At 33.2% G+C, this 59,371-nt stretch overlaps 7 protein-coding genes across 7 annotated transcripts; 3 read left to right on the top strand and 4 right to left on the bottom strand.

Annotated features, from left to right (window-relative positions):
• Positions 1-7,769: 7,769 nt before the first annotated feature.
• Phum_PHUM134640 (class B basic helix-loop-helix protein, putative) lies at positions 7,770-11,829 on the top strand (the record flags this gene model as incomplete). Its single annotated transcript, XM_002424486.1, has 7 exons — positions 7,770-7,959; positions 8,355-8,624; positions 8,706-9,191; positions 9,290-10,296; positions 11,056-11,137; positions 11,306-11,474; positions 11,745-11,829. 7 exons carry the CDS (start codon positions 7,770-7,772, stop codon positions 11,827-11,829), a joined length of 2,289 nt encoding a protein of 762 aa, XP_002424531.1.
• Positions 11,830-12,890: 1,061 nt separating this feature from the next.
• Phum_PHUM134630 (glutamyl-tRNA amidotransferase) lies at positions 12,891-13,406 on the bottom strand (the record flags this gene model as incomplete). Its single annotated transcript, XM_002424485.1, has 3 exons — positions 12,891-13,040; positions 13,136-13,313; positions 13,390-13,406. 3 exons carry the CDS (start codon positions 13,404-13,406, stop codon positions 12,891-12,893), a joined length of 345 nt encoding a protein of 114 aa, XP_002424530.1.
• A 1,876-nt stretch (positions 13,407-15,282) lies between these two features.
• Positions 15,283-32,499, top strand: Phum_PHUM134620 (serine/threonine protein kinase, putative; the record flags this gene model as incomplete). The annotated part of the gene is made up of 9 exons (XM_002424484.1): positions 15,283-15,495; positions 25,293-25,414; positions 27,323-27,607; positions 28,140-28,392; positions 28,499-28,739; positions 29,355-29,544; positions 29,631-30,784; positions 30,876-31,034; positions 31,649-32,499. The coding sequence occupies 9 exons, from the start codon at positions 15,283-15,285 to the stop codon at positions 32,497-32,499; spliced, it is 3,468 nt and encodes a 1,155-aa protein (XP_002424529.1).
• Positions 32,500-33,874: 1,375 nt separating this feature from the next.
• On the bottom strand, positions 33,875-35,188 carry Phum_PHUM134610 (ribosome biogenesis protein brix, putative; the record flags this gene model as incomplete). Its single annotated transcript, XM_002424483.1, has 5 exons — positions 33,875-34,162; positions 34,255-34,349; positions 34,426-34,686; positions 34,767-35,046; positions 35,168-35,188. The coding sequence occupies 5 exons, from the start codon at positions 35,186-35,188 to the stop codon at positions 33,875-33,877; spliced, it is 945 nt and encodes a 314-aa protein (XP_002424528.1).
• A 263-nt stretch (positions 35,189-35,451) lies between these two features.
• On the top strand, positions 35,452-37,258 carry Phum_PHUM134600 (uncharacterized protein; the record flags this gene model as incomplete). The annotated part of the gene is made up of 6 exons (XM_002424482.1): positions 35,452-35,524; positions 35,994-36,232; positions 36,387-36,581; positions 36,651-36,769; positions 36,849-37,078; positions 37,155-37,258. 6 exons carry the CDS (start codon positions 35,452-35,454, stop codon positions 37,256-37,258), a joined length of 960 nt encoding a protein of 319 aa, XP_002424527.1.
• A 1,737-nt stretch (positions 37,259-38,995) lies between these two features.
• Phum_PHUM134590 (endonuclease/reverse transcriptase, putative) lies at positions 38,996-47,135 on the bottom strand (the record flags this gene model as incomplete). Its single annotated transcript, XM_002424481.1, has 5 exons — positions 38,996-39,724; positions 44,811-45,135; positions 45,195-46,397; positions 46,490-46,919; positions 47,078-47,135. 5 exons carry the CDS (start codon positions 47,133-47,135, stop codon positions 38,996-38,998), a joined length of 2,745 nt encoding a protein of 914 aa, XP_002424526.1.
• An 846-nt stretch (positions 47,136-47,981) lies between these two features.
• On the bottom strand, positions 47,982-54,195 carry Phum_PHUM134580 (Paired box protein Pax-7, putative; the record flags this gene model as incomplete). The annotated part of the gene is made up of 7 exons (XM_002424480.1): positions 47,982-48,466; positions 48,557-48,713; positions 48,780-48,979; positions 51,891-51,997; positions 52,725-52,855; positions 53,870-54,042; positions 54,129-54,195. 7 exons carry the CDS (start codon positions 54,193-54,195, stop codon positions 47,982-47,984), a joined length of 1,320 nt encoding a protein of 439 aa, XP_002424525.1.
• Between the last annotated feature and the right edge of the window lie 5,176 nt (positions 54,196-59,371).

The raw sequence follows: 59,371 nt of genomic DNA, 5'->3' as shown, positions 1-59,371 counted from the left end.
GCCCGCACGCCCGCACGTATTTTAAATAAGGGATAATAACGAACCATTTGATTGAAACAAACGTGAAAAATTTTATGACGTGTCAATAGATAGAAAAACTTTCCAATTTCCCGGAGGAGGCGGTGCGGGGGCGGCACGACGATGACGACACAGGGGAGGGAGGGAGAAAAATTTTCGAATTTTTTCCTTACCTTTTTCCTCTTACAATCGATTTTGAAGGTTATCGTAATTAATTAATTAATTAATAATAATAATAATGAAAAACTAGTCACCTGAGATCCGTACAGGTGTTTGCCTTCGTATAATTATTTAAATATGCAGAATGTCAACGACGAGAGTTCAAGAGTTTTTGTGTTAAATCCAGACGGTTATAAAATAATAATAATAATAATAATAACGGCCGCCATTAAATTTTTTTTTTTTCATTTAAAAGTTGAATTTATTGTTGTCGTGATTTCGAGAGAACTTTCTAGAATCTATATTAAAAAAGAAAAAAAAAATTGTAAATAAATATATTTAATTATTATTATTATTATGTAACGAATAAAAATTGGAAAGGTTTAGTTATTAATTTTTAAATGAAAAAAAAAAAAAAAAATTACGTAATTTTCGGATTTATTAATAAATGAATAATAGCACCGCCACCCCCCCCACCTCCCCCACCACCCCACAAACCCACCGTTCAATTATAATAATAATAATAATAATAAAAGTTAATCGATTTTCAAATGGAAAATTAAAATCAAATGTCGAATTTGATAATACTAATAATAATTAATTACGTGTCGGATATGATTGAAACACGAATTTTTTCTTTGTCTCTCTCTCTCTCTCTTTCTGTCTCACTCGCTCACTCACTCGCTCGTTTTAACGACGGCAAAATTATTTATAGCAAAAATGAAAAATTAAGAAATATTTAAATGTGTAATTTTTCAATTTATAACGTTGAGTAATATGTTTTCAATTTTTTTTTTGCGGGCGTTTGTCGTTGTTGTTGTTGTTGTGACACATTTATGAATAAACAAACGGGAGATTTAATGAAATTATTTCCGTCGAAAATGATTTTATTATTATTATTATTATTATTATTATTACCATCATCTTGAGTTGAATATCAATTAAAAGACCCCAAAAAAGGCGTTTAAAAGTTTTTTTTTTTTTTTTTTTTACTCTATGACGTTTGTCTTTCGGTACGTGTTACGGTATCTATGATTTTTTAGTCATTCTAAAACCACGTCGTTTCTGTTCAAAATAAAATAATAATTTCGAATAAATAAAAACGTCAAAAAAATAAAAAATAATAATTTTTTTTCTTTTTAAATTTATTTATTTATTTAAAAAATGTGCTAGAGAGAGAGAGGGGGGGGAGAGAGAGAGAGAAAGAGAGAGAGATGATGAAATAAAAACAACGTGATGATATTCTTATCAAAATAATGATAATGGGCTAGTCACCTGTCAACTCATCCTTGTGATTACTTAATGATTTTTTTTTTTTTTTCTAGAAGACGTTTCGAAGGTGTGGAATAATAATAATAATAATAATAATAATAAGAGATAAATTTAAAAATTATTCTCTACGTGAATTTCTCTCTCTCTCTCTTTTTTTTTTTTTTATATAAATATTTTTGTTAAAACGAGTTTCGTGTGAGAAAGTCTTGTAAGATGAAAATATTTAATTCCTGGAATTCTGGAATTTTCCAAAAATAAAAAATAAAAAATTTAATTTTTTTGTAAATTTTTGTATTCGAATATGGAAAATCCGTTTTTTGATAAAATGACGTAGGTAGATAAATAGATAGATAAATAGATAGACAAATAGATAAATAGATAGATATCAGTTAATCACTGTTGTTGTTGTTGTTTAAACCTTTTCTTATCAGTAGATAAGAAAGAAAATAGATAGATGGTAGATAAAGACACCCTACCGTCTCGCGTTTGAATCATCAAAAGAACAAAAAAAAAGAAAATGGCGGATTTTTTCGCGAACGAAAATGTGAGCTTTTTTCCAGTTTTGTTCCTTTCTCTCACTCTCTCTCTTTCTCTTTCTCTCTCCCCTTTCTTTTCTTTCTCATCTCTCTCTCTCTCTCTTTTCAAATTCATCATTCAACTTTCACTTTTCAACATTTTACTTTTACTTCTTCTTTTCTTTTTATTTTTTGTGCAAAATTTTCTCTCTCTCTCTCTTTTGCCAAAGCATAAATTCATTTCATTTTTTTTTTGCTTTATCACAACTTTCTCATGTCGTCGGGGCATAACTTTGAGAGTAGAAAATGAGCGAATGAGTCAAAGGCGGGGGGGGGAGGAAAATTAAGGAAAGTAAAAACCTCCGAAAACAAACAAATCAAAAAGCACATAAATTATTAATTTTTTTAGTTTAAGTCGACACGTTTAATAATAATAATAATAATAATTGTAACAAGGTATTGCGAATTAATGCGTGAATAATAATAATAATAATAATAACATATATTAAAAAACGTGATTAAATTTAAATGTAAGGACGGGAAAATTTTTGTTTTTTTTTTTTTTACGTTAAAATTTGGTATGAATTTAATTGAAAAACGGTTGAAACGTCCCGAGGGAGAAAAGAAAAAAAAAATTTCCTCGACCCATTTGTTTTCTTTTTTAAAAAAACTAAAACGCGGGGGCCTCCATAGTGCGTGAGTGCGTGAGTGTGCGACGACGCAAAAAAAAAAAAAATAGTTAAATGATTATTTGATTTTTTACATTGAACGGCGGAAATAAATAAAGTCACGTGGATTTCGGACATTGAAAAGTCACATTTTTTATCGTGTCATTAGCAATTATATACGAACGCGACAATTTTTATTCGTTTTTCTCTATTTCTGTATGACAGAGAGAGACGACTAATAAATTTCCTATCATCGCGTGCGTTCGAAGGTTTTGAAACAAAAACAAAAACTAAAGCGCGTGTCATTATTTGCTTAATCAGCAGCGTAAATAGTAAACGGTTGTTGTTTGTTTGTTTGTTTTCACACCTTGCCAAAGGGTTTCGTCCCTGGACAAAGGATATATTTATTTATTTTTTCTCTTTCCGCCGATTGTCGCGCGCGCGCGTTCCTGTACGCCCTTGTTACAAAAAAAAAACGCCCATAACGCACGCACGCACGCACGCACACACGCACTCGTCTGGTCTTTTCTTATTTTTGTTCAGACGGAAGAAGGAAAAGAAATGATTAATTGAGAAAGAGAGAGAGAGGAGGGGGGGGGGGAAATTTGATTGACGTATCGATTTTGCCACGCTTTGCAAATTTTCAAATATTTCGACATCATGTTTACCCCGATCGTCAAACAAAAAAAAAAAAATTTTCCGGACGTGAAAACTATGTAATTATCTCTTTCGTATCGACGGTCATCTACTTACACGATTATTATCTACTTACACGATCATTCATTGTAAACAAAAAAAAAAAAGTGAGCGACATTCGTCACAGATCACGTTACACGTTATGATAATAATAATATTATTGAAATTTTAATTGCGAATAAGGGAGGAGGAGGTGGGGGGAAGGTGCGTGTGCGTGCGTGCGTGAGATTGAAAAACGTGGCGGTTGTGACTGCGGTGACGGTTTTGTTTTCAAAAAGAAAAAAAAAAAGAAACAAGTTTTCTTATATGGTTTTTATATATCAAGGACCTAACACCTGGCTACGGTTCTGTTCGTGACAAAGTTTTAATCGTCAGGGTCGTCGCGGTTTTTTTCTCATAATTAAAATTTCGAATGTTTTTATCATCATTATTATTATTATCATTATGGAGTCTCGTACGTTTATCATTCAGGCTCATCTAATCTTGTCATTAATGACAAAAAAAAAAAAAAGAAAAAGGTGACAAATTTATAGATATTTAAAAAATATGCGAGACGATAAAATGATAATGATAATAATTGGCGTCATCGATCGTCGTATTATTATCATTATTAATGGATATCCGTTTGGGTGACGGGTAATAATAATAATAAATAGGGAGCGTCACGTTGATGGGATTAAAAAAAAGGGAAAAAAATTTTTTTTTTTTTTTTTTTTTTTGTTCTTCTGACCCGATGACGCCTTGACACGATTTTTTTTTCATTCTACCTGGAATTCCAGGTTTCCAGTACTCTCCAGAATTTTTTTTTTTGTTGGGAGGGTGTCCTTGTCGACATTTTAAAATTTTTTACGGTTTCAAGGGCGCTGTCGTCGTCGTCGTTTTTTTTTTTAAATGTTAACGCACGTATTTACGCACGTGATTTTTTTTTTCGATTAAGGAGGTGGGGGGGGGAGAAATAAGGTTTCCAGGTTTTCCCGATTTTTTTTTCCGGATATTATTTTCCAGGTATGAGGTATTTTAAGGGATGGGAAATCCTGTCGTATATATCAAAAATATTTTTTTTCCTTAATGACGTCATCAACCTCGTAAAAATTTTTTTTTTTTTTCAAATCGGTTTATGAGGGAATCGTTGTCAAGGAGCGGGGGAGAGGGTAGGATGAAGAGAGACAGGAAGAAACGTGGAAAAAACAAAAATTTTTTTTTTTTTTTTATTGCCACGTTTCGATCTCACGCGTACGACGACAACAGCATCGATTAAAATTTTTTATAGATTTACCAACGACCGTCAGTATATAAGCATGTTAAAAAACGTGTTTTATTATTATTATTATTATTATTTTATTTTTTCCGCGGAGAAAGATGGGGGGAGGGAGGAGGAGGGAAGAAACATCCGGTACTAGAATTACACGTTCGTTAGAAAAATTCTCACTCAGCAAATGGAATCGTTCGCGTTTTGATGTGACTTTTTTTTTTTTTTGTCTGTTTCCACTTGTGCGTGTGTTACGCGTGAAATTCTATTATTATTATTATTATTATTATTATTATTATTAATATTAATATTTTACGTTTTTAACGAATTTTGATTAAGGCATAAAACAAAGAAGGTTTTTTTTTTTTAATTTTTTGCCTCTGTCAAGTTTGTGTCGGTCGGTTGTTTTGTTTGTTAAGTTCGCGAAAATAAAAACAACAACAACAACAAACAACGTAATAATGATGATTAATTTACGTTAAATTTGTTTTCGAGTCAAAACGTTTTTCGCATAATATTTATTATTATCATTATTATTATTATTTACTTATATGGCTACTTGTAGTTATAAATTATAATTTTTTTTAAAAAAAATCGACGTTCTGGTTACACGTCGAAAAACAAAAATTTTGTAAAATCGTGTCCCTGTAATACGCACTCATAAATTTTTTTTTTTTTTTTAAATTTTTGTCGTGACTTTAGAATTTTTAGCCAATCGATATAAAATTTGCGAAATAATTATCAATCGAATTTATTTCGAGATTTTTCGTGAAACTGTCGTGGCAAGAACGTGGCTTTGATAAAAAATAATCGAAATTTTTTAAAAATACTCGCGAATTTAAGGTACGCGAAATATACGTAAGGTACGGAAAAATTTTAACGGACATCCCTTTTCCGTAATACCGCATTCTAAATAATTATCCCCCCGAAAAAAAAAAAAAAAAAACAAGTTTTAAGTGACCGCCTACGGATCTACATTAATCCAGTCTGGAGTTTAAACGTTTTTTTTTTTTTTTTTTTTTTGCAATTCCAATACACCGGCATACCTTGAAAATATTATTATTATTATTATTATTTTATTTATATTTAATAGTGGGGGATCTAGAAAAAAAAAGAAGGACACATAACAAACGTGAGGCTCACCGTGTATACTCCTTCTTATTAATGTGGTTGTAACAGGTTTTCGAAGTCAAGTTCAATGCGTGGCAAATGGTCAATGTTGCGAGACTTTTTTTTTTTTTCTATTTTTTTCTTTTTTTTTCAGTGGGTTTATTCTATTTCTCTCTCTCTCCCTCCCTCCCTCTCTCTCTCTCTCTCTCTCTCTCTCTATCCCTGTTTGTGTTTATGTTTGCGTTTGTGTCAAGGTATTCATCCCGTTGTACCTGAGCTTTTTTTTTTTTTTTTTTCATATATCGGTCATAGTTAGTAGTCGGGTAAAAATAAGAGCGTAATTTTATACAACGTTTGTTCGTTTGTTTGTTTGTTTGTTTGTTTATTTTTAAATGACGCCATTTTTATTAATGAATATATAAATATTTTAAAACAGACGCAATAACAACAACAATTATTATTATTATTATTATTATTATTATTATTATTACTATCACAACACGGTGCCAAAGGCATGTTTTTTATATCTTTTCAAATTTATACGGGTGTCATTTTAAGTACTTTCAAATAGTAATAATAATAATAATAATAATAATAATAATAATAATTATAACTCTAACAGTTTTTTTTTTTTTTTTTTTTAAAACAACGCCAGCAAAAAAATTTAATCGTTATTACTATTATTATTATTATTATTATTATTATTATCTGTATCCGGTTTTTGTTTTTTTTCGATTTGGATTTTTGAACTAGTTTAAAGCAATAATAATAATAATAATAATAATAATAATGATTGGTATGAAATACAAAAAAAATTGTTTTAAATTTGGCATCAATCGTTTTTTTTTATTTTTTTAACGAGTTTAAAGTTTTTGCCTCGTGACTTTAGAAAAATCGCAATGTAAAATCCTACTGCCACTACTGCCACTGTTAATAATAATAATAATAATAATAATATTTTCTCTATCCCGAATCGATGACGTTTACGAAGACGACGTCACGTTAATTTTTGGGTTTAAGTTGGCGACGGGAAAAAAAAAAATCCGATTACGAAGTGTTATCATTATCATTATTAAAATAAAAAAAAAAAAAAAACGTTTCACCTGTCTAGAGTCACGTTTATTTTTTAAAAAATTTTTAAATTATTTCCTATCGATATCGAAGAGTTTAAATTATTTTATCTTTGAGCTAAAAAAATTTTTGTTCTAATTATTAATTAATTAATTAAAAAAAAAAATGCACAGGCACACGCTCACGTACACACGCATAATTCCTCCAGGGGGATTTTTCCAGGTTAAAAGAAAAGAAAAAAAAGTGGGTCAGGACCTTGTCAATGCCGACACGATAATATCCGACCTTGAATCTTCTCATCCAGTTAGGCACCTGGATTTCAATGACTTTTCCGATCTAATGATATCATACAAATCATCATTAAATCTGTTTTAATTATAAATAATAATAATAATAATAATAATAAAATAACTCCGCCTTTATCTCTCTCTCTCTCTCTTTCTCTCTTTCTTACCTTTAAGGACCTTCCAGTTAGGAAAACCTCAATAGTCTCGACATCCCCACTTACGATCAGTTTGTCTTGAGCAATCGGCCGGAAAAGTCGTTTGTCGCGAGGAAATTACGAGACGACTACAAAAAAAAAAAAATTTATTTATTTATCATTATTATTATCGTTGTTTTTTTTTTTTTAATATGATTTTAGTGATGTGTATGTATATTAAATTTTTTAAATTAATGTGAAATGAAAAACAATTATTATTATTAATAAATAAATTTAATAAAATTAATTAAATGTGTTCGTGTCGAGTAATGAAAATATAATAATAATAATAATAATAATAATGTTGGAAAAACATTTAGTTTTTAACGGAGATTCACCTCCGAGAAATTTTACAACAAATAGAGTTAAAAAAAGGACGATAAAGTCCGAGGTGAGAAAAATTTGTTTTTTTTTTTCTAGAACGTTTTCGAAAAAAAAAGAAGGAAATGGAAAAATGAAAACGGTTTTACATTTTGGAATTTTTCCGCGGTAAATAATTTTTTTTTTAAATTTCTCGTTATTAGGATCCCATGTCTCATAGAATAATTGAAAAAAGGCGACGTGATAGAATGAATAATTGCCTTGCCGATTTATCCCGTCTCATTCCACCGGAATACCTGAAAAAGGGTAGAGGACGCATAGAGAAGACTGAAATCATTGAAATGGCAATTAAACATATAGGACACCTTCAAAACATGATAGCAACTACGAGATTTAACGGTGAGTTTTGACGGGGAAAAAATTTCCCTTAAAGAAGGGATGGAGGGAAAAAAGGGAGGGAAATTTTCGATTCATACGAAGGATCCCGAAGAAAGAGAAAACGGAATTTTTTTTTTTTTTTTGTTTACGATATCGAAACGTTCCAAGTTTTTTTTTTTTTTTTTTTTTTTTTTCTAGAAAGTTCCTTATAAATAATTTTTTTTTTTTTTGCTTTCCTACACCTCCAGGCCACTTCCCTTTCACTTCTCCACACACGTTTCCGCCCATAAAACGTCACGAACGAGACATTAATTGTCACCGTTGAAAATTTATTCGGCTCGTTATTAAAATTTAAAAGAAAAAATAATAATAATGATGATAATAAATAATAATAATTAATTTTGGTTTTCGTAAAGAAAATTCAAATGGCTCGGTTCCATCGCCTCCGGGACCGACAGCGATGATTACGAGGGAACCCCCGCCGCCGCCGCCGCCACCGCCATTAGCCGTCAATCAACCCGCCGCCGTCGTTGTTGTCACGGCCAAACATTATAAAATGGGATATTTGGAATGCATGTCGGAGGCTATGCATTTTTTAGTAGAAGTTCAGGGTTATTTTGCCGGAGATTCTCTCTGCGTTGAAATGATAAATCACTTACGAAAACATTGTGATAAAATTTTAAAAGGTAAAAACCTTTCGATATCCGTTTCCGGTTTGTTCGTTCTTTCGTTCGTTCGTTTTAAATTATTTTTTTGTTGTTGTTTAGAAAACAATTCGAACGGTTTTAAAAAATACGGAGAAGATGGTTTAAGCAGCGATTCGTCGATAGTGAGTCCCATAAATGGAAATTACAGCAGCACCGAAAGTTCTCCTCCACCCCCGCCGTGTAGACTGTCTAATTCCACGGGCTCACCGATTTCCGACGAAAATCAATCGAATCAATTAATGGAAATGAGAACGGGAATGATGGACGAGGATTATTATTCTCCGAAAAGATGTCAGGAAATTAATAATTGCGTTATGAAAAGAAATACGGAATCGTTTTATAATAAATACGTCGAATATGATGGAATGGACCACGAAAATCGTTACGATTCCGATTCTCGAACGTATTCGATCATGATGAAATGTCAGAGTAGAAAAGATGCAGAGAAATATTATTATAATTCGACTGGAACGACGCCTAGCGTCGTTTTTCAAAAAAATTCTAAATATGAAAGTTACGAAAATTTACCGCTCAAAAACGAAAATGGTAATTTTCATCATTATTATTATTAATGAAACTTTTTTTTTTTTAAACCGGAAATGACGAAAAACATTTTTTAACTTTTTGTTTTTTAAATTCTTCAGGTCCGTCGCAATTGAGAGAAATGTTGACGTCACCGAGTCCTTTGGGAAACAATAATAACAACAACGTCGTTGTCGGTCGTTACGGGAATGCGAGATGCGTACCGGATGTGAAAGGAAACTTTTCGGAAAATCCTACGGGAATGAATGAAAATTTAAATAATAATAATAATAAATCGAATATAAATAATAATAGTGGTAGTAGATCGTCGTCGATGGTTGATTGTCAGGAAAATGGTGAAAATCACGGTGGTTTAATGTATAAATTTAAAAATAACATAAAACAAAGGTTTTCAAAAGAAAATGAAGAAATTATGGGAGAGAGAAGAGATGAACAAATGGTTTCACCAAAGAAACAAAAAATTGAAAAATGTTCACTCGTTGTAAGAGAACGTTTAAGTTTGGGAGGGGAGGAGGAAAGGGAAAAGGAAGACCGGAAAAACCGAGAAGAAAAGGAAGTTGATGACGACCAGGAGGAGAAAATATTTAAATACAAAACGGATTTAAACGGAAATAAAAGACTTATCGATTCCGAATCGATAATATACGATAAAGAATCGATAAATAAAATAAATATTAATCGGAGGGAGAGTGAAAATAAATATAGAAATTATCACAATTATCACAACGGTCAAAAATTATGGGGTTTGTCACCGCCGCCGCCGCCGCCATTACCACCACCTCATCATCATCATCCACTTCCGCCACTTTTACCACCATCTCAAAATGTTTCAATGTGTTCGCCTACGTCATATGGACCACCCCATCATCATTCACCGATGTTATGTAAATCCATAGCGATTGGGTCATCGAGACAAGAATTTTCATCCGGAAATACAAATAATAATAATAATTATTCGACGAGATGTTTAGAAACCGGATATGGAATTCCAATATTTGCATTACATTCGAAAGGGTCTTTTTACGTGCCATTGACGTTAGATCACGCGACTTTAGCACCATTTTTAAACGTTTTAGGGGTTACGAAAAAAGACAATAACGATGATGATGTACATGAGAAAACCGTTTTGCATCCAGTCACAATATCCGTTAATTTTCAATCTCATTTAATGAGGTAAAATTAAAAAAAAAAAAAACAAAATGATAAACTGTACTTACAAACGATTTTTTCCTTTTTTATTATTTCATAAATATCACCTATTCCTATAAAAAAAAAAAAAAAAAAAAAATGCCAAATATTTATTACTTCTTTTCTTTCTTTTTTTAAGCCATTTGTAATTAGTTTTTAGTTAAATTAAATTTTTATTTTTCCTAAATTAATAATTATGTACATATATATATATATTTAGTCAAATCGTTTAAACTAAATAAATAAAATTTCAATTATAATTATGCAACGTATATTATATCATCGTCTTACCTAATTTCCATCTTTTTTTTTTCAATTTATTCGATCGGGTTTAGTATAAATAAATAATATTAATGAAAAAAATATGTCCGATTATTATTTTAACGTATTTATGAGGAAATTTAATTAATATTTCGTTTGAAAATAAGTTTTTTTTTTTTAACGACAAATATACATTTTGTTAACAATGTCTCGTAAACCGCCATTTTTTCCTTTGAATCAATGGATCGTTTTTTTTTTTTTTTTTGTTAAATTGTTTTGGTAGCATTGTTTTTCTTCTGCTTAAAAATTTTATTTATCTTAACTGTAGTAGTACATTTAAAAAATAATTATTTTATATTGAAATTTTTATTTAAAAAAAAAAATGGGTACATTATATTCTTCGATATGGTTTAAAGAGTTACCTGAATATATACCGGAATCGTATTCAAAGCCAACATTTGATCCCAATTTTGGATTTGAAGCTCCTAGAAAGAAAAGAGGTTGTTCAATTTTTATGTAATTTTGTACTTTTATTATTTCATATTAGGTGCATAATTATTTTAATATATATATATAGATTATCTAAATGTAGAATACTACTACCACTCGATGGCATGAATTATTTTAAAACATAAAATAATTTTTTTTTCTTCGAATAAATCTTTTAGAAATGCACATAACAGAAGAAGAAATGGATGCTCTTAAAATACCCCCAGAAGAACGAGACTATTGCACTCATTTTCTTCGTGATTATTATGATTGTATTTACAATAAAAGGCCTTTGAATTTTTTATGTAATAGAGAAAAACATGCTTATAAGCATTGTAGACAAGAAGAGTAAGTAAAATTTCTATTTTTTTTAAGTACTTCAATAACTGATCGACTTGTATCGAAACATGTTTCAATGTTAATTTTATATTTTTTTAAAAAAAAAAAATTATTATTTTGAAATTATGCATTTAATTATCAAGGAATTAGTTTTATTATTATTTACAATGCATCAACACATTTAATTTTTAATATTCAGTTACATTTTTTTCATTATTTATATTATTATTTGAATTCAAACGAAAATTTTTTTCGATTTACGAATGATTTTATTTTCAGTTTTTATTTGCAAATGAAAGAATTTGAAAGAGAAAAACGATTAAGAATAAGACAAATGAAATTGGAAGGAAAATATGTAGAGTGAATTTATATAAAAGACACTTTGTAGATTGTTATTATTGTTATTGATTTACAAATAGATTTCTTTTTTTTTTTTTTTCTTATCGAATTATGGAATGGGTAAATAACTTACAATTTTGGCTGGCTGGTATTGAAAAACTTATAATTATTATTATATCATGAAGTACTCATCTGGATGATTCTACAATTAATCAATTATACAGTATAATTTTCTAATTTTTTTTATTTTGTAAAGTAAGTAATTGTACAGGAATATTTACTTTTATTAATATTATTATTAAAATTGTAGTTATGTTATTTTTACCTTATGATATTTTATGGTAATAATTAGGAATCAATCAATATCGAATATATAATTTTTAAAAAGGAATATTTCTCTTCTTTTTTTTTTTTTTATTTTAAATTTATTAAAATTTGAAAAAAAATGTGTAAAGTCATTAAATAAATTTTAAGCATATTTAATTAAGTTTTTGTATGTTATGTACTCAGTATGAAAATGTTTGGCAAAATTTTTTTTTAGTTTTCGTCAAGTTATATGAATTTACGATTAAGAATTTAAGTATTTTAAAGAAATTATTGCCTTCGAATTGAATTTTTAACAATTTTCAGACTCAATTGAATATAATTAATGTATATATACATAAATTATCCAAGAAATAAATTATAAATAAAAAAATTAAGTATAAATTTAGCGATTTTGCCATAAGTTTGAAAGATTCAATATTTAATTATTATCTAATTTTTTTCCATAATAAAAAATATAAAAACATTTTATATAATACAAAAATTTTTTAAACTCTTAATCAGTTTTAAAATTTATTTTAATTGCTATTATTATTGAAAAACAATTTGGCTTTTAAAATTTAAATATTGATAAAGGGTTGTGTATACTGACCAATTTTTTTTGCTCATAGTAAAAAAATAAATAAATTTTCATTTAAATATTTATATTAGATACAGATTTGCTAAAAAAAAAGATAAAAAAACAAATCACAGTTTTACATGAACTATAATAATTAATTATCTTACTAAAAAAAAAAATAAATTGAAAACATTAATTGAAAACTAATTTTTTTTCTTTAAGAGATTAAGATATTTATTACTATCGAAATTATCATCGAAACTCTCTTCAACTATGACTTTTTTCTTTGGTTTTCTTTTTTGAAGATAATAATTTCTTTCTTCTTCAGATAATTTACTTAAATCAAGTGGTAACTTAAAAAAAAAAAAATAGAAAGAAACAAGGTAGGATTATTAATAAAATATGTCGTTGAAATTTATAACGAATAAAAAAAAAAAAAATATAATACCTTAATAATTTTTCTCGGTTCATGATATCTAACTGTATAAGTTGAACCGTCAGGTTCAACAACAAGAGTAGGATAATGTTTTAAAAAATGTTTTCTATGAATTTTAGTAACAACAGCTGATGTATTACTTAACCACCGAATTGACTCGTAGTTTTTATTTAAGTACTTTGAACCTAACCTAAATTGGTTAAAAAAAAATAATTGTTTTTTTATTAACAAGGTTTAGTCGCGTTGTAATTTTTTTTTTAAATTACCTTAATAATAAAGTCATAATTTAATTTTTTTCTTTCTATCTCTCTCTAACAATTCAAAGGTTATCAAAAAAAGTTAAATGTAACAAAAAAAAAAAAAAAGAGAGTATTTTATAACAGTAAAATTTTTTTTTAAATTTCCATTACCGTATTAACCTTTGACTAGAATTTTTTTTCCTTTGAATATATATATATATTTATATGTACAGAATAATAACATCTTAAGTTACCAATAATATTTTGTAAAAATCATTCAAAAAAAAAAAAAAAAAAAAAGAAAAAAGAAAAAAAAATTTATTTTTAAATGTGATAACGAACTTTTTTTTTTTTTTTAAAAAAAAAAAAAAAACATTTATTTCTCGTAAAAAAATTTTCAGTTGAATATTTTATTTAACGTATAAATATATAAATTAAACATTTAAAGAAAATTTTTTATAAATAAATTTTTTTTTTTTTTTTTTCAAAATCGTCGGTTACAGTGTTTTGGTTCTGAATATTAGCAATCGTTTAAAAGAGTTTACGAGTAAAATATAAAATGGCGCCGTGTTGATTTCATTTTTTCGCGTATTGTAAAAAGGTGAAAGTTTTTCATTTAGTTTTACGAACTGATTCGAGTTTGTTATAGTGTTATTTATGTTTAAATTTATCATTATAATTATGTAGTCAATAAATTTTTTATATTTAAATAAGTTTAAAAAAGTAATAGGGATTATTTAATTAATTAATCTTTTACTTACTATATATATATATATATTAGTTTTTGATATTTTTTCATTTTCGTTTGGAGATTTTTTTTTTTTTTATTATTAATTTTATAAGCAGGTGCTATTTAATTATTTTATTAATTTTGGTTTTTTTTTTTTAAATTTTGACTTTGTACTTTTATTTAAAATTAAATTCAATATTTTAATTTATTATATATATTCGAATGTAAAATCGTTAAATAGCATATGTCAATTTAGTCATAATTGTTTGGGTAAATTTTTAGTTAAACGAAAATTTACTTATTTTTGTTTAAATTTAATGATTCTTAGTTAATTTATAAATCAATTAATAACTTTTTATTAAACTTTTTGCTTTTTATTTTAAAAAAATTTCAATTTAAAATCACTTTAGTTGTGGTTATTTTTAGCTCGAGACTGTAACATTTTTCATTTATTATTGTTGTTAAAAATTATTTTCTATTTAATTAATTATTTAATTAATTATATTAGGACTCATACAATAAGTTTTATTTTATTTTAGGCCCAAATATATATAAATATAAATTAATGTTATCGATAAGTTTTAATAAATAATTGTAAATAAATATTTTGACATGTCAATCGAAAACTTTTCTAAATATTGTATTTAAGCTTTTTAATTTGTTTTTAATTAATTATATTAATAATAATAGTTGTAAACTACTATATAATAATGTTTAAATGCATGTAATAAAACTTTTTTTTTATTTGAAACATTTCAGGGGACAAAAAAAAAAAACAAAAAAAAACAAAAAAGAAATTTCATTAGAAAAAAAAAAAAAAAAAATTTAAGCAATATATAAAATGAAACAATTTAATATTGGAAAAAAATATTTGAGAACATTAAAATGATCATTTCGAATGTAAATTAATTATTTTTGTAATTACTATGCTGGACAGTTTAGATAATGGGAGAGATGAGGCAGATAATTCTGTAAAAAATACAACCCAGCAATTGCAAAAAAATTGGCCGGAAAATAAAAAGAATAATAATAATAATAATAGTAATAAAAAATTAAAAAGTGATTGTGTTAAAAAGGAAGAGAAGGAAATAATTGAAAAAGGAAAAACATGTTTAAAGGAAATAATAAATCAAAAAAATGGAGAAAATTCACATTTTGTAAATTTAAAACTAGGAAAAAATTCTTTGAAAATGACACCTAATGATGATAATGATAAATCTCAATGTGATAATAATGAAAGAAGTATGTTTAGAGAAGAAGAATGTTGTTCGAAATCGACTCAAACTCACAGAATGACAGGTTCATCTTGTAGAGCATTAAAAGGTGCCGTATCAACTCTTCATAGGTTAGATGATTTTAATATGGAAAAAATTGGGTCAGGATTTTTTTCAGAAGTTTTTAAGGTAATTTTTCTTTTTATTTGTTTCATTTTTTTCCATTGTTTTTCATTTGTACATACTCGAATGTATTTTTTTTTTTTTTTTACACATGCCATTATTTCAGTTGTTTGATATAAAGTCATTTAATTTTAAATTGATGAATATCGAATATCAAACTTGTCTAATTCTATAATGAATTTACCCAAAAAAAAATTTGCCTGTCGTTATTATTTTATTGTTGTTTTCTGTTTGAAAATTAAAAATGGTTGGCTTTCCAAATAATTTTCCATGAGAATTTAAAAGGATTTTGTCTATTTGCTGATAATGAACCACATTAGTTTCGTTTTAAATAAATAAAACAAAAAAATTTACAAATATTTTAGATGAGACTTATTCAAACTCAGTTATTGTATTAAATTTTATCGTTATGATCATCATCATTATCAGATTAGTTGATGTGCTAAATACTTATTATGAATGGTCAGGAAGTAAATTTTGCGTTTGATTTTTTATTAAAATGGCCCCCTTTCCGTTGGGTTTTTTTATTTATTATTATTATTATTATTCAATAATATAACAAGTTGGGAATAATAAATAAAAGAAAAAAAAAAAAAAAACAATTTCTGATAAGAGTACAAAAGCGATAATGAAAAGGGAACATTGATTGATAAGATTTAAATTATAAAACGATTGAACGAATTTGCTTCTGGGGGGGAGGAGGAGGGAGGGAATTTTTTTTTTTTTCTGTTTTGAATGGCCATCCAAAAATAACAAGGAAAAATGTAAAAAATGCAAAATAATAATAATAATAATTTATGTAGATATGAAATAAAAATTTCGGCTGTTGATGTTTTGTTTTTATTGTTATTGTTGTTGTAGTTGTTGTTGTTGTTGTCGTTGTCGTTGTCCTAGTTGTTGTGCGGGGTTAGGAAACTTTGACTTAGTGCTACTACTGTCTATAAATAAAAATATTTTGTTTAAAAAAAAGGAGGCGCCCCGCGGATGATGGGAAGAGTATTGAAAAAAAAAAAAAAAAAAAAAAAACGCACACGATGGGTCCCATTTTTTTATTCTCGTCCTCCTTTTTTTACTTTGTATGACGTCAAAAAATTTGTTTTCGATATTAAAAAATTTTATGTTTTTCTGCGAATCGATTGTGCACGCACACGCACACACACACACACACACACACACACAATGGTCATCTTATATCCATTCCATCGTTTTTTTTTTTATTCGTCAGGTTTTCAAATTTTTGAATCCCCTCACAAAAATGTCTTTCGAGTTGTCCTTGGTTCCGGTGATCTCCCCAAATGATAAACGAAATTTATTTTTGATTTTTTGCCCCCCCTCCCCCTACGCCACCATAAATTTTGGCTCGTTTTTATTAATTTTTTTGTTTCTAGACTTTTCTTTCGGGTTTCTTATTCCATCGTCATCGTTGTTCTTGTTGTTGTTGTTGCTGATAGTATCGGTGTTTGTATCGGTTGTTTATCGTTTGACATTTAACAAAAAATTCAATTTTCTTTAGAAAAAATTTTTAAGCTTCAACAAATTGTTAATTAATTTTTTCGTTAACGAGTTTTCAACGCGAATATTTGGCCTAACACGATCGTAATCCGTCTTATCACTCCTTATCACAGAACCTCGGAAAATGTTGTTTATTAAATTTTAAATAAGAAAAAAAAAAAATTCCTTTTTGTAAAATCGCTTTTTTTCGTCTATCCGAAAATTCGAGAAGGAAAATTTCTTTTTCGTGAATTCCCACGGGAATACGTAAGAAAGGGTATTTCGAAAAGGGAAAAGAACCCGTTAAAAATGTTTTCCAGAACGGGAGGGGAAAGGGAAAAAATGAAGGAAAACCTAGTTTTTTGCCCCCCCCCCAAAAAAACAAAAAAATTTATTTTTATTTTACACGCGTGAGAAGTTTTTTTTTGGAGAGGGGGAGGGGGGGACGGGAAATGTTATTTCCTAATCACGAACGTTTTTCCATAACATTCCATTATTGTTATTATTATTATTATTATTATTATTATTATTATTATTATTATTATTATTATTATTATTATTATAAATATTAATTTTTTTTAATAAGAGTGACGAAATGCGAGGTTAAGAACTTTTATTTAGAACTTTGAAAAAAAAAAAAAAAAAATTTTTTTTGAAAGAAATTGGGGAGGGGGGAGAAAGGGGAGAGGGGAGTAGGAATTTGTTGTTTTGCGTAAGTGAAAGGTTTAGGTAGGAGGTAAAAAGCGTGGATAATTACTTAATTTATCAAAAATGTTTAGTTAGTTAATTAACTAATTAATCAATCGATCGATCGATCGATCGATCGGCTTTCTTCGTGTTGCGGGTAACAAAGTAACGAACGTTCCCATGAAAATTTCCCTACCTACCTCCCTCCCTACCTCCCTCCCTACCTCCCTCCCTACCTCCCTCCCTACCTCCATACCTCCATACCTGCCTCTCATATATTTTAAAGAATTTTAATTATTTTTTCAATTATTGCGGTTTAAAAAATTTTTTTTATTCGGATTTAAATTCTTCTCCTTATAAATAATCATTATTATTATTATTATTATTATTATTACTATTATTGGTGTTGACGAGTTTTATTTATTTATTTATTTATTTATTAAAAACCGTTGGAAATCGGTTAATTCCGTTCATGTAAATCGAATCGAGCGAATTTTAAGAATTTTTATGTCTTCTGCTTACTCTTCTCGTTCTTTCGATTGCCAACTGTTTTTCTTATCGTGGTTATTAAAGGTTTGGACAAAAAAAAAAAGTGTCAAATCACTCTTATGTGAAAAAAACGGTGATGGTGATGGTGGTGGTGGTGGCGGTGGCGGGGGGGGGGCGTCGGACAGAAAAAAATGAAAGCGGTAGAATTTGTGAAAATCATTCGTGATTACTTTCGTTGAGAAATTTTTTCTTCTTTTTTGTTATTTCGAAGAAACCGGAAGAAGAAGAGGAAGAAAGGTACTATCAAGAATCTGTACCATTTCTTTAGGATTGCAATCCTGCTTCGGTTCTTGTACGATAGTTTTGGGGAGGGGGAAGGGGAAATTGTTGTTGTTGTTGTTTGTTTACGAATTTAAGTTGTCCGTTTGTCGGAGTTTGAATTCGTTTCGTTTTCGATTTTGTTTGTCTAAATTTATCTCGAATCGGCTGATATTTTTGTTGTTTGTTTGTTTGTTTGTTACCGTCTGTTGGCATGAATGACCGTCGAGGCATAAACACATTTTTTTTTCTTTTCTTTTCTTTTCGAAAACGATGTGTCTTATCGTGCGTATTCAAGTGCGTCGCACTACTACTCGCATATCGAACAATAATAATTTTTATGCAAAACTTTTTTCTTTTTTTTTTTTTGTTGTTTTCCCCGCAAACAAAGCAAATCATGTTGTTGTTGTTGTTGTTGTTGTTGTTGTTGTTGTTGTACAGTTCAAATCGTTTTGCCATAATGAGAGAAAAAAATGATTTGCTATGCAATTTTTGTTTGTTTGTTTGTTTTCTCGTTCAAATCGTTCGTTTATGCGTTTATTCGTTATTTTTATGTTTTTATTAAAGTTTAATAAAAAAAAAAAAAAAAAATTTCATGTTTAAATGTGTGTTTATAAATATGCGGGGGGAGGGGGACGGGGACGGGGACGGGGAAGGTTTTCGAAGGCGATTAAGTCACGAATCGTCCAAAAATGTCCGTTAAATTTTTTTTTTTTTTTTCCCCCTTCGGGTCGGTTTTAAATTTCCTTTTTTTTTTAACTTTACCGGTTTAAAATTCACCTTGAATCGTGTAAGATATTTGCTAAAAATTGACTTCGAAATATTTATTTATAAACTCGAAATGGGTGGGGGGCGGGCGGGTATTTCGTATGGGTCGGATTTAGACGTCGCGATCGAATTTGAAGAAAAAAATTTTTTTTTTTTTTTTTTTTTTTTTTTTTTTTTTTGGCGAAGATCGAAATTGATGATGATTTGGAAACGTGGGAGGAGATCAAGATATCACGTTACGACGGGGAAAAATTTTTTTTTTTTTTTTTCAAGTGTTGTCGCTCTGGGTTCGTTACAAACGGATTTATTACAAAAATTATTATAAGATGGACGAGGTTCTTCCTTTCTTCCTTTAGTTGGAGTATATAAATGATTACGTCACTGAGAGAGTATCCATCGACTTCCGGTGGATGGAAATCCTGTGAAAGTTTTCTACTGTGTCCTCGTGCTTGGTTTTTTTCTGATGCGCTTTTTTTTGTTTGTTTGTCCTTTTTCATCGTCTCTCTCTCTCTCTCTCTCTCTCTCTCTCTCTCTCTATCTCTCTCTCTCTCTCTCTCTCTCTTTCTCTCTCTTTTTCACTGCTGGAATCTGCAATTGATTATTCGTTTGTGTGTGTTTGTTCATTTCGTTTAGCCCCGATAGGAAACCTCTTATTAAATCTTTAAAGAATTGAAAGGTGGGAAGAAGGTGAGTGATAAGAACGGAAATCAATGACGTAGGCATTCGCAAAGAAACGAACGCCGTTAGAATATCGTTTTTTTTTTTTTTTTTGGGGGGGGGGAAGGGGGTTTAAACTTTATGAATCGTCATCATTCATCATTTCATCGTTATCACTAAGATAAAATTTGTTATCAATGTAAGGGACAAAATTCAAATTTTTGTAAAGTTTTGTTTTGAGGGGAAAAAAAAAGTTATTTTTCGTTTGTTTCTATTAATGAAATAATGATGATGATGATGATAATTTGTGTTATAAATATACATATGTATATATTGTTTGTATTGTTTTCAGAGAGAGAGAGAGAGAGAGAAAGAAAGAGAGAGAAAAGGAAATCGTTAAAATAATAATAATAATAATAATGATATGGGTATCAATAGTGAATCAATGAAATTATTACGGATGTTTATGATTGATCGGTTATTGACAAAAAAATATTATTATTATTATCATTATCATTATTATTATTATTGTTATTATTATCATTATTATTATTATTATTATTATTATTATTATTATTATTATTATTATTATTATTAGGGTATATTGCAATTCATTTGTTATTGTTAACGATTAAAATAACGGTTGAAACAATAACAAATGATTTGGTTGTCGTTAGGTTAGTTTTTTTTTCCTCCGAGAAGTTGTTACCCTCGCGATGGGTTGTTATTATTATTATTATTATTTTTTGTTTTTTTTTTTTTCCGGGTCACGACGTTCGTTGAACTTTATTTCAAACCTTTTTTTTCCTTTTTTTACTTTCTCATCCCCCCCTCCCGTTCCGTTCCCGCTTTTCGTTCCATTTTTCTATATAGTTCCTTTTTTTTTTTTTGTTGTAATAATTAAAAGGTTAGCGGTTGACCTCATGATATTTTAAAGTATAATTTTTTATTTATTGGAAAAGGTTTTCGACTCTCTAAACACGAAGCATGCAAACCTTTTCCGCATTTTTTGTTTTTTGTCGAGTTAAGGTCGAAGATCTTTGGTTTCGTTTTACGTCTTTTAAACCTTTTCTCTCTCTCTCTCTCTCTCGGTCGTTGGCAATCATTTTTTTTTTTTTTTTTTTTTCTCTTTTTGTTTTTCAAAATCGATTAAGAAAATCCGATAATGAGGTATGCGTTAATTATTTATTTATTTAATTTTTGTTGTTTGTTTCCGTCGTTGTTAAATTTATATCGTATGAAACGAATTTTTTTTCGTTTGTTTGTTTGTTTGTTTATTTATTCGAGTCGATTGCGAATAATCGTTGAACCTTGTAATTAATTAATTAATTAATTAATTATCGACGTGCAAAAAAAAGAAGAAAAAAAAATTTAGGCTTTTGCGAAATACCAAGTTTCCTTTTTTTTTTTTTTTTTTTTTTTTTTTATATCTTTGTTGATTGTACATGCGATTGTTGTTTGTACGCTGATTGTTAATTTCGAGTTGTCGACAAATATTTTTCAATTAAGTTTTTTTTTTCTTTCGTCTGGTTATTAATTTTTAGGCAGAAATCGTCGTTGTCGTCGTTGTTTTTATTGTTGTTGTGGTTGTTGTTGTTGTTGTTGTTATCATTGTTATCATTAAAATACAATTAAACGTTTCCTTATCAGTCGTCGTTGTGTCTTTATTTCTGGATATTTGTGTGTTTTTTTAAATATCTCTTTCATTATTATTATTATTACTATCATTATCATCGTTTATGATTTTCAAAAGTATTACGTATAAGAATTTACTAGAACAGATAATTTTAATTTAAGGTGAGATAATAATAATAATAATCGCATCGTCTTTATCGATAATAAACACTCTCGATAGTTTATTTACAATCGTTTTGTCTTCTGCTTGTCTTGCACGAAAAACACGACGTGACGTAATAAGAAAATTTGCAAATATATATATGCACATAGGGATTTTGTGAGGTTTCGATCTGATTCCTTCGTTTGAAAGGTCATCGGTTAAAGAAAAATGTGAAATAAGGGGAGGGGGGGGGCGAAAGAAAATGTCGTCTCGGGTTATGTAATTTTTACTTTGCAGTTTTTGCAGAAAAAAAAAAAACAAAACAAAACGTTTTGTCCGGTTGAATTTTTTTTTTTAAAATCGTCCTTGAAGGACGAAAAGAAAGCGAGTAGGAGTAGTAGGAGGTCTGTCTAGCATGGATGGTATGTGCGTGAGTGCGTACGTGTGCAAGTATGGCATGCACCTGATATTTACGTGCCTAAAACCGTAAGATGATTAGAGAGAGAGAGAGAGAGAGAGAGAGAGAGAATGGGCCACTTTCATTTCACTATATCTATTATTCTTTTCTATCTTTCTCTCTCTCTCTCTCTCCTTGTACTCCTCTTCTTCTTCTTTTTTCGATTTCTTTCTCTTTGGTTTTTCTTTTCTTTTCTTTCGGTATAAATTACACGGATTACTAAACGGTTCCACTTTCATTTCGTTCATTTTTTAATTTTTCGTTGTTTTGATTTTAAAAAAAAAAACCGGGCAAGGCGTTTTCGTAAATAATTCAATACACCGTCACGGCCCCCTATTTATTTATTTATTTGTTTATTTTCGAAGATACTTTCTTTTTTTTTTTTTTTTTTTTGTAATTTTATAAACGGTTCGGAGGACCCCCGGCGAACAGCAAAAGAAATTTGAAAATTTACGTTATAACTTTTTCCCGAAACTCTTTCCGGCAAATTTGTTTAGCTTTTTCCGGAAGACTCTACCCGATGGAAATTTAAATTTGGGTTTTTTTTTTTTTTGTTTTTGTTTGTTTCGTTATGTTGGCAACACGAGGAAATGAAAAAAAAAAAAAAAATTGTTGTTGTTCAATGTGAAATTTTCAAGGCAGAAAAAATTTTTTTTTTTTTCGTTTGAAATGTTTTTATTATTATTATTATTATCTGATGGAATTTAATTAATGTAACAAGATGGCGGTGGCGGTGGCGGTGGTAGTGGTGGTTAATTACCAGGACGTAACTAACTTCACTTTCATAACTTTTTCTATTTTTTTTTTATGGTGAGTTACTCATTTGAAAAATATTCACGAGGAAGTAAATACGATGATGATGATGATGATGATGATGGGTAATCAATTAATGGGTGGATTAAGGTGGAAAAAAAAAATTATTACGATCGAAATCGAATGAAATTTTACGTAAAAAAAAAAAAAAAAGGAAGAAAAAATTAAATTAAAATTAAATTAAAAATAATAATGATGATGATGATAAAAAAAAAACAACAATAATAATAATAATAAAAGTTTTTTCTTTGGAAGCTGCTGTATGTGCGACCGAATAAAAAATTAATAAAAATTTTCAAAACAATCGTCATTATGAATAATTATTATTAGGATAAATTGGATTATGTTAAAACCGTTTGTTTGTCTGTCTGTTTGTCTGTTTGTCTGTTTGTTTGTTTGTCGTTGTCCTTTTTGTTTAAATTTAAAAAAAAAAAGGATTTTAGAAGTCGGTTTATTCTCTATCCATTCCAATTTGAAGAATTGTCATTAATTGATTGAGTAACGATTTGGAATCGACAGTAAAGTATTCCCCCCCCCCTCTCTCTCTCTCTCTCCTCTACTTTCTCTCTGTATTTCTCTGTAGCGATATTCTTCCTTCCCGTTCACCTTAAGAAAATATTTTAATAAAATTTCGATCGACCTCGATCTCGTTTTCGAGGGAAACGACCCCGGGGGCCTCGCCCGGGGTCTTGCTCCTCACACGCACAAACACACACATTTTTCGTTTCGTTTCGCTTTGCCTGGAACCCACCCGAATAATTCATAACATTTTTAAATTTGTAATTATCTAGGACATTTTTTTCGTTTGTTTCGTGGGCGGATTTTTCTTCTCCCAGGTCAATTTTCGCAAAGGGAAAATAAATAAATAAATAAATAATGAAAAATTATTATTGTAATTTTTTTCCGCCTTATTTATTTATTTTGCTGACGATGTGCTCTTCCCTTTCCTCCCCTCCCCCTCCCCGAACGGTTTCTCTCGATTCGATTCGATTTCATTTTTATTATTATTATTATTTTTAAGCAGAAGAAAAAAAAAAGAAGTTTTCAACTCCCATCCATTGTTTTTTTGCAAATTGAATTCAAATTGAATTTTCTAATTTTTTTCTTTTAAATCGGTAATTAAATTAAAGCGTTCGCCTTGTCGTTATTATCTTCATCATCATCATCATTATTATTAATATTATTATTATTATTATTATTATTATTATTATTATTGAAATTTTACGTTGCGTTTGTAATAAATAACAATAATAATAATAATAAAAATAATAATGTTAATGGAATTATATTAGGCCAGATGACTAAATGTTTAATTTTTTAAATAAAAATGTTATTATTATTATTATTATTTTATCGTTTCGTCATTTATTATTATTATTATTATTATTATTAGTATTGTGACAGTTTTAGGTTATTTAAACAAAAAAAAAAGTTTATTTTTTTCACAAGCACTTAAATACGAAAACGACGAATGAATCGGATGGAGTGAAAGGGTTTGTTCGGGTATCTCCCTTCCCCCCTTCCCCGCCAGGTATATGTTCGGATGGTATAGCATATGGCAAACGATGCAAGTTGAAAAGAATTCGGGGCATCATCGTTGTTGTAGTAGTATTTGGCGTAGTCGTCCTCATCGTCGTCCTACCGCAAAACGTTTTCGTTTCAAGGTAACTTTTCAAAAAAAAACCAGGTGTTGCCAACGACGATGAAGGTCAAATGAATTTGCCGAAATTCATTGTTCAGGTTCGTTTGTTTTTCATTTTTCCATCCCCGTTCTCTCTCTCTCTCTCTCTGCCCCGTTCGTTGTCTCTCTTCTCTTTTCCAATTTCCTTTTCGTTCCCGCATGTTGCCGTCGTCGTCGTTGTTGTTGTTGTTCTGGTTGTCATTGTCGTTGTCGTTTTCCTCGAATGTTCTACCACCTACGAAATAACAACAACTGCGTCGTTAATAATTTAAATTTAAATTTTTTATCGTTTCATTTTCCCTTTTTTTTTTTTTTTACTTTTTAACCGTTATGCTTTTATTATTATTATTATTATTTTCGTAAGCGGTAAAAGTCGTGCGCTATCTTATCTGTCGTCGTTGTTGTTGTTGTTGTTGTTGTGTACGTTGATTGATTACCTTCAAGGTTGTACCTTCCGACAAAAGATAGATAAATCATGTGATTGAGTTGTTATCCCCTTTTTTTCTTCTTAATGAAATAATTGTATTGACGTTTTAAATCACGTAAAAATCTCGGGTGAACGAAGAAAAAGAGAGAGAGAGTGACGTAAATGCATTTCTTCTCTCTCTCTCTCTCTCTGGAATCGAACGATATTTTATTTATTTATTTATTTATTTATGTTCCAGGTAACGCATAAAGTGACCGGAAACGTTATGGTGTTAAAAATGAATTTGTTACGTTCCAACAGGCCGAACATGCTCAAAGAAGTTCAGCTCATGAATCAGTTAAAGCACAGAAACATTCTCAAGTGAGTATTTCGAGATGGTTTATTATTATTATTATTATTATTTATTAACTAATAATGATGATGATGATGATGATGATAATAGTGGTAAGAATCCGGAAGAATTTTTGTAGATTTGAGAATTCCACCGGTCCATGGAAATTTTTTCTTTTTTTTTCCCCCTCTATTCATTGTTGTTATTCTTTTTCTTCTGCTTCCACTTGTTTTATTTTTTCTATTTACCCGTTTTTTTTTTTCTTTCCGAATGAATTCCTTCACCTGGCGAAACAATTAAGAAAAAAAAAAAAAAAAAAAAAAAAAAAAACTTCTCACGTTTCGGAGGCTTCCTACATGCAGTTTTAAGGAAATTGGGAGGTGGGCGAGGAGGGGGAGGGGAAGGGGGTAAGGAGGGCAATAAAAATTTTCCTTTTTTTTTTTTTCCGCCGTTACGCCACCACGAATTACGCCACGTCGGTGCACCACGAAATGCAATGCGTTATTCAAATCCGGGCTCCCCCTCTTTCCCTTCCCTCTCCCTCTCCTCCCATCGAGAGGAGAATTACGAAAGCGAGGGGGGGCGGCGGCGGCTCTTATTCGGAAAAAAAATTTTTCCTTATTTCCTCATTTTGAAAAATTTCAAATTTTTTAATTTCGGTTACGTATTTTTCTCTCGCAAGGTCGTTGGTTCTTTCGTTTGTTTGTTTGTTTGTTTGTTTGTGGGCATTGTAATTTTAATCGCAGACAACAAAATAATTTCGATTTGTGATAACTCGTATCGATTTAACGTATATCGTTTTTTTTTTTTTTTTTTTTTTTTTTAATAAAACATCCTGCACGTTCATGTTTATCCCGATTTTCGAACGGGTTTGATTACATTTCGAAATTGTCGTCGTTTTTTCGAAATTCGAAACGAAATCGTAAATTTCGATAAAAATGACCGGAAGATGGGAGTGGAGGAGACAGGAGAAGAGGGGAGGGTAGGCGAAATGCACTTTTGGCGTTAAAAAAAAAAAAAAAAAAAAAAAAAAAGAATAGGATGGATTGATAGTAATGGTAGTAGTAGGCTTCCGGTCGAACGAATGGTTGGGGGTGGTGGTGGTGGTGGTAGTAGACGGTGTGCGTTTGTTACGGACAATTGAACAGTCATGTTAATTATAGTTTTGCTTCTGGCCTTTTCACTTTCCGCCATTTTTTTTTTTTTTTTTTTTGCTTTTGTTTTTCGTTTCCTCGAGTTATTTTCGTAGCTAATATTTAAAAAAACTAAGCGCGGATTAGGGTAGGCACGGATTAAGAGCGGATTAAGCACGGAAAAGAGAGAGAGAGAGAGAGAGAGAAAAAAAAATGACAAGTCAAAACTTTGGTTTTTTTAAAAAATGCCTCGAACCGTGAAATTTTTAATCGCCATGATGATGATGATGATGATGATGATGTTTTGTTAATTGTTGTTGTTGTTGTTGTTGTTTGTTTTCTCTCGTTTGTTTGTTTGTATGTTTCCCTTCTCTTCCTTCTCCCTTCTCCCTCCTCTTCCTCCCTTGTGAATATTCAATTAATAAAAGACTTTTAAAAATTATAAGAAAAATTAATAATTTTCGAATAATAATAATAATAATAATAATAATAATAATAATAATAATAATAATAATATTAATAATTTTGTTTGTTTGTTTGTTTGTTTGTTTGTTCTGTCTGTTTTTTTTCAGTGTCGTGAAAAAAATCTCATCACCGCGATGAAATCTTCCGCATAATTTAAATATATATTCTCACTAACATTTTTTTTTTTTTCATTCTTTGTTGCTTTTGTAACGATTTCACTTTTCTTTTTTTTTTAATAAAAAATTAAAAATGTATAAAATAACGTTCACGTCGATGAATTATTTATGTAATAATAATAATAATAATAATAATAATAATTGTTTTTTTTTTTGTTGGTAGTTTCCAAGGGGTTTGCGTTCACGAGGGTCAACTTCACGCATTAACCGAATACATAAACGGAGGAAGTTTGGAACAACTCATACAATCGCGAAACATCGAATTACCCTACCTGACGAGGCAAGAACTCGCTCTGGACATAGCATGCGGTATGGAATACCTTCACGGTAAAGGAGTCTTCCACAGGGATTTAACGTCTAAAAACGTTCTTATAAAAAAGTCTGATGACGGGAGCATGATGGCGGTCGTCGGTGATTTCGGTTTGGCTGCTAAAATACCCGATCCAAAGTGAGTCAAAATTGTTGTTGTTTGTTGTCGTCTCCCTTTCGCGACCTCCTTTTCCTTACTTCTTCCCAAAAAAAAAAAAAAAGAGAAAAAAAGGAAAAACAATCGGATGATGGATGGTTGTTTGGTTTGATTGTTGCGTGCAAAAAAAAAGAGAAATCGTCGGTTGTCGTCTTTTTTTTTTTTTTTTTTCTCTCCATGAAAATTTATTATTAGGTTAAGGATTTTGTTTGGGTGCCCAAATTTTTTTTTTTTTATAAAAGGTCAAACGAGGGTCGTCGAAATCATATTTAAAAAAAAAAAAATAATAATAATAATAATAAAATATTGTCATATTTTGGTTTGTTTTTGTAACGTCAAAAAGCCGAGGTCGTTCACGGGAAAAATATTGTTGTTATTATTATTATTATTATTACGTATTTATGTATATTTATTTATATAAATGATGACATTCATCGCGTAAACGCGCGAATAATAATAATAATAATAATAATAATAGTAATAATTTAAAGTTGTTTGTTGTTTTGTTTTTCAGATGTAAATATAGATTGCCAACGGTTGGTTCTGCCTACTGGATGTCACCGGAATGTCTCAAAGGTCAATGGTACAATGAAAAATCCGACATATTTTCCTACGGGATTGTTTTGTGCGAAATGATAGCGAGGATAGAAGCGGATCCGGACGTTTTACCCCGAACGGATAATTTCGGATTGGATTATTTGGCATTTTCCGAACTTTGCGGTCCTTGTCCACCACATTTTCTCAAATTGGCATTTTCCTGTTCGACCGTGAGTTTGGGAAAAATTTTTTTCTTTTTTTTTGAAAAGTCGAGGAAAATGTCGGAGGAAAATTCATTTCTTGAATTTTTTTTTTTTTTTTTTTTTTTTTTTGCAGTTCGAACCGAAAAGTCGGCCTTCTTTTTCCGAAATTGTTAAAACGTTACAAAAGCTCATTCCCGAGTACGAGGAATTGTTGAAGAGAGAAACGGATAGTAACGATGGTGTCAAAATAGTCAACGCGGGTTCCCTGAACGATTTGATCGATGCCACGACGGATAAATCGACGATGACGGCGAGAAGCGAAGAGGTCATAACAAGCAATTCAAATACTAAAGATATGATTCAACATAGGAAACGTAAGATGAAAATCGAAAAGGGAGAACATGAAAAAAAAAAAAAAAAATTTTTTTTCTTTTTCCGGGTTTTTCCAGGGCCGGGAATCAAAAAAATTTGACGAAGATAAAAATTCCTCAGCGGTCGGTATGACGATCGTGTTTCCCAAATGCTGCGACAATTACTTGCTCCTACCCGGGAAAATAATTTATCCCTGTCCCCTTTGATCGTATTTACCAGTATTTATTATTATTATTATTATTGTTGTTGTTATTATTATTATTATCATCACCGATGCTGTCGTTCCTGCTGCGGCTTTTTTCTCTCTCTCTCTCACCTTCTCGAATTCGGTAAATTTTTTTTTTCTCTCTCTCTCTCTCAAGTTTAAACGATATAAATTTCGCGCTGGAAAATTCCGGTTATAGTTTTTCTATACTACACGCTCAATTAATAATAATAATGATAACAACAACAACAATAATAATAATAATGATGAAAATATATGAAAGAAAAAAGTGAGTCCGGTAAATTTTTTTCTTTTTCTTTTTCTCTTTCCATCGCTTCATGATGAACCGCCATCTTTTTTTTTTTTTTTTTTTTTTGTTCTCGTTAATAATCGTTTTTTGTTTTGATTTCAGTTCATCACAGACGTAGTTTGTCTGAGGATGTCGCCAATATTATATTTCCAAGGCACACAGCTCCTAGCGATAAAGCTAGGTGCCATTATTTATCAACGCCAAAGCAGATCACGACGGGTTCGCAAGTATTAGCCAATCCTAAGTTTATTGGTGAAAGCATGTGCCACGTGGATCCTCACTACAAACCGAGGTAAGTACTGCTGCTGCTGTTGTTGCTGCTGCTGCTGCTGATATTGTGAAAACATTGAACGTGACGTTAAACGAAATTGTTTTCAGGGTTTCCGGCGAAAAAGGAAGTCGTTCGAATCCGTTTCTTTCTTTGGCTCAATTTCGCGGAGCCAAAAAAATAGTATCCTCTCAAATTTTAAATTCTTCGAAGGACTCTCAAAAATCTGTTGCTGACAGTCCGACATTTTATTTACATAACGATTTGTTTTCCTCTTGTTTCGAACTTCCGTCTCCGTTTTACGGTATAACTCCTCCGTCCAGTCCCGTGGCAGGAAGTAGTAGTAGTAGTTTCGACGGTAAAGTGAAAAAAGAATCGTCGAATCGATGCGGGATTTTTTTCAGAGAAGGCTGTGATGATGATTATAAGTGTGGAGGAGGAGGAGGAGAAGGAGGAGCGGAAAGTCACAAAGTTGCTAGAAGACTGGTTTTAACGGATTCCGCGGATCCTCTTGTTGCTAAAGTTCAAAATCAGTATTCGGAATCATTTAATAGTAGGGATGGTTCCATATGTCGCCGACAGAAGGCGTCTCCGAAAAGGCCAGCATCTTGCGATTGGCGAGGTCACAGTCATTCTCATTCTCATCATCATCATCATCATCATCATCATGTGTTTCCTACGAAATCGCTGTCGATATCCTTGCCGAATTCTCCACCCTTCCAAAGAAAACATAACTCATTTTCGACTCAAGAGGAAAAGCAATATATAACTAATGATAATAAGCCAATAACTGATAAGCCAAAGAATACACTAATCAAATCTCGAACGGTTCCTCTCATAATCGATGGTAAGAAACTCGCAGAAATCGATAAATCTCGAACCGAGTCGATGGAACCTTCGAAAAGGGAAGGTGATGACGACGGCGGCGGCGACGGCGGCGGCGGAGAGGAGAGAACGAATCGTCGCGATAATAATAATTCCTACGACTCTTCCAAAAACCTTTCCTTGAAATTCATCTTCCAGGATAGTTATCCGAGTACGAGGACGGAGAAAAAATCGGGAGGAAGGAAAGAGGAACAGGGGGAAACCGGGGACGGGGATTTGAGTTCGCTCGTGACGAATAGGATATCGACGAGTTCGAGCAGTTTGCTGGAAGCCACAGCAGACGAAACTTTTTTAATGGCGTCGCACGTTCAACTGAGAAGACGGGGCTCTTGCGAAAGTGGATTTTTCAGTTGCGTGGGAGAAGATTACGGGACCGCGGGTGAGTTTGACGAGACGTTTTTCTTTTTTTCTTTTTTTTTAAACGGTTTTTGTATTAACTGGTATTGATTTCCGGTTTTCTTTTAATTTAGGAAGCGAAGCTGTTTCGTCTTGCGAATACATTCTTCCATCGGCCCGGGGAAAACATTTAGATAATTCTTCTGCCACGCTCAGCAGTTCCTCCGCAGCGAGTTCGTTGTTCCTCCTCGACGATTCTTTGTCCACGACGACCGTTTCAAGTTTGAGATCAGGTAAGGAAAATTTTTCTCTCTTGGAAATTTTTTATTTTTTTTGTTTTTTTCGTTCGGTTCGCCATCATTTTTTTCTTTTTATTTTACTTCTTTCGGATATTTTTTTTTCTAATGGCACGTTGCGGTTTAAATTTCACAGCGCACAGTGCGTAATTTCGTTATGTTGAAAAACAACAACAACAAAAAAAAAGAAAAGAAAAAAATATTTATTTTTTTGTTCCAGGGGAAATTCTATAGACACGTTTTTTTTTTTTTTTTTTTCCTTAAAAAAAAAAAAAAAGAATTATTTTTTGATTGTTTTGAGAGAAGAGATTTTGGTTGTTTTTCATAAAAAACAATATGTGTGTGTTTTGTGCCCCTGTTTTATTTATTTCCGGTTTGTATCACAATTATTTGTGAAAAACGCTGTCGCAACTTTTTTTTTTTTTTTTTTTTATTTAACTGTTGTTTAGCACTTGCTTAATCTTGTCGCAAAAAAAAAAAAATTTCATTTTTTCTTTTAACTCGATTAATGTCGTAAAAAATAACGTTTGAAGTTTGTTGTGATTTTATTATTATTATTATTATCATTATTATTACTATGGTAAGGTTATTATGATTTATCATTGTCTCAGGTTCTGGAGATTTCAACGACATGGACGATTTGCAATCGAAATTCGCTCATCAAGCAATTTTATTTTCGAAAAGACCCTCATCTTCTATTTACACGTCATCATCGGAAGACGTATCGAGTTTGGGAGACGTGGACGAAAGGAATCAAAATCGTTATCAGTCGCAACAGATAAGCAAAATAGTCGAATATTTCGAAAGGAAACAAATGAGCGGAATGTTGAGTCCGGCGGGGACGAGGGGAGAAAATTTCCTATCGGGAAGAACTTGCAGAACGAGAAATTTTCCAAACGTCGAATTTCGTAAAAACATCGAAAGGTTCGATCCGGGTAAAGTGTCGGAAGATGGGAGCAGCAGCAGCAGCAGCAACAACAACAACGGCGGTAAAATAAAATGGGAAGGACTTGAGGGTAAATTTAAAAAATCCGGAATGGGTTTGACGCAAAAAAAAACGGACGAAACGTCGTCGTCGTCGTCGAAATTTTACAGTCAGGGTGAAAGTTCAAAGTTGAAAAAATTCGGACCGCAAAATGCTGCGGAAAATTCTTATCATCACCACGATCTGTGCAAGAAATTCGACGGGGGTTGTTCGATAAGCGACGCCATAAGGAAGTCGAAAATTGAATTGTTGAGAAAGAGTTTGGAAAAGGGAACGTTGCAAGTGCCCGGAATAAAACCGAATATGGGTACCAGCGGAAGCGGAAGTGGCGGCGGCGCCACCGTCGGCGGTACCATCGGCGGTACGACGACGTCAGCAAATCCAAACGATAAAAATTCTACGAGACCGTTGGCGACGAGGTTGATGATATGCGAAGGAGCCGTCAAATCCAAATTACAAATTTTTGATAAGAAATAATATGTTTTTCTCTCTCTCTCTCTCTCTTTCTCTTTCTCTCTTTTCACTGACTCGCCGCCATCTTTGACCAACGTGTATTAATAATATTTATTTATTTATTTATTATTATTATTATTACTAATCGTCATAGTCATCGTCATCTCTCGTACGTTCATTATCATTATTACGTCATCATCATCGTTATTATTATTATTAATATTTTATTATGCTCATAACAAAAAATTGTCGAAACAATAATAATAATAATAATAATAATAATGATAATAAAGTCGATTAACACACGCGCTTAATTTTTTACCGTTGTTAATTATTATTTATGCATTTTTATTGTTAATATTATATTTTGAAAAAAAAAAAAAAAAAAAAAAAGAATTTTTAACGTTTTTTTTTTTCTATCTCTATCTCTATCTATCTATCTATCTATCTTTCTCTCTTAAACTTCCCGAGGGAATGAAAGGTTCGTGTGATACGATTATCCGCGAGGAAAAATCATAACACATTAGGATTTAAACATTGAAATAAATGAGTCGGCCATTTTGTTTTTTTTTTTTTTAAATTTTGCTCAAAAAAAAAAAAATTAAAGATGAACGTTGACGTACATGCATAGATTATGGGAAAAACGGTTTTTTTAAATTTGTTTTCCTCATTCCGATTGTTGTTTCCTGTTGGTCCAATTGTTGTTGTCGTTATTGTTGTTGTTGTTGTTGTTGATGATGTTTTTGTTTTTGTTGTTGATTCCTGATGTATGTACGAATAATAAAAAATTGTTTGATTGATTGATTGATTGATAATATTAATAATAATAATAATTTGTAATTTTTTTTATTAGTACGATTTAGAAAATAATAATACGAGAAAGTCAAATAAGTAATAATAATATTAATAATAATAATAATTTTTTTCAATACGAAAAGAACTGAACAAGTAATAATAATAATAATAACGATGCTGATGATGATGATGATGGTAGTGAATAAATTGTAAATAAATTTCCCGGAATGAATTTTTGGGGATTACAAAATTCGTTCGTTTTAAATATTATTCCTTCGTTATTATCATTATTATTATTATTATTGTAAATTTGATTAACACAAAAAAAGAAAAGAAAAAAAAAACTTTTTATAGTATTTTATATATGTAATTAGTATCGTAATAAATATTTTTCTTTTAAAAAAAAAAAAGAAATTTCATTTCCCTTTATTCATCCATTTCCGTTTTCTTATTTTCTTCTTCCCCTCCCCCTCCCCTCCCCCACGGGGGGAATAATAATTTTTATTAAAGATAAAAATGGATTCGAAATTCGAAAGGTAATAATTAAAATAATTAAAAGAAATTATTTATTTATTTATTAATGAACAATGGAGAGAAAATTCATTCAATTTGAGATTTTATGTTTTTTTGTTTTTTTTTGTTTTAAATTTTGTTTCGTTTTGTTTTTTTTTTCTTTTAATTTCATTTTTGTTTTTTTCTTTAAAGTTTTAACCGTTTTCGACGATTCGTTTTTAATTATTTCTTGTGCTTGCTCTAATGGAGTCCCATGAAACATGTTTAATGTTGAATTTAAATTGTAAGTTTTTTCAGGTCTTGTTTCTTCATAATGTTCTTTTTGTGTTTTCCTATCCAAATAACGATTTCCTTTAGCTTTGTTGTTCATTCTACGAAACTGTAAAGAAAAAAAAAATGTTTGGAATCGTTAATAAAATTACAAAAAAAGAAGAAAATTTTTTTTTTGTTTGAGATACTCATAATGATTACCATTGTTGTTGATATGTAATGAGGATTATCCCATAAAACTTCACCCCCATAACTTCCAGAAAATATTTTTATAGGATTTAAAACAAATCTTGGTCCTGTTTAAAAGAAAAAAACAAAAAAATTATTGACCCATTTCGATAAATAATGATATTGTTTTGTAATAAAAGTTACCTATTTCAGCAAGTGCACCATCTTCAGATAAAATTTGATAATTTCTAAACCATATTTTATTATCTAGTATTGAAAATGTAAAAACATGATCTATGAATGGTTGACTTTTCGGATGATGATTCGGTGTAGAAAATATTTGTACGAATAATTCTTTAAGAAGTTGATAATGTGGTTCTTTAGAAAAATTTTCATCAAATGATAAAAGTGGTCTTGATGCTTTTAAACAATTTCCAGTTAATTTCAATTCTAACATTGTATATACTGAAATATTAAACAAAAAAAAAAAAAAATGAAAATTATCGTTAATGATTGGTGGGAGTGACAACGATAATAAAACTAACTGCTTTCAATTTCAAATTTTGCAGATGGTCCACTACTGCAATTAGACATCCAAACATATAAATCTTTTTTCCTTCTCGTTTCGAATAAAATTGATTTATTGCAATTTTTACTTTCAGCAATTTCGTTAATTATACTTAAATTATTATTTTTCTTTTCAATTTTATTATCTCTTTTAGCATGTGGAAGTAAATTTCTTATATCTTCCATTAAATGCCTGTGTAATTTAGTACCACCTCTTAGAGCTACCACAAGAACTCTTTGCTTATTTATCCATTTAACCTATTTTTATAATTAAAAAAAAAAAAAAAAGTTTTATTAAATATAAATTTTAAAAAAATTACAAAAACTCTCCTTTTGGGAATTTTTTTAACCTTTTTTTTTACGGGTTCGTCCGACTGACGGGTACTTGGCGGTAATTCATTAACGGATTCCTTTTCTTCTTCCACTCGAGCTTTTCTTTTAATACCTTTTTTATTTTTCATTATTAATTTGTATTAATTAATTATTGTTGGTTATAAAATCACTTATAACACCTCGCGTTATAAATTAGATGTTATAATCACGTGGTAAGTTATTTCTCAAAGGAAAGGTTATAACCACTTTTGTCCGTTGACTTTTCCTTTGACATTCATTTAATGTTTATTATTTTTAATAATTTTTTAGGGTACGTTTTTACTTAGAGATATGGATTCCGGTAAAAGAAAATTATCGACTTTGTTTGAATTGGCTAAAAAATTCAATTGCTTTTATTTATCTGGTGAGACGACATAAATGATTTAATACTATTGTTATCATTATTATTTTTTTTTTTTTAAAATTTCGTAAAATTAACTGGAGAAAGAAAGAGAGAGAGAAAGAGTGAGAGAGAGAAAGTATTGATCAGGTCTGACGCCTAATACCGATAAATTTTTAAAATTTTTATTTTATTTTATATTTTTTTCCATCGTTAAGTTTATATTTCACGACCTCATTTGTAATCATTAATTATTTTTTTATTTAATAAGTTTAAAAAATAATAACGTCAAATTATTTTTTATTATATTATTTACAATCGTAAATAAGTTAATTATGTTCTTTATCGTTAAAAAAAAATTTTTTTTTTTTTTTTTTTTTTTTTGTATCGACAACTCATTTAAATCGTTTTAAATAATTTATACGGATATTTATAAAAAATTTTTTATGAGATTTATAAAAGTAATTATTAAAAAAAAATTTTTTTATTATAGGATTAAACAAAAATGGTTATAGACCATTTATTGTGGAAGGACATCAAGTTGGTCTTATCAGGCCAGATATATCAAAAATATTGCTCAGTTATCCAGAAGTGTTTCTTAATCAACCAGACTGTGTAGAATTAAATCCAGCATTTAGAGATTACAATGAAAGATCATTGAATGTTGAAAAAGTTTTAAGAGAATGCCAAGAAAAAAATATTTTTTCAACATTAAAAGGTTGGAGAGATGAGGTAAACAAAAAAAAAATGTGTCAAATGTTTTTTTTTCGAAACGGAAAATTCTTAATAATAAACTTATTGTGAAATTCTATAAATATATGAGTGGGTGATGTTGAAAAAAATTTATAAATTAAATATTATGCAATCTTTTTTTTTTTTTTTTTAGTGCTATGATGTTCGTGAAACATTTTCAGACACTCCACTTTTAAAAATGGATAGATCAGCCATGTGCCTATTTGGAATTCGTAAATATGGAGTCGATATAAACGGTTATGTGAAACATCCAGATAAAGGTCTTTGTATTTGGTTACAAAGAAGAGCTTTAACAAAACAAACATGGCCTGGAAAATGGGATAACATGGTAAAATCATTTAAATCATTTTTTAAAAAAATTTTCCCTCGTGGTTAAATTAATATTAATGTAATTTAGGTCAGTGGTGGTTTATCAATCGGATTTGGAATAACCGAAACAGCAATCAAGGAAGCTTATGAAGAAGCTTCAGTACCTGGAAATTTATTAAAAAATTTAAAAGCAGCCGGATCGGTATCGTGAGTAGTTTTTTTATAATGAAGGATTCTAATAAACATTTTACGAAAAGTCATCATAATCAATTTATTAAATTATCAGGTTTTATTTCGAATCGGAAAGAGGTTTATTTCCGAATACGGAATTTGTTTTCGATTTAGAATTACCTCCTGATTTTTCACCGACAAACAACGATGGAGAAGTTGACGAATTTGAATTATTACCCGCCGAATATGCAATTAATAGAATCAAAAGTCCAGATTTTAAAATAACCGGAGCTCCGGTTGTTATAGATTTTTTAATACGACACGGTTGGATAACCGCCGAAACGGGTACGGGTACAAATTTTGTTTGTTTGTTTTTATCAAACGCGGGAATTTATAATTTTTTTTTTTTTTTTTTACACAGAACCTTATTTTCCGCAAATAATAGAACTTCTTCACGTTCCTCTTCAGTCACTTTACCAAAGGCACCATCATCATTCGACGGAAAATGGAAATTCTTCTTCCTAATAAACGACGTCATACATTCATTTATTTAATTTAAATTTAATGTGATAAATAATTATTTATTTATAATATTAATTTATTTTTTTTTTAATTTTAATTCTTAAATTATCAAAACTTAAATTTAAGAAGAAAGAGAGAAAGAAAAAGAAAATTTTAAAATTTTCTTTTCTTTCTCTTTCTCTTTCTCTCTCTCTTTTTTCTTTCTTTCTTTCTTGGGGTAATGATAAACTTTATCGCAAAAGTTTATTATTATTCATCTGGCTGTGTCTTAGTCATTTGTTTGTTTTCACATTCGAAGCTTTAGCAACAATCCAAAAAAAAAAAGGAGAGATTAATAATAATAATAATAATGATTATTATTATGATTAATTATTTCGAATGTTTAAAAAAAAAAATTAAGAAAATAGTCATCGAATTAAAAATTATTTGATACCAGTATCAAGGTTTCATTATTATTATTATTATTATTTATACGTTTTTTATATATTTAAAAAGATTAGCTTTATTATTATTAATATTAATAATATTAAAATTATAATAAAAAAAGATAATAATAATAATAATTTTTGTACGGATTTTTTAAATATATGTAATTATAAATATATTTATTATATGTACTAATGGGATAAATTTAAATTTTTTTATTTTTTCGATTATTCTCTAGTCATTCGGTAAAAATAAAAAGAAATTTTTTTAATAAATTTTCCCTTTTTTTTTACAAATGAATGTAATTAAAAAAAAAAACGAAGGAAAAGTTACATGTGATTTTACTATTATTATTATTATTATTATTATTTTCGTTTGTACGTTAATTAAGATAATTTTTTTTGTTTCTGTTTCGATACGATGAAAAAAAAATGTTTATTTTAAAATAATTTATTTAAAAAAAAAAAAAACTAATTTTTTAGTTTGCTTTATTAATTATTAGTTTTATTGTACTACTACTACTACTCAAATTTATAATATTATTTTTTTTGTGACTATATTATTATTATTAGTTTTATAAAAAAAAAAAAAATTTTTTTTACATAAATAAAAATGTTTCAATCGATATATTTATTGTTATTTTTTTTATCAAAAAAAAAACATAATTAAATCATCATCCTTGTTCCTTGAGGAATTATCATTAATACTCAGTTATTATCGGAGTGTCATGAAGAAACTTATTCATCAATGATGAATGTTAAATGTATTAGGCAAACATAAGATCAAAGGAGGTAAAGAGTAAAAAAAAATTCAAAAAATGAATTCCCGCCAAAAATCAAAATTTTATCATCGGGAACCCATACCCACTAAAACTCCTGGGCATGTCGCAATAGCGTGGCTTATGTGAAGAGGGGGGGAGACGCTCGTAGGAGTAGAACCTACATTTCAGTCTCCCCTCTCCGGTAAGCCAGAACGTTACCGTTCCACAGGATTCTCTTTGAGGGAGATGCGCCCTAATCTCCGTTCCGCCGTCACCTCGAAGATAAGAACGCATCTCCCAGAACGTTCGACAATCCCTTTCAGAAGCGTTCTCCGGTCCTTCGCTGAGGGGGAATGGGTACGGAAAGCTTGCCTGCTTCCAGAGAATGCGGACGGGAGGGAGGATTCAGACTAAAACTTCGTCACCTGAATAAGGGTAAGTTAAAGAAGAAAGTGAAAACGTTTGGTGACCGCATTCTCTCCTAACGGGTTATAAGGAGTAAAAGGGGGAGGGGGTAAGACAAATAGAGGAGATCGACCGGGACCGCCGATCTCCTAGAGGTTGGAAAGAAGACTCACCGACGACGAAGCTTTCGTTCGTCGTCGCACCTCGCTAATCGAAGACATCGTCGTCGTCATCTGCATCCTCGTCTTCGTCTTCCTTCTCCTTCCGACGACGACGTTTCCTCTCCCTGGGCTGATGACGATGGTTCGGAACAGTTCCTTCATCCTCCTCCTCTTCCTCTTCTTCCTCATCAGCGGGATTTTTCCTTCTCTTAGCCTAACCCTACTCGCCCGGAACATACGACGACAAATTCCGGACTTTTCGCCCTCGCATTTGTGATCCTCTTTTGCCCGCAGGATCACCCTTGAAAATCGCGAAATCGCGGACCATTTCCGGGGTCCGCGAAGCAACGCGTCCACGAGGCCGTGGATCGACCGGTCGGGTCCGATGACGCCGACAAGCCGCTGCCTGTGTTCGTTCCACGAGGGACATTCCGCGACCGTGTGCTCGACGTCGTCCTCGGGCGCGCAGCAGAAACAACACTCCGTCGTCTCCTCTCTGCCGAACACGCCGTGATCCGTGAGAATCTGAGCGAGACGATAGGTCAAGTTTCCGTGACCCTGCCCCACCCAGTCCCCCACTCGGGGGCCCAGGGCGACAACGATTTCGCCGCCGTAACGTTTTCTTCCGTCGTCGAATAGAGGACGAATCTCTCCATCGCGAAGAGATCGAGCGGGGGAGTGCCCGACAGAAGGCAAGCCACCTCCGCCGCGACGTCCCTGTACGCCGTCGCCACCTTGTTCAGAGACGCACTTTGCAGTTAGTTGGCCCTCTCACGAAGCGGTCGCGATGCCGCCACCGATTCGGCTCACACCGGTGCTCCGTACAGGGCCACGGAGTGGACGATCGTCGCGTAAAATCACCTGACCCAGATTTTGCATCACTCACCCTAACGATGCGCTCGCGACTCGGATCTTCGGTCCGAGGAGCGCGAAGTGTTGCCCGAAAATGAGACCCGAGTTGAAAGTGACCTCCAGGTACCTGAGCGTTCTCTTCACCCCGATTCTCAAACCTTCAGACAACAGTGCCAGTCCGTTAGGAAGCCGATTCCTCGAACAGTGGAATCCGCAAGCTTCCTTTTTTTTGCAGAGACACCCGCAGTCCGATGCCACAGATGACCTCCATCGTCGCGCAAAGTTCCGTTTCGGCGCGATCGCGAAACTCCGCCCACCCGCGATCGGTCGTGAGGAGCAGGGCGTCGTCCGCGTAGCAAATACACGAGCAACCTTCGGGAGGACGGTCCGAATGAGGACGCAATCGTAAGCGATATTCCGGAGGAGCGGGCCGAGAACCGACCCCTGGGGCACGCCGCAGAAAACGTCCGTCGTTTCCGTCGTTTCGTCCGACTTCTCGTACGAAGTCTTCCTCTCCGAGAGGAAGGACCCTATCAACGACACGAGATAGTCGGAACGGACTTCGAAACCAGTCTGTCCCTTATCGCGAAGCACGGAACGGAATTAAGGGCGTTTTTCACGTCGATAGAAACCGTGATCGCGACTCCGCCCCGGCGCAGACTTTCCTTGATCTCGTCTCGGACTCAAACGAGCACGTCGATCGTGGAGCGACCCACCCGGAAGCCGTACTGATTCGGAGAGAGGTCATTCCTCCCTCTGTCCTCCCCCATGTGACCGATTATCCGCGACGCCACGACGCGCTCGAACAATTTACCCTCCACGTCGAGAAGGCAAATCGGCCGATAAGCGCCGGGCGTCGACGGGTTCCTACCCGGTTTTTCGAGCAGCACGAGGTTCGCTCGCCTCCACTGCTTCGGAAACGACGCCTTCTCGAAACACGCAGTGTAGAACGACGAAAGACGTGAACACATCACCGCGACAGACCTGCCGAGAATCCGACAATGCACTCCGTACGGGCTCGGAGCCGAGCGCTTCTTGGAGGCCGCGTCGAGGAGGATGCGAATCTCCTCCTGGGTGACTCGGTAGCGTTCACGATCGAAGGCGAAGTCCGCCGGAGAAAACGCGTAGGGCGCGACGCGAGGAAAGAGCTCCGCGACGACTTCGGCGAGAAACTCCTCCGTCATGCCGGCCGTCAGCGGCCCCGACAAACTCCGCAGCTTCTTGGTCACGATGCGGAACGGAAAACCCCACGGGTCCGCGTCGACCTCGCTCAGGAGCTCCTTCCAACTCTCCTCCTTCGAACTCCATATCGCTCGACGAACCCAAACCCGCGACGCCCGCCACTCCGCTTTAAGCCTCAGCAAAACTGCGTCGGTCACGATTTCTTCGTAATCTCCTTCGCGGCGGAGGAGTTCCCATTTCCACCTCGAACCGACTACGGGCGAGACAGGACTCCTTCCACAGCTCTCCTATCTCGCCGTCCACCAGTATTTCGACCGCGAACCGACCCTTCTCATGCACGAATTCGAGATGCGATGCAAATCGTCCCGGATCCTCCGCGCCATCCCGGCGGTGTTCTCCACCCCCGAATCAAAACTGGCTCTTCGCCACGACACCGCGGCGAGACTCTCGACGAGCCACTCTTTGTCCATTGACCGCAGGCTCCACCGGGGCGGAACCACGACGTGAGGCTTGCCGGACTGAGAGGCAGCCCCCCCGAACTCTGAGGAGCCTCGAACGAAAACGCGAGGTAGGCGTGATTGCTTAGGGGCTCGAAATCGGAAAGGACCTTTCAGCCGGAAACCCACGCTGCGGCCACGACGGAAGAAATCCTGAGATCGATCTCGGACTCGCCGATGGCCAGCATGCAGGTTTTCGCCCCCTTTACGTTACGCACGGCGAAATGACGCGAATTGAACCTTTCCTTGAGGAGTCGGCCACGCGCGTTGTTCGCGTATCCCGACCACGAAGCGTGTTTCGCGTTAAAGTCGCCGTAGACGAGAGTGGGACGAGACCCCCCCTCGAACCGACCTATCTCCCTCGCGAGCGCGTGCAAGAAATTCTCAAACTGGCTGACGGGACAATTTGGCGACGCGTAAGCGAACCAGAACCACGTTTCCCCATCCGACCAGAACGAAAACCTCAGCCTCTCAGCTCAGCTCTCGAGGCCTCGGCGTCCGAACCGAATTTGAAAAAAGTATCGCGGCCGAACTTGAACTTGAATGGCTTGATGAAACTTCCCCATATTTACTTTAAACTCTGGGCAGAGCCGTTCGTTCTCGGCTCGCACGGAGAAGCTCCCCGCGTCACACCCCCTCTTCTCGAGTACCCCAACGGATGACTTTGCCCCTCACCGAAGGCGCCGAGCACGAAGGACCGCCCAACCGGTGTTTAGCCGGACGGCCGGCCTCCGCGCACGCGGCGCAACGAACGGAGTTCGCGCAGTCGCGCGCCCGCTGCCGTGCCGCTCCGCACCTTTTTTTTTTTTGATATCTCAGGAGAAATGCAGATTACGCACAACCCCTCCGAAGAGGGAGTGTGGGGCGTTGATGGTTTCTTCTTCACCGCCGCTGCCACCGTTGTTTCCCTTCTTTTTTATTCTTCTTCCCTGGAGCGCGCGACGCCGAACTCCTGTTTTTTCTCGTTCGCGTTCGCGGTCTTCTTTCGTCCGTAGGACCGCTTCCGAAAATCGCGAGATCGCGGACCATTCCCGAGGTCCGTGGAGCAACCCGTACACTAAGCCGCGTATCGACAAGTCGGGTCCGATGACCTCGACCAGCCGCTGCCTATGGAAGTCCCACGTGGGACATGTCGCAATTGTGTGTTCGACGTCGTCCTCGGCCGCACCGCAGAATCAACACTCCGCCGTCTCCGACTAACGAGTTTACGACTATGAGGGAGTTTAATGGGCGAAAATGGGTGTCGGGGGGGCGAAAGTGGGAGTTTATTGGGCGAAAGTGGGAGTTTAGTGGGCGAAAGTGGGAGTTTATTGGGCGAAAGTGGGTGTCGAGGGGGCGAATGCGGGTATCGAGGGGGCGAAAGTGGGAGTTTAGTGGGCGAAGGTGGGAGTTTAATGGGCGAAAGTGGGAGTTTATTGGGCGAAAGTGGGTGTCGACGGGGCGAAAGTGGGTGTCGAGGGGGCGAATGTGGGTGTCGAGGGGGCGAAAGTGGGAGTGTAATGGGCGAAAGTGGGTGTCGAGGGGCCGAATGTGGGTGTCGAGGGGGCGAAAGTGGGAGGTTAGTGGGCGAATGTGGGAGTTTAGTGGGCGAAAGTGGGTGTCGAGGGGGCGAAAGTGGGAGGTTAGTGGGCGAATGTGGGAGTTTAGTGGGCGAAAGTGGGTGTCGACGGGGCGAAAGTGGGTGTCGAGGGGGCGAATGTGGGTGTCGAGGGGGCGAAAGTGGGAGTGTAATGGGCGAAAGTGGGTGTCGAGGGGGCGAAAGTGGGAGGTTAGTGGGCGAAAGTGGGAGGTTAGTGGGCGAAAGTGGGTGTCGAGGGGGCGAATGTGGGTGTCGAGGGGGCGAAAGTGGGAGTGTAATGGGCGAATGTGGGTGGCGAGGGGGCGAATGTGGGAGGTTAGTGGGCGAATGTGGGTGTCGAGGGGGCGAAAGTGGGAGTGTAATGGGCGAATGTGGGTGGCGAGGGGGCGAAATTGGGAGTTTAGTGGGCGAAAGTGGGTGTCGAGGGGGCGAAAGTGGGAGGTTAGTGGGCGAATGTGGGAGTTTAGTGGGCGAAAGTGGGTGTCGAGGGGGCGAAAGTGGGAGTGTAATGGGCGAATGTGGGTGGCGAGGGGGCGAAATTGGGAGTTTAGTGGGCGAAAGTGGGTGTCGAGGGGGCGAAAGTGGGAGGTTAGTGGGCGAATGTGGGAGTTTAGTGGGCGAAAGTGGGTGTCGAGGGGGCGAAAGTGGGAGTTTAGTGGGCGAAAGTGGGAGGTTAGTGGGCGAATGTGGGAGGTTAGTGGGCGAATGTGGGTGTCGAGGGGGCGAAAGTGGGAGTGTAATGGGCGAATGTGGGTGGCGAGGGGGCGAAATTGGGAGTTTAGTGGGCGAAAGTGGGTGTCGAGGGGGCGAAAGTGGGTGTCGAGGGGGCAAATGTGGGTGTCGAGGGGGCGAAAGTGGGAGTGTAATGGGCGAATGTGGGTGGCGAGGGGGCGAAATTGGGAGTTTAGTGGGCGAAAGTGGGTGTCGAGGGGGCGAAAGTGGGTGTCGAGGGGGCAAATGTGGGTGTCGAGGGGGCGAAAGTGGGAGGTTAGTGGGCGAATGTGGGAGTTTAGTGGGCGAAAGTGGGTGTCGAGGGGGCGAAAGTGGGAGTGTAATGGGCGAATGTGGGTGGCGAGGGGGCGAAATTGGGAGTTTAGTGGGCGAAAGTGGGTGTCGAGGGGGCGAAAGTGGGAGGTTAGTGGGCGAATGTGGGAGTTTAGTGGGCGAAAGTGGGTGTCGAGGGGGCGAAAGTGGGAGTTTAGTGGGCGAAAGTGGGAGGTTAGTGGGCGAATGTGGGAGGTTAGTGGGCGAATGTGGGTGTCGAGGGGGCGAAAGTGGGAGTGTAATGGGCGAATGTGGGTGGCGAGGGGGCGAAATTGGGAGTTTAGTGGGCGAAAGTGGGTGTCGAGGGGGCGAAAGTGGGTGTCGAGGGGGCAAATGTGGGTGTCGAGGGGGCGAAAGTGGGAGGTTAGTGGGCGAATGTGGGAGTTTAGTGGGCGAAAGTGGGTGTCGAGGGGGCGAAAGTGGGAGGTTAGTGGGCGAATGTGGGAGTGTAATGGGCGAATGTGGGTGGCGAGGGGGCGAAATTGGGAGTTTAGTGGGCGAAAGTGGGTGTCGAGGGGGCGAAAGTGGGTGTCGAGGGGGCAAATGTGGGTGTCGAGGGGGCGAAAGTGGGAGGTTAGTGGGCGAATGTGGGAGGTTAGTGGGCGAAGGTGGGAGTTTAATGGGCGAAAGTGGGAGTTTAGGCCGATACCGACTCGGCCTTAATCGGAGCTCCGTACAGGGCCATGGAGTGAACGACCGTCGCGTATAATCGCCTGACCCTGACCTGCGGTCTGCGCAGGTTCGGCATCAGACGTCCTAACGTCGCGCTAACGGCTCGGATCTTCGATTCGAGGTGCGCCAGATGTTCCCCGTAGTGAAGGCCGGAATCGATAACTAAACCCAAGTATTTCAGCGAGCCACCCAGTCCGATTCTTACGTTGTTCACGGTAACGAGGACGCGGGTTTCGCGGATGATGAAACCCGCAAGCTTCCGTCTTCGGCAGAGACACCCGGAGACCGGTGTCCCGGATGGCCTCCACCGTTGCGTTAAGTCCCGTTTCGGCGCGTTCGCGAACCTCTGCCCACCCGCGACCGGTCGCGAGGAGCAGAGTGTCGTCGGCGTAGCAAGTCAACGATACGCCTTCGAAGAGAACGGTTCGGCTGAGGACGCGGTCGTAGGCGATGTTCCACAGGAGTGGTCCTAGGATTGATCCCTGAGGCACGCCGCAGAACACATCCGCCCTTCCCGTCGATCCGTCCAGTTTCTCGTACGCGATCTTCCTCTCCGAGAGGAAGGACCCTATCACCGACACGAGATAATCTGGCACGGACTTCGACGTTAGCCCGTCCCTTATCGCGGACCAAGGTACCGTTTGAACGCGTTTTTGATGTCGATGGAGACGACGATCGCGACGCCGCCCCGGTGAAGCGTGTCCCGGATACCGGCGCACACGCGGACGAGTGCGTCGGTCGTCGAACGGCCACCCGGAAGCCGTACTGATTCGGAGAGAGGTCGTTCCTCCCTCCCTCTGATCGTAAGTGTTCGTCGATCCGGGACGCTATCACGCGCTCAAACAACTTGCCCTCCACGTCGAGAAGACAAATCGGCCGGTATGCGCTCGGCGTCGTCGGATCCCTACCCGGTTTGTCCAGCAGTACCAAGTTTGCTTCTTTCCACGGCGTCGGAAACGTCGCCTCTCGGAAACACGCGGTGTAGAGGGCACACAGCACCCCGGTAGACTTGCCGAGAGTGTGGTAATGCACGCCGTTCGGGTCCGGAGCCGAGCGTCTCTTCGAGGTCGCGTCGAGAAGAAGGCGAACCTCCCCCTCCGTCACTTCGGTGTCGCGGTCGCGGTTCGCGTCGTGCGAGAGATCCGGCGGGGGAAACGCGAACGGCTCGACGCGAGGGAAGAGCTCTGCGATTACTTCCGCGAGAAACTCCTCCGTCATGCCGGCCGTCAGCGGTCCCGACGAATCTCTCAGTTTGTTGGTCACGAGACCGAACGGGAGACCCCACGGATCCGAATCCGCTTCGCTCAAGAGTTCTTTCCAGCACGTCTCCTTAGAACTCCATATCGCTCGTCGGGCCCGGATCCGGGTAGCCCTCCACTCCGCCTTAAAACGCGCGAGCTCGTCGTTGTTCGCGATGTCCTCGTAGCGTCCTCCCTGTTTGATCAGTTGCCTTTTTTTGCCGACGAACCGGCAACGTGGGAGACAGGACTCCTTCCACAATTCTCCTATCTCGTCCGTCCACCAGTACTTCGGCCGTTTCCGAGTCGTCGAGCGCGAGCCGATTCTCTTCATGCAGGAGTCCGAGATCCGTCTTAAGTCGTCCCGAACTCTCCGCGCCATATCGTGTGCATTTCGCCTTGTCGGGCCGCGAGACACTTGGCGAGCCGTTCGTTGTCGAACGACCTCAGACTCCACCGGGGCGAGGACTCCTCCGGTGAGGAGACTGCCCCCCCCCCCGAGCTCCGAGGATCCCCGAACGAGAACGCCATGTAGGCGTGATTGCTGAGGGACTCGAAGTTGGAAATGACCTCCCAGTCGGAGACCCGCGCCGCCGTCGAACCGGATGAAATCGTGAGATCGATCGTGGACCCGCCGGTGGACCGCACGCACGTCTTGACGCCTTTGGCGTTCCACACGATGAGATGACGCTCGTCTAACCATTGTCTTATTAATCGGCCGCGCGCGTTAGTTGCGTACCCTGACCACGATGTGTGTTTCGCGTTGAAGTCCCCGGACATGAGAATCGGACGCGAGTTCCCGAACCTGTCCAGCTCCCTCGCAATCGCTCGCAACAGGTCTTCGAATGCTCGCAGCGGACGATTTGGCAACGCGTATACCGAAACCAGGACCGAGTTTCTTCAGCCTGCGATAACGTAGTCGACTCCGCGGGACAATTCTCGACGTCTCGGACCCGGCGCCGAGCTCGAGAAGAAGATCGCGGCCACGCCATCCTCGGATACGAACCAAGTACCGGCGCGACAACCCCCTCCCCCCACGGAACGACGTGAGGCTTTGATATCATCGCGATCTCGACGCCCCACGTCCCTATCAGGTTAAGCAAGAGGTCTTGTGCCCCCTTGCACCTATTAAAATTAACCTGGAGAAACCTCGCCATGCTCACGAGAAACTACCGGCGGAGCCCCCGTTTCCCCCCGTGTTCCTGGTTTCGGATCCCCACCGAATGGGCGTACGAATGGGCCGAATGGTCACCGTGCAGGGCGTACGGCCTGACGGCCGGCCTCCGAACAGGGAGCGCAGGAGTTGCCGTAACCTCCATTGACCTAACCGCCTCCGTCAGTTTGGTTGCTAGATCTGCCGCTTTAGCTGCTTTGTTTTCTCCCTTAACTTCTCAATGACACGGCAGTAAAAATTTCTTAAATACCAAAACTTTTTATCCTTTTTAAATTTTATCCTTAAAACTTTTTTAATTTTATCCTTTTTTTTTGGTGTCTTCGACTTTAGATTAATTTGTAATAATAATAATGATGAGAAAAAATTTTAATAATAAAACTTTTATTATAAATTTAATCATTTAATTTAATTTTACAATTTTACGTTTCATAAAAAAAAAAATTAATATTTATTTATCATTATCGTACTAATAAATAATAATAATAATAATAATAATAATAATATACAAGAGAATTAAACTAAATTAAATTATATCATACATTTAAAATATAACACATTATTATTATTAATATTAATATTATTATCATCATCATCATCATTATTATTATTACATAATATAAAATAAAATTAAAGTTTATATAAAAGCAAAACAAAATTCGTTTCACTTTTTCTTCACACACTCTCACAAAAAAAAATAAAATAAAAACTGAAAAAAAAATTTTTCTTTTTTTGTCATTCAATACCAGGAGTGAAAAGGCTGGTAGTGCGTAAAACTCCCGCCAGAGTGTAGCACGGGTTGATTTAAATTCGAAGCAGGAGAAGGGGAGAGAACGTTCGATGAGATCTGATTTATATGTTGGCACCCGTGAGGGGAGGCACTTCTCATCGACGTCGGCAATCCCGGAGACCAAACGTGGGATCCTATATGGCATCCCTGTGAACTTCCGCTAAGGCTCATGTCGATGGTCGAGGATGATGCTGGATTTTGATGATTCGTTGAATGATCTTCCGTTTCGGGATTTCCTGCCGCCGGTACGTTGCCACCTGTTTGAGGCGATGTGATGGTCGTCGCTCCGGTGGGATAACTCGGCGAATTGTGATGTGCCGATGATATGAGTCCCGAATAATATGGATTTCCGGATCCGTTTCCGTTCGGACCGTTTATCATTAAACTTTGATAATTCGAGTCTTTGTACAAATTAGTCGTGTGAGTGTGTTGTTCTGAAATGGAAACCCCCGCCCCCCCTCGGTCAACATTAAATAATTCTTTAAATTTAAATGTAAATTGGTATCGTGTACGTGTGCGTGTACCTTGAGAAGTTGTTGGAAAATTCGATTCCGGAAGCATGTAAGAACTCGTGGTCGTGTTCGTAGAAGAATAACCCATTCCTAATCCTACGGAACCGTAAGAACTCGTGGAACTAGATAATTGTTTTCTTAATCTGGCTCTTCTGTTGCTGAACCATACCTAAAACATAAACATTTATTTATTTATTTTTGTTCTTTCGAATATGAATTTTTATCATAACCGTACCTGAATTCTTGCTTCCGTTAATTTAGTCCTTTGTGCCAATTCTTCTCTCGTATATATATCCGGATATTGAGTTCTTTCGAATGCTTTTTCTAATTCGTCTAATTGTAATGCAGTGAAAGTCGTTCGAGATCTTCTTTGTTTTCTTTTCAATGGAATTCCAGGTTCGGATTCGCAATCAGAATTATCTGAATTTTTACAACCTATAAATGGGATTTCATAACATTCGATTCGTAATTGTAAATAAAACTTACACGGTGGCAAAGTGTAAAAAAATTTTGCGACAGTTTATGTATTATTTTCGAAAGCGTCGGATTTAAAAAAAGTCATTAACTGACTAAAATAAATTTTTTTTCTTTTTTTATTTATTTATTTACAAAGCGAAATAATTTGTCCTTCTCTCTCTCTCTTTTTCTCTCTCTCTTTTTCTAAAATAGACGAATTAAATTAAAACACAAAAAAAAAGAAAAAAATTTTTTTAAATAAAAATAAAATAAAAAAAACTTCGACAGCTGCCGATTCTCTTTAACAAAATAATAACAATAATCCGTCATCGTCACGTGATCAAAAAAAAGCAGAAGAAATTAAAAAAACCGGAACGTAAAAGTAGAAAAAAAAACCTTTCCGGTAGAAGAGGGGAGGGAGGAAGGGGGGAGGGTTTTTTTTTAAAAAAAAAAAAGCGAAGGTGGAAGGGAAGTTGCGAGGAGAGGGAAGCGAAGTGGGCGGGACGAGAGACGGTCGACGTGGGGTGGGGAGAAAAGGTAGAAAGGGGGGAAGGAATAATCTGCGACAACAATTAATTCGATGGGTGAGCGGCAAAAGACAAAGAAAAAAATTTCTCTCTTTCTCTCTCTCTCTCTCTCGCATTTCTTTTCTTTGCGACAATTTTTTTTTTTTTATTTTTAAAAATAACAGCAAAAATAACGACGACAGCAATAATAATAATAATAATAATAATAAACGCGTATGAATTAAGAGAAGGAAGTGAGAGAGGGAGAAGGGGGGAGGGGAGGGAGAGAGAGACACGATGATTTTATTTCTTTATTGAAACGATGAAAGACAATAAAAGAAAGATAAAAAAAAAATTTTTTTTTTGTCTTTCTATTCTCCCTCGAATCGTGGATTTTTTATAATTCGATTCGAGTAATTGAATTTATCGATATATCGACGATATATCGTTTTTACTCCGGTTCATTTATTTATTTATTTTTGTTTTTTGTTTTCGTATTTATTATTATTGTCATACATGATCGTAATACGTCAACTTTTTTTTTTGTCGTATTCTAAACCGAGAGAGAGAGAGAGAGAGTAATAAAAAAAAATATATTTATTTAAACAATTTATTTATTTATTCATTTTTTAAACAAATGACGTAACTTTTTAAATCTTTTTTCGTCTCTCATTGTAATTTTTATTAACGTTTAAAAAAATTCTTTTTTTTTCATTTATTTTTATTTTTTATTTTTTCTTATTTTTTTTTTTTTTTATTAACGTTTAAATTTATTTATTTATAAATGACGATAATAATAATAATAATACTATTTTTTACTTCTCGGAATAAAAGAAAAAAACTCGCGTTATTAATATAAATAAATTGTTTTTTTTGGGGGGTAACGACGAAAAAATTTAAAAAAAAAAAAAAATTAAATAATCAGGTACGATGGTAGCAAATAAAAAGGGGAGGGGGACTCATCAATTTTTTTTTTCTCTTCATTTTTTAATTTTCTTTTTTTAATGTTTTTTCTTTTTTGCAAGTCTAAATAACATAAAAAAAAAAAAAAAAATAGAATAAAGAACAACCGACAAACGCACGCGTATTCCCTTCCACCCGTGACATTTCGCACGTATTTTTTCTTCTTCTAATTAAAAAGAGAGTAGGTAGACCGTGTCAGGTATAAATGCCCTAAACGTGAACCCAGCGGCATTTTCACTTCCTTCTTTATCTCAAAGGAATCCACCGACTTTGTGCCTTGTTTTTACGACCTTTTTATAAGTTTCTTTTTCCTTTGTTGTCTAAATAGCTTTTTTTTTTCCCATTGTTTCCAATCTTTTTTTTTTTTTGCATCTTTTAACTCTTTAACTTACTCTCGATATAATTTTTGTTTTTTTTTTTTTTTTTTTTTTGCAATTTAAACCGACTTTTTTTTTTTTCCTATTCGACAACTTTTTTTTTTTTTTTTTTGTTTGATTGAAATTGAGTGTAACGTTTCTCTCTCTCTTTCCCCCCTCCCCTCATTCCTCTCTCTCTCTCTTTTTTATCTAATAAGTAATCCAAAAAAAAAAAATTGTTTATAAGACAGTTAAGACAGTTTGTCAAAACAATTTACTTAGAAAAAAATACGGAAATTTGAGTCTGAACAAAAAAAGGTAAAATCATTTTGTTACGGATTCTAAACGACAGAAAATTTTTTTTTTTTTCTTCAGACGCGAAGGCAAAAAAAAAAAAAAAAATGTCTGATTGACAACCCAGACCAAATTAAAATCGGAATAGAAAAAGACAAGCAAAGAAGGAAGGAAAAGAAAAAAAAAATCCTTGACAGGCCCCCAAATAATAAAATCGGGGTCCTGATCGTAAAAAAAAATATGGTCGAGTGTGAAAAAAAAAAAAAAAAAAAAAAAAAAAAAGAAAGACAATAATGTCATAGATGATTAATTTTTTGGTATTTCAGGTTGTGTTCTTGTCCTTGTTTTTGTTTCTCAACCCCCCCCCCGCCATCCTCTCCCCACCCTTCTATTCCTTCCTTTCTTTCCTCACAATTCCCTTTTTTTTTTTTGCAAAAAATTTCGAATCGATTTAATAAAAATTATTATTATTATTATTATTATTATCACTACTAAAATGCTTTTCTCGTCGACTAAATGAAAGAAAAACAAAAATCATTTTGATATTCTGCTACCACGAAATTCTCATAAAAAGAAAAACGTTTACAAAATGGCCGACACACGTAATAACGGTTTATTATTATATAGCCTTAATGCCGAAAACAAAAACGAAAAAAAAATTTTTTAATTTAACTTAAATTTATCCGAAATTAAGAAAAGACTCGGTCCGAAAAACGAAGCCATGATGATGATGATGATGATAATAATAATAATGATAATATAACGACTTACCATCGTTAATTTTTCTGTCATCTTCTCCGTCTCTTCCTCTTAAAAGACGAGAAATAGCACTTACGGATGGTACCGAACTCCTATCGCAAATCCCTTCTTTAATTAATCTAGAAAGAAAAACGTAATCGAAATTAGAAAATTCTAGAAAAAATTATGGATAGAGAGAAACGGATTATTATCATTTGGTAAAAGATAAAGAAAAAAAAATAAATAAATAAATAAATTTAGTTTTTTTTTGTAGTAGTTTCCGAGCTACTTGTGTAAAATACACAAATAAAATAAAAAATGTCAGGTATGTACCTGACTGATGAGGCACGTAAACGAAAAGGCAACGTTACGAAATTAATTTTTTTTTTTTTTTTTATATTTATTGCTTTCGAGTTTTATTATGAACATCAATAAGACACCGATTTATTGAAAATGTCCATGGAACAAAATAAAAGCAACATGACGAATAAGAAAAAAAAAAGAAGAGATGATGATGATGATGATGACGATGACGATAATGATGATGATGATGATGATGATGATATTTAATAGACTTAAAGTTTATTTGAGCGAAACACAAAGAAATGAAGAACAACAACGATAATAATAATAATAATAATAATAATAATAATAATAATAATAGCAAATGAATGGAATAAAAATAATTTTATGGTTTAACAGTGAATCGAATAGATGAAGAAGGAGAAGGAGAAAAAGGTGGTAGCAAATCATTAGACTGTTAATTAGTGAAAAGGTGAGTTAAGGTTTGATGTACAAGGTACGATGTCGTAAACGGTAGCCCCTGTGAGAATTTTTTTTTTTTTCCTTTAACGTTATTATATTTACCTGTCTCGAATTTCCCAAGAAAAAATCCCTGGATTTTCTCTTTTATAGTCTTCGATTCTCTTTTCGACTTCTGGAGTTGCAACTCTAGGTTTCGAACCTCCAATAACTCCAGGTCTAATACTTCCAGTTTCCTAAATTAAATATTCAATTTAATAAGATAAATTTGTCATCATCGTTTAAAACGTTTTTTTCAAACACACGAGCGCGCACAAAAAATCAAACCGAAAAAATTTACATATGAAACCGTTAAAATTTATAAAAACATAAATTTTTCATTAATATAATCGAATTTTATTAACTTGTAATTAAAACTAATAAATAACGTTAAAAAAATCAATAATTAATCAATAGATATTCGATAAATTATCAATAAATACGTAAAAATTTAAAAATATAAATAAAAATTTAACGAAATAACGTTCGATCGTTCGAATTCACTTTTCACGAATAAAATTTAAATTTTTTAACGATTATTTAATTATTACGTCATCACTACTCTAATCAAATAAAAAATTAATTTTATAGAATTTTTCTTTTAATTAGAATTAAAAATCGTGAATAACGTTTTAAAAAATCAATAATTAATCAATAGATATTGGATAAATCATCGATCAATATTCAAAAATATAAAAATTTAACGAAAAACGTTCGATCGTTCGAATTTACTTTACCAAAAATGGAATACAAATGTTTTTTATTAACGATTATTTAATTATTACGTCATCACTACTTTAATCAAATAAAAAACTTTTTAAGTACGTTTTAAAATATATTTTTTTGTTGTTGAAATTATAATTAACGATTAACCGCGAGTAATTAAATTAAATAAATAAATAAAAAACGTTGAAAAAATAATTAACGCCATTTTTTTTATGCTTTGATAATCATCAGAGAGAGAGAAAAGAATATATATATATATATATAATATTAATTTGTTAAAATAATTTATTTTTTTGTTAATTATATAAATTTATTAAAGGTACGTATATATAATTATTTAAAAATATTATAAACGTCACATTAAAAAGTTAATTAATTAATTAATTAACATTTAATTTATTAACGTTTTATTAGTGTAAAAATAATAATAATAATGATAATCGATAATAAAAAAATTTATTTATTTAAAAATTAATTTGTCTTACCTGGTACCTATTTAATATTTTTGATACGCATCCGTGAGAAACTCTTAATTGGCGGGAAATAACGCAGGGACGTATACCGGCACCGGCCATTTCAACAATTTTTAATCTTATTTGATTTGGAAGTGGACGACCGTTAATAAAAACTCCGCCGAGTTGATTAACACGGCCTTGTCCTAAAAAAAAATTTAATTAATAAAGGGGTGGGTAATTAGGAATATGGATAAATAAAAAAAAATTAAGGTATATATTATACACGTACCTTGAAATGGATAACCAGTAAAACACGAAGGCCGCATCATTTCACAGTCCAAATTGGTTACTGTCATTTTACTAAAAGCCACCTTTTTTCATTTCAATCTTAAATTGTTTTTTTTCTTTCTTTTTCTTTTAATTTTCATTACAATTTTTTATTATATTCGTTATCGTTATCATCATTATCATTATTATTATTATTATTATTATTTACACAATGAACGAAGTCAACGAATGGAGGAGCAACAGCATCAGCATCATCATCATCGTCGTCGTCGCCAACGATTTCAACATCACTTTTAAAAATAATAATAATTATTATTATTATTAATAATTTTTTGATAATTCTAGTGACACGTTAAATTATTATTAATATTATTATTATTAATTTTTTTTAAATTGTAATTTGAAAGGTATTTATTTTTGTTCAAATATTTTTAATAATAATAATTGAAGAAAAAAAAGGCGAAAAATTTTTTATAAATCGGGAAGGGGGAGAAAAGGGCAGGATCGGGACCTCCATCATGGGGAACCCGATGAAAAAAAAAAGAAAAATTTATTATTAATCCTGTTGAGAAATTTTTTTCATCGGGGAAACAAAAAAATTATTAAACCGACGGTATCGAAATACCTGAAAATATTTATTAAAAAAAAAAAAGTCAATAATAATAATAATAATAATTATTATTATTATTAATGTTATTATCATTATTATTATATATTTTTAGGGTCAAATTTTAAGGTCAAAAACTTAATACATCATTTTGACGGATTTTGGTAACGTTATAGAAAAAATTAAGAAAATTTTTTTTTAATATTTTTTGTGTTCAAACGACAAAATGAAATTTTTTTTTTTTTAAATGAAAAATTAATAATAATAATAATAATAATAATAATTATAATTAAAATCAGACTGACAACCCCGACAATAAGGAAAACAAAAAAAAAATTATTATTAGTTATTATTATTATTAATATTACGTCGTCGACATATTAAAAAAAAAATTTTTTTTTTTTGCGACATTTCGGTTATTAAAAATTAGAAAGTTTTTTTTTTTTTTTCTAATTTATTAACTTTCGATTTTAATTTATTAATTTAACCGATAAATTAAAAATAAATTTATTATTATTATTATTATTAATAAAAATTTTCAATAAGTAATTATTTACCGTAAAAAAATAAGAAGAAGAAAAATTACGTCGTGAACATTTTTAATTTATTTTTGGAAAATTTGTTAACACGACGGATTAATTTATACTCAGTGATGCCAACATAATTTTTTTATTAATTTTTTGACGGCGGAAAATTCGAGAAAAAAAATAAAATCGGAAAATTTTTTTATATAAAATAATCGTAATCATCACGATCATCATCATATTTCATCGAAAGGGGGGTAAAAAAAAAAAACAGTTTTGCCAACTTTAATTATTTTATTAAAAAAAAATTTTTTTGTATCGGTGGTAATATATTCAAAGAAAAATTTTTTTAATGACGTCACACGATAAGGGAGGGTTTACGAATGAATTTTTTAAAGAATGTCAAAAAACAAAAACAACAACAAGCGGAAGGAAGTTAGAAAGGGGGAGAAAAAAAAATTTAAAATTATTGCGCGCCTTTTTTTAAATTAACAAAATTTTTTTTTTTCGGTTACGAACCTAATAACGAAAAATTTTCAATTTGACCGGTCAGAAAACTCGAAACAAAAAAAAAAGTTATTAATTGTGGCATCTCGAAAAAGAAATGAAAAATAGATTTGAAAAGGTGGCAGAAACGGGTGCCACCGGTTGGTATCCACGTTTTGAAAAAATAATTTAAAAAATTCTACCGAAGGGAACGATGATGATGATGATGATGATGATGATGATTAATGGCGGTCTCCGGTTTTTCTATACCTTTGAGCCGTCGGTCAACTAAAATAATAATAATAATAATAATAATAATTTTATTTTTTTTCCCCCTCATCCTCGTACTCATTCTCATCTTCATCCTCATCCTTCTTTTTCTTATTCTTATTCTCCTTAGTTTTAAAATAAAATCATTATCATTATCATTTTAATAATAATTTTTTTTTTAAATTTAATTTCAAATGTTGGTACTAAACAAAAAAATAAAAATTTACTCCGGATAAATCGTAATTAATTATTTTTGTGATTTTTTTTTTTTTTTTGAAATGAATTTAAATTTGAGGTACATTTAAGGTACTATCCCCCCATCTGGAAAACGATAATAATAATAATAATAATAATAATAGTAATAATTTTTTCTGTGATTTATTTATCGATAATATTCTGGTAACGTGAAAAAAACTTGGGGAAAAATCGATTAAAATTTTTTTTTTGCGTGACACAATCATCGAAAATATTTTTTATTTTTTTTTTCGAAAGGTTAAAAGGTTAAATTTGTTTTTTTTTCTTTTTCTTATTTTAAATTTTATTTTAGGTACTTTAAAAAGATTAAATTTTTTATTTTATTTTTAACGGTTTTTAACGGTTAAATGATGAGAAAATATTTTTGTTGTTTAAACAAAGACAATGATCAACCGAAGTTTTTTTGTAAGTAGCGACGGTTCTTTTAAGTTTGTAAAATTTTTTAGAAACAAACAAACAAACAAAAAACAAATACAAACAACTACAAACAACAACATTTAAATATATAAAAAAAAATTACACGACGAGTTTTTTTAAAATTTAAAAAATTTTAAGTTTTCCAAAATTTTTATTTGATGTTTCGCGAACTTCTTCAAATTTAATTTAACGACTACGGAATAAAATTTAACGTGGCAGAAGAATTAAAGGGGGAAAATTAATAATAAAAAAAACAAATGAAACCCTCTTGGGAATTTAGCGTTATCATTTATCCCCGCGATTTCTTTTTTTTTAAATTTAAATTTAATACGGGGAAAGGGGGGTAATTATTAACAAACGTCCAAACAACAAATTTTACGTGTTTGTGTGGGGGAGAAGGAGGGGGGAAAATGAGGTGAGTTAAGACAAAAGGGTAAGTTGAAAAACAACGAATAATAAAAAAAAATTTGTTTCGGAAAAATGAAATGAAAATTATTTTATACGATTACGACCCCCTTCAACCGTACATTAATAATAATAATAATTTATTAATAAGTTAATAATTTTAAAAAAAAAAGTTTTTGCCTATTCCCACGACTCGATACCAAAAAAAAAAAAAATTAATTTCTTACCACTTTTTTCTTTTGTTTTAACAACGAGTATTATTATTATTATAAAATAAGAAAAAAAATTTTTTTTATAACATAATTTATATAAATATTAAATAACACATAAAAAAAAAAACGTTATCACGATAAAATAATAACCGGATATGGTATGATAATAATAATAATAATAAATGCAAATAAAAAACTTTTAAAAAAAAATTCACAATAGAAAAAAATAAATTAAAAACATAAATAATAATAATAATAATAAATAAATAAATGTGTTTTTTAAAAATGAATGCAACTTTACCGAAACGCAGTGGAACTAGAACTAAATTTTACTGTGAAACTTCTGACACCATAGAAAATCGCTGGCAGAAATAAAATATTATTAAAAAAAAAACTTAATGGACGAACGGACGGGGGCTTTTCCCCTCTACTTTTTTTTTTTTTTCATATACCTTATTTTATTTAAACTGACGTTTGAAAAAAAGTTGTTTTATTAAAAGGGGGGGTAAAATAAAAAAAAAAAAAGATGCCGAGACGTGTATTTTTTCTTACGCGAAAAATTAATTAAATGATGATAATAATAAACTAATTGTATTTTTTAATAAATAAATTAAAAACTGGGTAAATTTTCCGAACCTTAAATTTAAGAAAAGAAAAACCGTCAAAGGTAGGTACAGGCATAAAAAAATGAAAGACAAAAGCGAATTTTTTTTTTTTTTTGCGTGTCGTTTTTTGTTTAACATTCTTTGTTTCGACACGAAATGAGAATTTTTTTTTTTTTAGTGGCACCAAAGACAGAGTGGCTACGAAATATGTTAGCTGATTCCACGATGGCCACGCCTCGAGGGGAATTGTTTGTCTGCCACCGTTTATTATTTCATAATTAAATATTTGGCTATTAAATTTTTCTTTTTTAATCGTTTTTTTTTTCTCTCTGGAGATCGGCAAAGAAATAATAATAATAATAATAATAATAATAATAAAACAAACCGTTCGATTTCGAATTTTTTTTTTTTTAATAAATCACGAAACGACGGAGATCACAAAACAATTGTGAGAAAGAAAAGGAAAAAAAATGCGCGCGGAAAATAATAATAATAATAATGTCCACGTTTTAAATCAATTAATATTTTCCATTAAAAAAGAAAAAAAAAAATTTTTTTTTTATTAAAGATATTTTCAAATAAAATAAAAAATTTTAATTGGTTAAAAAATAACCAATAAAAAAACATGTGGGCGTGGCTACATTTTTCCCTCCTCCTGTTACTTGTTTTTTTTTTATATATAGAAAAAATTCCAATATCGTTTTCTTTGTTTAACTATCGTTTTTATTTTTATTATTTATTTATTTATTTATTTATTACTATTACGTACCGGAAATAAATAAATATTTAAATAAATAAATAAATTTATTTTTTACGTAAATATTATTGATGATTGTTTTATTATTATTTTTTACGCATTTCCAATAAGGAAAATAAAATAAAAATTATGTAATTAATTTTTTTTTTTTATTAAAGGTATAACCTTCAATACAATCACATATTTTATGTTTTTTTTTTTCGTTTCGCAATAATACCAACAAAACAAAAAAAAATACTTTAAAATATTTATTTATTTATTTTAGTTATGAAAGTAATTAAATCGAACGTTCTGGAAAAAAAAAATTAAATTTCCGTCGTATAAAAAAAAAATTAATAAATAAGGACAAACAGACGTAGGAACGAACGAATGATCCAGGTGGTCTATGATCAATCCTTAAAAAAAATCCCCCCAATTAATCTTAATCCCAATTTTTTATACATAAACCGGAAATTCAGAGACATCCAGAAATAATTTTTTTTTCTCATTTTTCATATGGAAAATTTTTTTTTTGGTTTTCGATTAACCTTCTGTCGAAATTGTAATTGTTATTATACATTAAAAAAAATCCAGGTGTGTTTTATAATAATAATAATAATAATTTATCATTATATGATGATAACCCATGTGATAATAGAACGAGTGAAAAAATTAATTTTCCGTGAGGGGAAGAAATTCAACGAATGATTTTCGCAATAATAATAAT

This window comes from Pediculus humanus, genomic scaffold (assembly GCF_000006295.1).
Source record: "Pediculus humanus corporis 1103172107480 genomic scaffold, whole genome shotgun sequence".
Lineage (NCBI taxonomy): Eukaryota > Metazoa > Arthropoda > Insecta > Psocodea > Pediculidae > Pediculus > Pediculus humanus.
The sequence above is the reverse complement of the archived record's forward strand: the minus strand, read 5'-3'. Positions and strand labels throughout refer to the sequence as shown.